Consider the following 72,089-nt stretch of genomic DNA (forward strand, 5'->3'; position numbering starts at 1 on the left):
TTTCGGGCAAAAGCCCTTCATCAGGTTTTTACCTCGAGGGTATACAAGCCTAGTCGCTCTAATCACAAAATAAGACAGAAATGAGGTTAAATTTCTTCTCTCAGGGATTGTGAATCTGTGGAATTCTTTACTGCAAAGGGCTGTCAAGTCTAAGAAATTTTTAATCAGTAAGGGAATCAAGGGTTATGGGGAAAAGGCAGGAAAGTGGATTTTTAAAGTGTTTTGCCTTTATTCATTCACAGGATGAGGGGCACTGCTGGCTAGGTAGTATTTATTGCCCATCCCTAATTGCCCACAGGGCAGTTATGAATCAATCACATTGCTGTTCAACTGGAGTCACATAGAGGCCAGACCAGGTAAGGATGACAGTTTCCTTCCCTAAAGAACATTAATGAACCAGCTGGGTTTTTCCCAACAATTGGCAATAGATTCATGGTCATCATTGGAATCTTAATTCCAGATATTTATCAAATTCAAATTCCACCATCTGCCTTGGCGGTATTCAAACCCAGGTCCCCAGAACATTAGCTGGATCAACAGTCCAGGGGCCATCACCTCCCCAGCCATGATCTTGTTGAATGGCGCAGTGGTCTCAATGGGCTGAATGGCCTATTACTTCTCCTTTGTTATATAGTACTACTGCCTCACCCTTGCCAGACTGGGACCTCCATGCAAAGTGCCATTCCCTTCTTTTCCTCCATTGTCCCACAGAATTCAAAAAGGAAAACCATTCACCCCAGATATAACGACACGAAGAGAACAAGTTTACACCACCTTACATCTAATGTGAACTCTTGAAAGTTGGATGCAATTTTAAAAAGGCTAATGCTAATCACTGTTCATGGCATGTCGTTGTAATACAAGTCAGAAACTGCCCCAGGAAGGTGTGAGGTGCAACACATGGAAATCCCAACCCCCCCCACCATTGACCCTTAATCTCTGCCTCTTAAGCCATCGGAAGAAAATTGAAATTTCAGTTCCTGCTAATTAATTCAGTCACTCTGTGTGTCACATGCTGTACTCTGGCAGACTCCATAAAAATAAAATTCACATGTGATAGTGAAAACAATTACATTTTAATAAGTATTTCTCTTGAAGATATATCCTTTGAGTGTATAAAAGCAAAACTTGTGTTACAGTTACAGTGTGACATATTTAAATTCAGGCTTGCTTTAAACATGTGCAAATATCTCAAATCTTAGAAGGCAAACTTCAATCCCATCACCTGCATTTCCCTTTTGAAAATTTTGAATATTGTGCTCAGATAAAAAAAAAGCCATGATGTGGAAATGGCTATGGTGGACAAAGTTGAAAATCACATGACACCAGGTTTTAGTCTAACAGGTTTATTTGAAAATACAAGCTTTCAGAAGTTAGTTACCTGATGAAGGAGCAGTGCTCTGAAAGCTTGTATTTTCAAACAAACCTGGTGTTGTGTGATTTTCAACTTGGTCCAGATAAAAGATGATGGTGGTGAGAGTTGTGTTTACCTCAAAGCATAATTAATAAATGTACGCATCCAAGAAACATTCAGACAAAGATTGCAGATTCTGCCAATTCACTTTCATGTCTGTAAAGCCTCCTCCACACACTGATAAATCAGAGGGCCCATTTGTGCTCATGTACTAAAAATGGTTGAGAAACTCAGCAGGTCTGGCAGCATCTGCAGAGAGGGAAAGCGAGTCAATGCTTCAGTCCAACAACTCTTCTTTGGAATCCAGAAGCACAGGTTTACATCAAAAACATGTTAACAAAATGTTCTTTTGCTGAGTATCCCACACATATTTGCTATAAATACTAATTAGATGAAACCTTTACTACATTTCTAGTTGTGTTCCACCTAATGAGTAAAAGAATTCCTCCCACCTTAAGCACTTGCTGTTGAATAGGAGAAGGATTGGAGAACCCACACGTGAAAACTTCATACTCAGTCCTTAGGTGCAGAATTATGATTATGACAGAGACAACCTCCACCACGTATGATGCTACTTCTGCTCAAGTAGGGCACATACATTTGAAGATCGAAAGACAATTAAGATGTCAGTTTTTGTCAGACCTCAGGGCCAATGAAGCACTCACTCAAATCATAATGATGCCCTTCGTATTGTTAAGTCACTTTGGTTTCACTCTAAGATGAATTCCTCTTCAAGTTAAAATGGTTACAGTCTGAAATCAATCTCATGAGTAATTCAATTATAAGCTGTCCAGAAATGCATTAATTTATTACACTCAATGTTTTCAGCCTAAAATAAAATTACATCTCCAGTAATTTAGAGGCTTTAAGAGATAGACTAGGAACAGGCACATGTAGCATTTTGTCATCTAATTGCTGACTTCCATATAGCCTGCACTTGGCCTTCTGTACCAATCTAAGTCAGATCACTGACGGAACAAATATGATTGATATAACCAGCTCTGAAAATCTGATTCTATAAGTTAAAGCAGCAATTGACAATGATCACTATAACCTCTTTCAGATTAGCAAGGTTTCTATGTTTCTCCAAATGCAAACCCCTTGCACATCCCGATTATCTTTATTCCACCATTTACAGCTGTGCCCTCAATTGCCTGGGCCCTAATCTGTGGAATTCCCTCCCCAAAGCTTTATGGCCCTGAACATCCCCCTCTTCTCGAACAGTTTCTCAAAATTAACTTTTTCTGGTCTTGATTTCAAATTTTGGTTATGAAGCTCACTTGGGCTTTTTTTCCTCCAGATTAAAGCCTCCAAATAAATGCAAATGACTGGAATGTGTTCTATTCTGGTGCTTAACTTGAATGGATCAGAGAGACAGAGAGATCAGAGAGAAATGTTTTATCTGTCAAATCTGCTGCACAGCTTGGAACAAGAAATCCTAGTCTCAACAGAAATGGAAAAATAAAGATTAAAAATAACAAAAAATGTAGTATTTCAACTTATCACCTGATCACACAATCCATGGACATCTTCAGAATTAAGCACATGATAAGCATTTAACATTTCTAGACTGTTTGGATTTAACTGCAACATAACACGAGACCAGCAATGGATATTTTTCCTCAAAAGATTGAGCATAATTGATTTGCATTGGTTTTATGCTGCAACTTCACAAGAACCAAGTTTCCTTGACCACTTGTGTCACATCCATTGCCCTCTGCTGCTCCTTCACACACCAGGCTAAACAGCAACATGAGTAAGCCTCCCACAGTTACTGCAGTAATACTCTAGTGTATAATTACCTCAATAATTGAGGCATAATGCAGTCACCTATTATTGAACTAACTGGTAGAGTCACTGCATTTCTTAGTTTCAAAGCCTTCATTACTTTGAGGAAACATTACTCTGATAATGATTGATGCTTCTCATTTTGATACACCATCTTTATTTCCTTTCATACAAGTAATTCTAATTGTCAAGTAGAATCAGCACAAGCGATTCAAATACTTCTTCAAACTCCCCTCCAGTGAACCCTCAACTGATTTCAATTAATGTTCAAACTGACTGCATGAACTGCCTCCCCTGATTGAACTGCGAATACGTGTAATTTCTTAAGCACAGTGGTCACAGACTTTAATTCTTTACCACTTATCTTTTGTCAACTTAAGCACCTCTGCAGAGATCCTACAATCAGTTATTTCATCATCATTATCTAATTTGTGGAATTGGAGATGAGAGGAACATGATGAGGCCAGTCTGCCCCTTTAAGCCTGTGCTAAGTTTGCGGTTGTTCTGAAGTTTCCTATAAACAAGAGATGGATTGATGTATCACATGGGAGAGATTTTTTGAGTGTTGCACACCTCAAATAAAGATCAGCCCAACTGTGCAATATAATGATAAAGAAAGTTGTAAGCAATTAAGGATTCTGGTTTTAGCTCCTACGAGGGTATGAACATATGAATTAGGAGCAGGAGTAGGTCATTCAGTCTCCTCCATTCAGTAAGACCATGGTTGATTTGTGTGTGTTTAGCATTCCATGTTCCCATCTATCCTCAATAGCCTTTGATTCCCTTGTCTAACAAGGATCCATTCACCTCAACAGATATTCAATGGCACACCTCCATCTCCTTCTGAGGCATGGAGTTCCAAAGTTGTACAAACCTCAGAGAGAGAAAAAGTCTCTGTAACATTGATTAGGCCACTTTTGGAATATTTTGTGCAATTCTGGTGTACCTCCTAAAGGAAGGATGTTGTGAAACCTGAAAGGGTTCAGAAAAGATTTATAAAGATGTTGCCAGGGTTGGAGAGTTTGAGCTGTAGGGAGAGGCTGAATAGGTTGGGGCTGTCTTCACTGGAGTGTTGGAGGCTAAAGGGGCATGGTGTAGAGTTTACAAAATCATAACAAGCATGAATAGGATAAAAAGAAAAAGTCCTTTCCCTGGGGTGGGGGAGTCCAAAACTAGAGGGCACAAGTTTAAGGGGAGAGGGCAAAGATTTGAAAGGCAACGTTTTCATCTATGGAGTGAGCTGCTAGAGGAGGTGATGGAGGCCAGCACAATTACAACATTTAAAAAGTATCTGGATGGGTATATGAATAGGAAGGTTTTAGAGGGACATGGGCCAAAAGCTGGCAAATGGGACTAGATTCATTTAGGATATCTGGTCAGCACAGACGAGTTGGACCGTAGCATCTGTTTCTGTGCTGTACAGCTCAATGACTATCTCAGTTAAAAATGGGTGACCCCTGATTTTAAACCAGCACCTCTTGGTTCTGGATTCACCCACAAGAGAAAACATCTTTTCCATATCATCATATTAAGTCTATTCACAATTTTATAAATTTCGATCAAATCATCCCTCATTCTGCTGAATTCCAATGAAAACAAGCCCTGACCAATTTTGACTGGAAACAACAAATGCTGGGGATAACAGCAGGTCTGGCAACTTCCATGGAGAGAAAGCAAGCTGGCGTTTCGAGTCTAGACGACTCTTTATCAGAACTCTGATGAAGAGTCATTTAGACTTGAAACATTAGTGTGCTCTCTCCATGGCTGCTGCCTGACCTGCTGTTATCTCCAGCATTTGTTGTTTTCAATACAGATTCTGGCATCTGCGGTAATTTGTTCCTACCCTGTCCAATCTCCCCCTATAAGATAAGCTGCTCATTCTGCATATCGGTCTGGTATACTCCCTCTGAAACACATATAATGCATTCACACCCTTCATTAAATAAAGAGACTAAAACTGCTCAGTGTTTCTAAAAGATTCACAGTTCGGTTTCTTAACAGATTCTACTTATTAAAGGTTGGCATGGTGAACATCCATTTTATTTGTGCTATATTCATTTGCTTAAAGGAAAAAGGGCACAGAATGAAATATGTTAGTGTGTAGATGCGTAACATCTATTTCTTTCATCAAAGTGTGTCCATAATCACAGAATGTTACAGCGCAGGAGACCATTTGGCCCATAATGCCTGCACTAGTTCTATGGATATTTTTTGAACTAAGCTGTTCAGAGATGGTATTATGCACCTTGGATCAGGTGGGACTTGAACCTGGCTTAGGGGTATGGACATCACCAGTGCACTACATCAGGCCCCTCCACCAGTTCAGTGTTGTTTGGAGTTCCCTGGCCATTAATCAATGCTTTGATTTGCTTACTAACAGGGGTCTATGCAGATCGGACACTCACGGCTGAGGGATGAGGGCATAAATGCAGAACAGGAGCAGAAATTCTCCTCCACATCAGGTCTCCCTCATCTGGCAACAGCCACTGTGCCTCCCTCTTCCTTCCTGTTCCGACCAGAGAAATACTCACAAAGGTTAAAATGTGACTCTTCAACATCTGGAGATTTTGAATATAATTTGAAGGTAAGTCTGTACTGTTTAGATGCTTCTTGCTTTGTGGTGGATCTGATCATAAAGAGCCCAGTGGGAAATTCAGGATATGAGTTTCTATTGGCAAGACTGCCACTATGCCTGGCATAAATTTTGGTGTAATTTACACAAATGCCAACCAGGAAGTTCCAGGCTCGAGAGATGCAGGACTGGTATGGCATAGACAAGCTCAGTTACCAAATAACAATGATTTACATCTATCAATAGCAGCTTTCACATAGAGAACCATTCCCAGGAGCACAAAGAACTGAATAATAAAAGAAATCTGGTCTTTTGTTGCCAAATAGTGAGTGGGTAGATGGAGAGGAATGCAGTTAAATTGAGTAGAAAAGTCTCAGATTTGTGGACCTGCTTGGTGCTGAGTCAGTTGACCCTTTTCAGACCAGCTGAAGTGCAACAGGCTTTTGTAGTCTGAACTGGGTAGAGAAGGACTACAATCCAACAAGAGTCCTTTCCCTGGATCATTATCCATTGACACCCAATGGAATACAAGAATTAAATGACTGGCTTTAAGCAGAATGGGCAAGGTATCCCAAGGAGGTGCAAATCAGCCCGTCCATGTCTTATCACCCTCAAGATATTTTCTAATCAACTTATTTAGAGATATTATTACACAACAGTGGAGCAGGGGGTACTTGAACTTAGGCCTGTGAGGTCAGGACACCACCATCATACCTTCAACAATAATAGGTGGCATTACACCTCTCTACCTCAGTATGTATGGAATTTGACTGACAGTAAAATGAGGCTTAATCGTGGTGTTAAGTAGGATGGTTAATATTTCAACAGTGAATGTACCTCTTAAAAAGGAATACTTTATGGCTGTGGGGTATTTCAGGTGCATGGTGAAAGGCATTCCTGTCATATCCTGTGGGACTAATGAGTTGCAGCAAAGCGATCATCTTCAGGGAAGGTGAGGGGGAAAGACCAATGGGAAATTACAAAACCAAACAACCAGGCAGGAGAGTTGCTGGTGAGAGTCGGTGTCTACGTTGGTGCCCTTGACCTGCACGGATCCGTCCTTAAAACCTGAATTGTTTTAAGACTCAGCACAGCCCTAAGGTGATAGCTGATGTTCTCGGTAAGACTAGATGAAAAGTTGGAGATGATCCTGATCCCCACCAAGTTATCATGAGAGGATCTCAAAGGATTCCACCACCAGAGGCTTTTGTATAGGGTTGAAAGGGAAAACATATTGCACAATTCTGAGTCAATTCATTGATGGTGCTGTATTTACTTGCAGTTCAGCTACAAACAGCACAGAAGTCTCCGGCAAACACTCTCCATATGTCTTCATGACAAACGAAGTAAAACAGGCTAAAAAGACAGAAGATTATTTTATAAGCAAAATGGAACTTAATAGGCTATTAACCTTATTTCATCAGATCTCTGTTTTTTCTTAATATGAATTGTCACATTTTCCTTCCAGTCTCCTCTCAGACTACAGGTAATTTTCCTTAACCTTTTGCCCCCTGTGTACTACATCCTCCATAGCCTTCCCTTTGTTGCTCAGAGTGGAGCTGTGCTCCCTTGTGGCAGGCCAGTGAAACTGCAGCTGTATAATTCGTTTGCATCTACAACCTTTACAACTACCCTGAAAAGATATTATTAAAAAGCCCAAGAACTTCTTTGATGGTCTGATCTTACAAAAGAAAGGGTGGGGGGGGAGGTGGTGTGAAATCAGTAAGTTTAGATCACTTGATAAAATGACTAAGTTTAAAATCCTGCTCTTTGGTGCTCATTAATAATCTGATAAGCAAAGTTAACAATTTAAATCCAGCACATGTTCAGACTTCTCTTTCTCTAATAACAATTCAGGAGTTTTTAAATTTAAAAAAAAAATCGTACTCTCAAATGCTCATTTATTTTGGAAAAGTATATGCTGGAGATAGGGGTCAGACCGATGGCTATGACGAACACATCAGCAAAAAGTGGTTTTCAGCTTTAGCATCTGAATGGTTGCCTGAGGGCTCAGCACAGCAAGAAAAGCCCAATGTTTCTTTCATTTCATTTAAATAGCCAAAAATAAGTGACAGAAAAGATGTAGGAGGCTCTATGGTGCCATGCCACAATGAACCAGTTGGTAAGGTCAAGGTCCAATCTCACGGTTCCTCTGGACCTCTTTTCTTGACAGTCACATCACTGAGCAGTAATTAACTCACAGGGTTACACAGCCACCCTCCAATATATATATAAGAAAACAGATAAATCATTTGCTGCTCCTTCACATCTAGTTTTAATTAAAATAAATGTTAATTTTTCAAAGAATATTGTTTCTTCCCTATTTACCCCCCATGCATGCCTTGATTATCTCTCAGATCAACGGTTCCAATGAACTCCTGTCTGATCTTGCACATTCTACCCTCCATAAACTTGAGGTTGTCGAAATCTCTGCTGTCCTATGTTTTAGTTCAAAGCCAGGCCCTGCTGTCTTGTGCTCACTGACCCAACATGGCTCCTGGTCAAGCAACAGTGAAAGTTACCATCCTTGTTTCCAAATCCCTCCATGGCTTCGTTCCTCTCTATCTCTCCATCCTCCTCCAACTCCATAACCATCCAATATCTCTGCACTTCTCAAATTCTGGCCTCGTGTGTACTCCCAATTCTAGGTCAGAAGTCAAACGACACCAGGTTATAGTCCAACAGTTTTATTTGAAATCACAAGCTTTTGGAGCATTGTCCCTTCGTCAGGTGAAGTGATTTCACCTGATGAAGGAGCAGCACTCTGTAAGCTTGTGATTTCAAATAAATCTGTTGGGCTATAACCTGGTGCCTTCTGATTTCTCACCTTGTCCACCCCAGTCCAACAGTGGCACCTCCATATCATGACTCCCAATTTTAATCACTTCATCACTGGTTGCCATGCCTACAGTTGCCTAGGCCCTAAACACTGGAATTCCCTCTTTAATCCTCACTGCCTCTTGACCTTGCTTGTTTCCCTGATGCACCTTTGCATCGCACTTTAGTTTATAATGCTCCTGTGATCTGCCGAGCAATGTTATATGACAGGCACATGTAAATACAAGTTGCTTTTATCTCTTTATTTCTCTCTACTGAAGACTGCAAGTATGATCATGTTCTAAGTCCTGTTTTATGAAAATTCATCCCCAGGATGTTGGCATTATTGGTACAATCAATATTTATTGCTCACTCCTTGAGAACAGCTAATAATCAATCATGTTACACTAGTCAGGATTCACATTTAGACAAGACTGGGTAGGAAAGGCAGGTTGCATGCCCTATGGAATATTAGTGAACCAGTTGGGTTGTTAATGATATTCTGTCAGCTTCATGGTCATATTTTCTTTTTTTCAGACAAACTGTAATATCAAATTCTCAAGTCACCATGGTGAACTTGTATTCCCTGTATGACGACAACACGTTTAGTCGAGAGAAGTAGCTATCTCAATGCTACTCTATGTTATACAATTTGAAGTTCCTGAAAAAGTTAAAGTGAAGTTGCATTAAGCCTTACCCAATGTGCTAATGCCAGATGGACTTTGAGTGGAAACTCGGGCAGTCTACCAGGAGAACCTAATAGTCTTATGCAACTATGCTTAACTGGTCAGTGTAATTCGTATCTTCTGCTCTCATCAATAAAATGTCTCATTATCTAAGGCATGTGCCTTCTTTTGTTAAGATCCACCAACAGTCCATCCTGTACAACTGATAATTAGGTAGGCGCTCAGAAACCATACAGTGTGGAAACAGGCCATTTAGCCCAACAAGTCCACATTGATCCTACAAAGAGCATCCTACTCAGACTCATCCCCCATCCTTTCCCAATAAAAGTGTATTTAACATGGTTAACACACAAAACCTACACATCCCTGAATACTATGGGCAACTTAGCACAGCCAATCCACCTTAGGCACACATCTTTGGACTGTTGGGGGAAATCGGAGCACCAAAGGGAACGCATGCAGACACAGGGACAATGTGCAAATTCCACACCGACAGTTACCCAGAGTGGAATCAAATCTGGGTCACTGGCACTGTGAGGCAGCAGTGCTAACCACTGAGCAACCGTGCCCTAACCACATTCGTTAATATAGAATTTAAAAGAATAGTAAGCGGGATTGATGGTAACGAACAATCCCAACCACAAACTGACAGCAGTTAGTAATCCAAAGCCCAATATAACACATTGATGCATCAGCTTCATAAACCACATATAAATACTTCTGGAGTGAGACACAGGATTAATTGTATGATCATTTTATTTCATTGTGTGCAGGAATTTGATATAAGCTGATGATTCACTTGTACCTCTATAAATAGACAAAGACTGGAACTGTGATTATTGGATTAGGAGATATATGCTTGTGATATGTAATTTTGTTAATAATTATTGAAATGTGTTAAGATTGGTCCAATTCTACCCTTCATTGACTGGTTTTCTGGCATAGAACACATAGCTCACCTTATTGCTGGGTGTCTCCATTTGAATTAGGCTTTTTAAGTTCGTTGTTTTCATAGTGAACATTGCGCAATGGAGCTTCTTCATCCACTGGCACCTACAGATTCAAAGATGGTGCCAAGAGTTAATTAGATGGTGGATGCAAAACCATCATGACCCATCAGCCTTTGTTGAAGAGATTTCATTTCAGTGACAAAGCAATATTTGCTTCAAAGACTTGCAGGTTTTTATTTACTGACCACCAGCTGTATTATTTGTAGATATCAAGCTCAAGGGGTTTGGAAGGAGATTAGATAGAATGATTAAATTTCATTATCAGATAGTGCATACATGGGCAATAAACAGAGTAGGCTTTGTGGGCACAGTGATCTTCCCTTATTTTGGGAAGGGTCCTTGGATGGGAATTATGTACAGTTACAAAAGTTTCTTTACAAGAAAACTTGCTTTCAATCTGGTTTACACTACAAAGCGGTGCTGCTGGTTATCACGAAAGACAAAAACTTAAAAATTAAACAGCATTACATATGAGCTTATACAAATTCTTAGTTCACAGGCCACTCTTAGAGAATGCCTGGTGAGTGGTTCTCTATTGTATTAAAACATGGTTTCCTTACATGGCCTCTGCTGCTTTGTCTAATCAACCCAGACCACAGGTTTTCTGATGACTGACTCTTATACTGCCGGGAAGAGATTCTTAATTTACTTAATCAAGGAATAAAGCTTCAAATTGGGAACAGGGAGGAGTGAGACAGACGAGCTGACTGACTTCCCTCAGCTTTATAACAGTAAAAGATTGAGAAGGGTAGAAGAGAAGCCAAAAAGTGGTGGCTGATGTTGGGTTGAAGCACACAGAATGCAGGATGAAGGGGAGCCTGACTGACACAAGGGGAGTTCCAGGGATTTCAGTTCCTGGGAAAAAAGGAACCTGAGTCAAAGACTATTCTAATTCTACAAATGAGACACTCTGACTATGGTGAGCAGCTAGTTACATTATATATGGCTGAATAAACAGAAAACTTTGTAATATGAACTGATACTCAATATTACTGAAGAATATTTTGGAAGAATGCTTTGGAATATTGTGTGCAATTCTGGTCTCCCTCCTATTGGAATGATGTTGTGAAACTTGAAAGGGTTCGGAAGAGATTTACAAGGGTTGGAGATTTTGAGCTATAGGAAGAGGCTGAATAGGCTGGGGCTGTTTTCCCTGGAGCATCAGAGGCTGAGGGGTGACCTTATGGAGGTTTAAAATAATCATGACGGCATGGATTGGGTAAATAGATTAGGTATTTTCCCTGGATTGGGTGAGTCTGGTAAAATAGGCGGCATAGGTTTTGAGTGAGAGGGGAAAGATATAAAAGGGACCTAAGGGGCAACGTTTTCACACAAAGGTTGGTGCGTGTATGGAATGAGCTGCCAGAGAAAGTGGTGGAGGCTGGTACAATTACAACATTTAAAAGGCATCTGGATGGGTATATGAATATGAAGGAATTAGAGGGAAATGGGCCAGGTGCTGGCAAATGGGACGAGATTAGTTTATGATATCTGGTCGGCATGGATGAGTTAGACCAGAGGGTCTGTTTCCTTGCTGTACATCTCTATAACTCTAAGACTCATGCAGGGTATTAACTAAAATCACAAAAACAAACATTTCTCATTAAGACTTTAATAGGTGCACTGATTAACTCTGACAGATGTCATTATGGCAAGAAGCAAATATGTCTTTTAAATGTGCTCTGTTTCAAAATTACGATTATGGCTTCTAGATGGGATTTACACAATTAGTCGAACATTCTACTTTTCTGGCATTCTAAGCCATTGGAAGAAAAAGAAGTTACAGATCCTGGTATCATTGATGAGAAGTCACAACTTATGCCATTACCGTAAACACCCTGTTGAACCTACCTTCCAGTACACCTCATCTTCAAAGCAGTTTTCATCTGATGGATCACCCCAGAATGGCAACTTCAGAATGAAACCTTTGGGGCAAAGAATCATCGATATTGATGAGTGACTCTTACATCGATTTTAAACTAGTCTAATATCTGCATAAATATTTTCTAATCAAGAGATGTTATTACACACCTCTGGGGAGGACGGGACTGGTATATCTTGGCTCAGAGACAGGAACGCGATCACTGCACCGTCATTTGATAAAATTACATAAGGGGATTGTCAGGAGAGACTAATTATGTGGCATTAAAGAAATGGACCAGCATTCTTTTTAAATTAAGCAATGGACCATTCTCTTCCTTAGCTCATTTGGATTCATCCCTCTAGATTGTCAACCCAGCAATTTCTAAACTATAACAACCTCATGACCACTAAGAGAATAATGACTCCAGAACGGGGAGGGTACATTTAGCGGCCTCTACCACAAAGAATTTCTTTCTACAAAGTGAGAAACCAGAAGAGAAACTGGTAACCAGGGAGGTGGATGAATCTATGTACAGCTATAGGTAGGAATGGGAAGGCAATAGGTTTGGTATTAGGAAGAATGAGATCAGCTGCATTTTTACATCCGAATTCAAACTTGCCAAATCAAAGTTACTTTCTACTTGTAATACTTTATTGTAAGCTACTATTCCAAACATTGGAATATCTTATCTCATGCAGAACAATCTCTATGCCTGTCTCTTTGTTGGCTACGTAGAGCAGTTGATCTTCCGTAATTACACCGGCATCACTCCCCACCTCTTCCTCCGCTACATTGATGACTGCATTGGTGCCACCTCATGCTCCTGCGAGGAGGTTGAGCAATTCATCAACTTCACCAACACATTCCACCCTGACCTTAAATTTACCTGGAGCATCTCTGACACCTCCTTCCCCTTCCTGGACCTCTCCATCTCCATTAATGACAACCGACTCGACACTGACATTTTTTACAAACCCACCGACTCCCACAGCTACCTGGATTACACCTCTTCCCATCCTATCTCTTGCAAAAATGCCATCCTGTATTCCCAATTCCTCCGCCTCTGCCGGATCTGCTCCCAGGAGGACCAGTTCCACCACAGAATACACCAGATGGCCTCCTTCTTTAGAGACTTCAATTTCCCTTCCCACGTGGTTAAAGATGCCCTCCAACGCATCTCGTCCACATCCCGCACCTCTGCCCTCAGGCCCCACCCCTCCAACCATAACAAGGACAGAACGCCCCTGGTGCTCACCTTCCACCCTATCAACCTTCGCATAAACCAAATCATCCGCCGACATTTCCGCCACCTCCAAACAGACCCCACCACCAGGGATATATTTCCCTACTCATCCCTTTCCGCCTTCCGCAAAGACCGTTCCCTCCGTGACTACCTGGTCAGGTCCACGCCCCCCTACAACCCACCCTCCCATCCTGGCACTTTCCCCTGCCACCGCAGGAACTGTAAAACCTGCGCCCACACCTCCTCCCTCACCTCTATCCAAGGCCCTAAAGGAGTCTTCCACATTCATCAAAGTTTTACTTGCACATCCACTAATATAATTTATTGTATCTGTTGCTCCTGATGCAGTCTCCTAGCAGAGCGCTTTAGGGAACATCTCCGGGATACCCGCACCAATCAACCAAAGCGCCCCGTGGCCCAACATTTCAACTTCCCCTCCCACTCTGCTGAGGACATAGAGGTCTTGGGCCTCCTTCACCGCTGCTCCCTCACCACCAGATGCCTGGAGGAAGAATGCCTCATCTTCCACCTCGGAACACTTCAACCCCAGGGCATCAATGTGGACTTCAACAGTTTCCTCATTTCCCCTTCCCCCACCTCACCCTGGTTCTAAACTTCCAACTCAGCACTGTCCCCATGACTTGTCCGGACTTGTCCTACCTGCCTATCTCCTTTTCCACCTATCCACTCCACCCTCTCCTCCCTGACCTATCACCTTCATTCCCTCCCCCACTCACCCATTGTACTCTATGCTACTTTCTCCCCACGCACCGCCCCCCCCCCCCCCCCCCCCCCCCCTCCTCTCGCTTATCTCTCCACGCTTCTGGCTCACTGCCTTTATTCATGATGAAGGGCTTTTGCCCGAAACGTCGATTTCGAAGTTCCTTGGATGCTGCCTGAACTGCTGTGCTCTTCCAGCACCACTAATCCAGAATCTGGTTTCCAGCATCTGCAGTCATTGTTTTTACCTAATTATATTCACGTTTCTTTGAGATTCTCATAAATACTCTAATGTGTAATAATGCATTAATACCACTAGGTGGCAGGCAAGACTTTGCGTTCTGATCACATCTTCAGAAACTCAGCTTTGATTTCTGAAAACTGCAGCGCTTTAATGAAAAAGTCTGGCAATCTACCCCCTCTCTGGCTAACAACCACACAAAAACAAACTGAAAATAAGTAATCTGCCATCCAGAAGTACTGATGCTTAAAAATGTAATTGCTGAGCAGAACACTCAGGTCTGAATATTGCAATGGTCCGATAAGCCTTGGAGCAACCTAATCGACTGTAGTGCATGGGGTCCCTGCAGAATTCCAGATACTACAGACTCCTTGGGAATTGCCCAGGAGATTGAAGACTTTCCCTGGCAATTCATGTGCTTCGGGAAAGCTCCAAAAGAATCAATTAAAGAATGAAAATTTGGGGGGTTCTGCTTCAGTTGATAGTTACTGAGGGAAAATTGTATGGTTAAAAACTTTACCTAATTCTTGGATAACTATTAAGCTAACTCTTCATCTCACCATACACACAATCCAACTACAGCTCCCTTGACCAGTTAAACTCCCCAGACCTCTGATAACCATCGCATCCCATGGTCCTTTTATTATGATTCCCCACAGTGTGGAAACAGACCCTTCGGCCCAAATAGTCCATACCAGCCCTTTGAAGAGCAACCCACAAAGACCCATTTCCCTCTGACTAATGCACCTAACACTATGGGCAGTTTAGGATGGCCAATTTACCTGCGCATCTTTGGACTGTGGGAGGAAACCCACACAGACACGGGAGAATGTGCGAACTCCACACAGTCAACTGAGGCTGGAATCAAACCTGGGACCCTGGTACTGTGAGGCAGCAGTGCTAACCATTGGGCCACCAGGCCACCAATGTGATGCAATGTATGTGATGTGTAAATGCTAATGTAATTTATATACAGCTTGGATTTTAAAATAGTGACATATGGGATTGATTATTTTTCTGTAGGGTTTAAAAACTTTCGAGGTCAGATAGTCTTCTGGAACAGTTACCCACTCCAGTATGTGTTAGACAACAGGAAGAATGAAAAGAAAATGGACTACTACGTTGAGATACAGGGTCAGCCATGGTCATGTTGAATGGTCGGGCAGCCTTGAAGGGCCCAATGGCCTACTCCTGTTCCTAGTTTCCATGAGCTTCATGACTCAATCTGCTCCTGTTAATTAAATGTGCTTACTGGCCCTTGCATTGTGTTCTGCTTCATTCCCTAAGATCAGGATCTGGGCAACTTACCTACAACAGCTCCCCCACCCACACTCAGAAGGAGTGTGACACACAGAGCCGCAGCCTGATAACCTCCCTGGACACTTGGCGTCCGATCTGCAAATCGCCCCTCAAAACCAAAAGCCTCGATTAACCTGAAGGGAAGGAAACAGTTCAGTCACAATGCGATGTAGATTGCAAACACAAATAGCTCCCAAACAGGAAGAACCCGGGGTCCTTCTGGTGCATGCATGGGGCCATGACACATTGGCTAATGGATGATATTAGCTAATGGACCGCACAAGATTATCATACTGGGGCCCTAACACATATAAACAGGATGTGACGGAAATACTATGCAGGTCTGACAGTATCTCTGCAGAGAGTAAGCTCAAGAGAGAGACACACACGGACACAAAAACAGACAAAATTAATGGCTCACGTCAAACAGGACTCTGTGAAATTCTTTTTCTACTCTGAAGAAGGGTCATAACCAATTTGAAGGGTTAATTCTACAGATGTTACTGATCTGCTGAATTCTTTTGATGTATTAATTTCAGATTTCCAGCTTTTGCAACATTTTCATTTTACCTAACTCTAAATCATTGGTTAGTAGGGAAGGGAATAGTAAATCTATTTCTCTAGTGACAGTATTGTGAATATGAGGTACAAGGAGAAGTCATATTGAACTTAAAACATTAACAAGGCTTTTAATACATTATTCTGCATAATATATACCACAGAGATCTGGGTTCTTATTGAGACAGATATCTAGATGTTCATTAACTAACTACATGCACTAATATGACATCTCAGACTTCCATATATAGACTGGGCTTTATGCTTACATGGATCACAATGACATCCTGCACATAGTTGATTGTTTACAGCTTGATAACTCTACAGAGAGTAAGATGGTGACCTTTTATATTGAAGTGTCACATGTTATGATGTTCTCTAGCAGTTTTAAAGGTGTAGAACCTTTCTGAGATCCATGCAATTATACAACTCAGCGCATAGGGTCTCAGTGATTCTATTGAATCACATGCTGATCACACAAACATATCCTTGTTTACTAGATACCCCCTTTACATAGTGCTGTCTGCTCCACCTTACCCTTCTCTGCCATACACTCCTTCAGTGGCGGCTGCAGCAGTGACAGCTCCCACGATGGCTCCCATCACGCCCGGCATACCATGCAGGTTGTGGATACCACAGGTATCTTGTATCTTAAGGTATTTTTCCAGGAGTGGCTTGAAACAGAAAATTACATCATGAGATCTTGCAAGAACTTTGCTATAAGTCCGTGTCATCTCAGGTCATTGAGTTTGAGAATGGAAACGAGCACCATGCTTCCACATGGTAAGGCTTTTTGCAGTTTGAGAGCTGCAAAAGACTTAGATTAGATTAGATTCCCTACAGTGTGGAAACAGGCCCTTCGATCCAACCAGTCCACACCGACCCACCGAACAGCAACCCACCCCCCCTCTGATTAATGTACCTAACACTACGGGCAATTGAGCATAACCCATTCACCTGACCAGCACATCTTTGGACTGAGGAAGGAAACCGGAGCACCGGTAGGAAACCCATGCAGACACGAGGAGAATGTACAAACTCCACACAGACAGTCATCCGAGGCTGGAATACGAACGTGGGACCCTGGTGCTGTGAGGCAGCAGTGTTAACCACTGTGCCATCATGCCGCCCGAATTTATTCAACAATATTTCAGAGGGATATCAATATCAACGTCAAAAGTGAACTAACTGTCCCACAGGGTTAGGGATTTTGATCACAGACATAGGCCTCACCAATTTATTTTAAAAAACATTGTTACTATTAATCCTACAGCCCCACTAGCAAAGCTGAGATATCAGAACTCACCGAGAGGTAGATGAAACCTAATGTTGACACGGCTCCTGACAGAACTCCAACAATCAGTGACCCGTAGGGAGTAAGCATCATTTCAGCAGCTGTGCCGAGAGCCACTCCTCCTGCAAGGGTCGCATTCTGAACATGAACCTGGTAAGGCAAACAACACACAATTCCCACAGTTAGGTATTCTTCATGACACCCATGCTGGCCAGTCTCTCAGTCATCGGGTGAACACAGACAAGCATGGTCCTGTCCATGGTCAATCCCTGGTCGCCTACGTGCACGTCTACACTTGAATAAAGCACACACACACAGACATTTGTGGCAGGGTGTGTATATGTGCTAATGTGTGTATTTAAAAGTGTCTATATGTGTGTGCGCACACTTATACAATACACACGCACATACACACACTTACATGGACACACTCTCACATATACACACAGCCCCACCAATAAACCCATGCATAGACACATACATGCACATGCAGCTGGACATATGTGCACACACACACTTGCAACCAAATGCATATATACACTTATACAGGTGTGCACACGCACACACACACAGACACGTTCATGGCACATACACATGTACACAGTTACTTTTATGTGGGCTTTGAGTAAACGATCAGTAACACTAGCTGATTAGCCCCTTTCTCCTCCCTGTCCTGTCCTGTCCAATACGTCCCAATGGTTAAACAGGCAGTACAGCTCCCTTTTCCTTATTCCAATTTTGACTCATTGGAACAACAGGAGATCATTCAGCCTCTTGAGCCTCATCTGCTGTTAAAATGCATCGTGGCTTATTTGCGCCTTAACTGTATCTTCCCATTTCAGTGGCCTTGCTCAGTGATACACTCCAACTCAATCATAATGGGCAAGATAGAGAAACATTGGAGTCATGAATTTGTCAGGGAGAAGAGTGTGTCGTTCCATTGGCTTGAGACAGAATTGAACATGGATCCTGGAGGCAGGGCCCAGTGCTAAATGTTCGTCTGGGCCTAATAACAGGGGACAGGGGCTCTAGCAGAGGCACGGTGTTCATGTCAAGGGTGAGGGGCAAGATCATGAGCCCTGCGTCAGGAGCAACAATGGGATCCATGATTTCAGCCCTCGCCTCTGCTCCTGCCGGGAGGTGAAAGGTCAGTGTCATGCCATAGTTTTCCATAAAATGGCAAGGGTGCTGAATTTGATGTCTAGTAACATTCAGTCCCAATCCCAGCGAAAAGATATATTGGACTCAAAACAGTTAGCTCTGTTTATGGTTTCACAGATGCTGACAGATCTGTTGAGTTTGTCCAACATTTTATTTCAGTTTTCAGCATCTGCAGTGTTTTGCTTTTGTCTGTAAGATTTGGCGCGGTGTTAAAATAGAGTTATGACACTCCGTCCACCCAGCCCAGTAAGGTGCTTTCTTACCATATCAATTTTGCCCTTCTTCTCTAAGAGGCTGGAAATGGCGATGGCAATGAGGACGCTGGATGCCAGTGAGCAATAGGTGTTGATGACAGCACGATGTTGGGCATCCCCATGGTTTGAAATTGCTGAGTTGAAACTGGGCCAGAACAACCAGAGGTAGAGAGTACCTGAGGGGGAGAGCAAATCCCTTGTGAACCCTGAGCACAATGTCCACATTATTGTACATTAAAAGGTAAAAACTTTCAGACAAAATCTACTTTCTGGATTCAGCTGACTCCATGGAACTTGCTGATAAATTCGATTCTTATGATGGGCAATTCTCTTGCATCTTAAATGTTATATTTAAGCCTTCACCACTTCCTCTGGCAGCTCATTCCATACATGCAACACCAATCTGAAGCCCATCTAATCGACACCATTCCATTTTCATCCATGTGTTTGTCCAATGACCATTTAAATGCTCTAAAAATTGATGAGTCTACTACTGTTGTAGGCAGGGTGTTCCACACTGAAAATGTGTTGCTGGAAAAGCGCAGCAGGTCAGGCAGCACCCAAGGAGCAGGAGAACCGACGTTTCGGCATGAGCCCTTCTTCAGGAATCAGTAGGGGTGTTCCACACCTCTACTAATTAGTTCACCAAAACCTGCTTGCCTTGTTAATTTTAATTCTTAGGCATTTAGCACCCTATTAACAGAATTAAATATTAATACAAACATTACAATAAGATTTCTTACAGCTTTGTCTCTTTTAATAAAATCTATTCAGAATAAAATATGGAAAATTATCATATACTGAAAGCTCAAAAGTGTCAGCAGGTCTGATTTTGTTAAATCATTAAACATTAACCCTGATTTCTCTCTATATATGCAGCCAGATATGCTGACCTTTTCCAGCAATTTCTGTTTTTTTGTCTGATTTCTAACATCCACAGTTCTTTTGGGTTTTTTAAAAAGTAACAGATGATGTGTTGCATCATTATGCAATCGTTAACAAACCCCATATTCTACTGCAGTTTAAAAAATGAATAATTTTTTATTCTTTGTTTAGAATGCAAGGCATTTATCCCACTTCAAGGACATCCAACCAGTTTTTTGAATAAGCTTCACTTATTGTAAAGCAACCCATTACAGTCACAGAGTCATAGAGATGTACAGCACAGAAAGAGACCCTTTGCTCCAACCTGACCATGCTGACCAGTTATCCTAAATTAATCTACTTCCATTTGCCAGCACTTGGCCCATATCCCTCTAAACCCTTCCTATTCATATACCCATTCATGCAGAATCCTGGATTCAGCTGACTCCATGTTCACAAAGTCAAATCTTCTGATAGACAATTCTCTTGCATTTTAAATGTATTGTATATAATTGTAGCAGCCTCTGGCAGCTCATTCCATACATGCACCACCCTCTGTGTGAAAACATTGCCCCTTGGGTCCCTTTTATAGTTCTACCCTCTCACCCTACACCCATGGCCTCTAGTTCTGGACTCCCTGACCCCAGGGAAAAGACCTTGCCTATTTATCCTATCCATGCCCCTCAGGATTTTATAAGTCTCTATAAGTTCACACCTCAGCCTCCAACTAGCAGATTATATTTGTCAACCCATTTTTCTTTTGAAATCTCTTTTGTTTCAAACATTTTGAGTTGACAATGACCCAGGGTAAAAATGATCAATTTAGCATTCTACTAGTACATTTTTTTCCTGATTGCACCTCCCACCCCCATAGAATCCTTTAAAATTCTAATAGCTATATTGGTTGCTTCTCCCAGTATAAGTGCCTCTTCAACTGAGGTGCTTTTAATTACTCTTTTTCTTTCAATTTCCAATCTAATGGACATTTACCATTTTTTCCCATTAATAAAACATGAATCCTGCTGTACTTGAAAAACCATTGATAAGATTAGCATGTTTAGGTGTCACTAACTCCCGTTGTTTCAGGATCACCCAGAGATGAAAAGCAGAGTGTACACTGTTCTAAACTTAATGGCTCTAATGCCCCAATGGCCGGAGAATTGTTAGGGCAGTGTAGACTGGAGTGCCCATCGGGATCATGTGGAATCCTGGATTCAGCTGACTCCATGGAACTTGCTCACAAAGTCGAAGCTTCTGATGGGTAATTCTCTTGCATCCAGAATCCTCCAAAGGAATCCTTTGAAGTCACAGGATTCAGATTCAATTGAACGTAATCAATACCCAGGAAAAATTAAAGGATGAAACACCTAGTCTGACTCCTGGCTAACTACTAAACACTCTTCCTGGCTCACCACCGCCCCTGTATTACTACACCTCCTCACCGATTCCTTAGAAACCTCAGAGTCATGTCAACCAGATTCCCTAAAGACCCAAAAGTATTCCAATCCCACTGGCACTCACAATGTGACCCAATCCAATCCTCCCCACTAAATCAACACCAACTGAAATATCCAAGTTAATATTTTACATGTTTTTTTTAGATTAATTACAGTGTGGAAACAGGCCCTTCAGCCCAACAAGTCCATACCGACCCGCTGAAACATAATCCACCCAGACCCATTCACCTACATTTACTCCTTCACCTAACACTACAGGCAATTTAGCATGGCCAATTCACCTAACCTACACATTTTTGGACTGTGGGAGGAAACCGGAGCACCCGGAGGAAACCCATGCAGACACGGGGAGAATGTGCAAACTCCACACAGAGAGTCGCCTGAGGTGGGAATTGAACCCAGGTCTCAGGCGCTGTGAAGCAGCAGTGCTAACTACTGTGCCACCGTGCCGTCTAATTTTCCTTCAGCACTTCTGCTACAGTAGCATGTTTTAACATGGTTTTCAATTCTAAAACGCATACATCTGGTCTGATTTGTATATGTAGCCCAATCAAACTTCTCAGCTGATCTGCCTCCTACTGAATTGTCGCATCTTCCCTTTGTGAAGATCTGTTTGAACTTATCAAGATCCTACTAACATTCTCTAGACTAAGACTTGATTTGAAATTACCCAGAATTAATTTGTCTCATCTTATCTCATAACCTCTATTTTGAAAAGTTCTTGAAGCCTGACTCACAACTTTGAATTCTGCTTTAAGTCCTTAAATGATAATGTTTACAAATGTCCTACTTCCATTCCATGAAAAAAAATCTACATGCAACATAAAGATGCCTGAAAATTTCCTCCCACAATGCCAAAACAACATGGCAGGGTATGCATTTAATTGGAGACCATCCAACTTTAATAGGACAGACCTTACTGAGATGTACCAAACTCTAAAGGCATGACTTACAGTAGAGCATTTGGAAGTTTCACAAGTGAAAATGAAAGTTTTGGGCAAATGGAATTAGAAAGTTTCAAATGGGAAATTGGGTATTGGTATTGTTGCTTTTATAAGATGAATCTCTGAAAGTGAAAGTCAGTGGATCATACATGGTTAGGAGAATGAGTAAGATGATTTATCTGATCGAAATCATATTGTAGGAAGAAGAGTTGGGTTATGTCACATAAACATGTTGAAAAGCTATTGTCGCAGAGAACAAGAAAAGGGAGAAGCTAGCATGTCAGGTGGTAAGAGCAGGGAAGGTGACGGAGACAATAAGAGAGATTGGAAAGAGAGGTAGGCAGTTTTCAAAACAAACATCATACAATTTGTCTTGCAAACATTTCGTCCCCTGTCTAGGTGACATCCTCAGTGCTTGGGAGCCTCCTGTGAAGTGCTTCTGTGATGTTTCCTCCGGCATTTATAGTGATTTGAATCTGCCGCTTCCGGTTGTCAGTTCCAGCTGTCCGGTATATTGGGTCCAGGTCGATGTGTTTGTTGATAGAGTCTGTGGATGAGTGCCATGCCTCTAGGAATTCCCTGGCTGTTCTCTGTTCTCTACAGAGAACAGCCAGGGAATTCCTAGAGGCATGGCACTCATCCACAGACTCTGTCAACAAACACATCGACCTGGACCCAATATACCGGACAGCTGGAACTGACAACCGGAAGCAGCATAGACAGGCCACTATAAATGCCGGAGGAAACAGCACAGAAGCGCTTCACAGGAGGCTCCCAAGCACTGAGGATGTCACCTAGACAGGGGACGAAACGTTTGCAAGACAAACTCCCAGCTCGGTGAACAGAACCACAACAACGAGCACCCGAGCTACAAATCTTCTCCCAAACTTTAAACATCATACAAATCAATTAGCTAACATAGAAATACTGGGACAGTTAGATGATGTGTACTCATATTTAGCGAAAGCACAATGGTAGGACCTTCTACAATAACTCAGAAAGTAATCTGTAAAGATACACCTGGATATGATACAGTAGCCGGGCATGACGTGTCACAGGAGTGTCAGCACCAATAAAACAGCATCCTTGTTGGTTGAGCCCAGATAAAAATGTTTTGGTGAATTTTAGGAATGTATAGGGTTTATTGGAAATTTGTGCACAATTTCAGCACTGTAGTTGTAATATTAATGTGTTTGTTGGAGGAGCAAGCAAACATGGTCTAGTGAACAGAATGCCAAGCTGCCCTTGAGAAGCTGAAGGTAATCCGAATAAATGACTACTCTTGATTTTTTCCAGACCTTTCAAAAGGGTGATTGATGATTTTGGGGTGGGTGCAGTCTTGATACAGGATGGTGAGTAGGGAATAGGTAAGTAAGTCAATGGACCTTTCTCTGATAAACTTTTCAGAAGAAGTATTCTACTGTGGAAGAGAAGACTTTGGAATTATTATTGTCCTTCAGCACTTTGAAGTCTATGTCCAACATGGCAACAGAGAAATATTAATCTGCACCAATCATAATCCAGTGGTATTCACTAAATACACAAAACGTGAGGTATTTAGGTATTTATACCACTACTTATTGTAAAACTTATTCACATTACTGGAAAAGACAATATAATTGCAGATGCATTGTGCCAAGTGTAAGATGATGAAATACGGTAAAGGCATAAGAAATGTGAAGGTTATATAAGTGGGATGAAGGATGAAGGGATACAAACTTCAGGTTTTGTGGTTTTTGTATCACATATCGTGTGATGAGATGTCTTTTTGACATGATATTTCATTTTACGAGGATGGAGGCATGCAAAGACTGTCTCTTTATTTTTTTCTATGTTTTGATTGTGGACTGAAATGATAAAAAGGAATGTTTTACAGCACTGAACAGAGGGAGAAATTGCTGTACTTTTAAAAGCAAGTTACTGAAACTCATTGTAAATCTCCTGTTTATACAGCTGCTTTGGTCAAGCATTTGGGGAGAGGCTGTTTGTAAGCAGAACTGGCACCTGAGTACAGGCCACTGAATTTATTTGAGGCAAGGTTAGATGGAACTTTAATACACAAGAGAAATAGGGATTATTGGTGGAGGATGTGGAGGCAGGAGAGTGGATTTGAAACCATAACTTTACCAACCATGATCTATTGAATGGTGAAGAGGCTCAAAAGAGCAATGGTGGACTCCTGTTTAGTGTTCCCATGTTCCTAGTTCCATTCTACGTGAATTTGGCTGCCAACTGCCTACACTTGAAATATACCTTTCCGGCCTTGTTATGGAACTAACTTACCTGATTCTCCAATGATGTTTGCTCAGGTGAAGGTTGAAAACAATGATTGCTCAATGCACCAAGAATCTTGGCCCATTCACATTTCATTGTAGGATTTTCAGCCATTTAGCCTTTGCTCAGAGGCTGTTTTCTTTCCCTTTATACATTTCAAGTGACTGATCACTTGGTTCATTGGGAGTACACTGGTGTGGTGTGAAAGCCAGGAGTCATGAGACCCAATCTAGGTCCAATAAAAAGGGAATCAGCAGAAGAGGTGGCAGCCAGGTACCCAGGAATTATTTGAGAAAAAGATAACAAGCAAACCAGAATGGGGTAGAGACACAGAACAGCAAAGCCACCACTCAGAAGATATGACTGGTAGAGAAGTCAAAGAAGAGGTTCCAGGCAGCAAAGCAATACTTTTCACTGGCTCCAGGTGAGTGGGACCATGAGAAGCCATGGGGAAGGCAGAAACTGATGTCTCAGTCTTGGAAATCAGTCTTGAAAGATGAGGGTAAATCACCAGGAGGTGCACAGGTGTTCAGGCACACCAATACTGAGAGACTGGGAGTGGTGTTCAGAAATGGAGCCTTCAAGAGTGCAGAAATCCTTCTGAAGAATGAGTAAACATTCAAAAATTGTTCTACCTCAATGATCATTGACCTTTGGTGATCTGCTAACAAATATAAGATAAAGTCTGCCATTTAATATGTAGGGTATTGCATTTGACCACAGCCTGCTTGCTAATTCATATTTACCTTATGCTAATGTTGGATGTTAGAGTATGAGATTAATATTGTAAGTTATTTTACTTTGATTCATTATGGTAATGTTTACGGTTGGCAAATCCTGGAGCATTATTCTGTTGCTAAGGATTTGGGATTGCCAAACTTCATCGAACCTAATGAACTAGTTAGTAGTTTCTAAACAGATCATAACCAAACTTGGGGATCTAATCTGGAGTCATTCACCCTATTTTCTCCGATGGTAAACTCACTTGGTAAAGCTTATTGACTAATTCCTCAATCCAAGCTGAGAACTTGCACAAGCAAAGATGAGCTGTCCAGCTATGGTTTCTGAGATTTCAGTGAAAACGTCATGATTAGGGATAACTAGTGATTTTCATTTTGAATTGAACCCCAACAATTACTGTCCATAATTTGTGTTTTGTGCTGACTTACAGAGTTAGTAATTGCAGATGCTTGCCTGCTTTAAACATAAGAACAATAAAGCCAGGAGATGTATTCTCACCCGAACCTCACGTAACATGGTCAGTTGAAGTAACTGGTAAGTGGGGCTAAATTTTACCAGCCTTTCAATGGTAAATTGGGAGGCAGGAAGGTTGACAAAATGGCATGAGAAAGAGAGACCTGGGCTTTTTACAGAAATAACAGAGGATGTGTGACACAGAAATATGCCCTCTACATTGCAAAGGCCGTGGGATCTGACAACATTCCGGCCATAGCACTAAAGACCCAAGTTCCTGCACATGTGCACCCTGAGCAAAGCTAATCCAGTACAGTTACAACACTGGCATCTACCTGACAATGTAGAAAATTCCCAAGGTATACCCTGTACAAATCCAACCCAGCCAATTACCGCCCCATCAGTCTACTCTTGATCATCAGTAAAGTGAATGGAAGGGGTCATCAACAGGGCTATCAAACAGCACCTGCTCAGCAATAACCTGCTCAGTGATGCCCAGTTTGGCTTCTGGCAGGGCCACTCAGCTCCTGACCTCATTACAGCCATGGTTCAAACATACACAAAACAGCTCAATTCTAGTAGTGAGGTGAGAGTGACTGTCCTTGACGTCATGGCCACATTTGACTAAGTATGGAATCAAGGAGCCCAAGTAAAACTGAAGTCAATGGGTATCGGGGAACATTGGAGTCATGCCTCGCACATAGGAAAATGGTTGTGATTGTTGGAGGTCAATCATCTCAAGCTCCAGGACATGTCTGCAAGAGTACCTCAGGGTAGTGTCCTAGGTCCAAACATCTCAGCTGTTTCATCAGAGACCTTCCCTCTGTCATAATGATAGAAGTGGGAATGTTCGCTGAAGATTGCACACAATGTTCAGCTCCACTCATGGACTACTTCAGTTTCTGAGGAGCTATGTCCAAATGCAACAAAATGTAGACAATAACCAGGCTTGGGCTGAAAAGTGGCAAGTAACATTTACATTACACAATTACCATCTCTAATAAGAGACAATCTAATCATAACCCCTTGATATTCATCAGCATTACCATCACTAAATCCTCCACCATCACTACTTTATGAATTGCCATTGACCAGGAACTGAACTAGACATACCATATAAACACAGTGGCTACAAGAGCAGTTCAGAGACTGGGGAAACAGTAGGAAGTAACTCACCTCCTGACACTCCAAAGCCTGTCCACGATCTACAAGACACAAGTCAGGAGTGTGACGGAATATGCCTCACTTGCCTGGATGAGTGCAACTTCAACAATGCTCAAGAAGCTTGACACAATTCATGAAAAAATAATATGCCTGATTGGCACTACATCCACAAACATTAGCCAATACACCATTGACACTCAGTAACAGCAGTGTACTATATACAAGATACACTACAGAAACTCAAAGATCCTTAGACAGTAACTTCCAAACCCACCCCACTTCCATCTTGAAGGACAAGGGGAGTAGAAAAATGGGAACACCACCACCTCCAATTTCTCCTCCAAACCACTCACCATCTTGAATCAGACATACCTTTGCCATTTCTTCAGTGTCACTGGGTCAAAATCCTAGAATTCCCTTCCTAAGGGTATTATGGGTCAACCTACAACACATGGACTGAGGTGGTTCAAGAAACCTACCACCAGTTTGTCAAAGGCAACTAGGAATGGGCAATAGATGCTGACCAGCCAGCAACACTCAAACATCCACATTCTATGAGTGATGAAACAAAAGGGCTACACTGACAAACTGTAGCATAGTATACTACTATCCATCAAAGAGGCATCCCCACCAACCCCACATTGCCACACTTTCAATAACAGCAGTGCAACCTCTGACACCCACACAAGCAAAAAGCCATCCCAAGGTTTTCAATTGGCAAATCAGGACTTTGTCAAAACTGAGGGACAAATCTCTTTGGTGTTTTGAATTGGATGCTAGTTAAAACTTCAGAGGCCTTCACTGGTCATGTAAATTAATTAGAGATTGCCCAAGTTGTCAATGAAATCTTTCAGTTCATCTAACTTTTGCATTATGCATCAAGAGGAAAATGGTGTATGATGAGATCTGGCAGAGTTACATTAAAAGAGTGATTAGAGTGATTGAAAAGTGTCAAAGATGAAAATTTCTTATTGAAGTATGGGCTTCCTGAACATATATTCTGCCTTATTGGAGTTCCCCTTTCTCTTTGAAAGTCCTTAAATTCACCATGATGTAAGTGAGGAAGTTGTAGTAGAAGGTACAATGAAAGTGTCAATATTTGTCATCATTACTGCTCCAAAACCCATAGTAATGCATGGAGTCCCTAAAAGGACAGTTAAATGTGAAAATCTAGAAACTGCTGATTTCCAGCTGACTGCAAACAATTAGAAGTCACAGAACTTACAAGAAATACTCCTCTTACACAATAACTTCACTGTTAAAAACCTCCAAAGAGTTCTGTTCTGGTAAATAAAGCAAAGTACTGATAACAGCATTTCAAGTTATAACTACTGTTGAAGAAACTCATTGGCCCTGAAAAACTAATTTTACATCTTTTATTCTGCGTAAAATTCTAAGGTTATTTTGTTCATTTATGATGCTTCAGTTTCTAATACTCAAATATTCATATTACTCAGAACACATTTTATAGCAAGTGAAATATAATTAATTATTCATATGCTTTGGTGTGGTCCATGTGAAAAGGCTGCTTAACCTGCTTGACAATATCATATTGATGAACACCTGGATTCCCTTGACTTGACAGCAGAATAAAACTAATTTGCATTTAGGGGAAAACCACACCCTGGCGATCATAAGAATCGCTTTAGGAAACTTTCTTTAAGGTCAGCAGTGTGTGCAGTCTTTTCACTACTGATGGCAAAATCCAGGTTATTACATTTTTGGCATTTCAGACTTTACCCCCTTTAGCTACCTTCTTGTACAAAGAATAAGAAGGCCCCATGCTCCTTGAAAACTAAATGGGGTGAAGGAACAGAAGGATCCGGAGCTACAAATGCATAAGTCATTCAAAACAAAACACAATTTACTCAGACCATAAAAAGCGAACAATGCGCTGGCAATCACGTCTTAAAAGTTGGAATGAGATACGGGGAAGTTTTATGTTTGGATTAGAATGTGGAACTCACAACCACGTGATAATAGCATAGATAATTTAATGACCTGTTTAATAGGCTCAAAGGACAGAGTGACCTACTCCTTCTTCCGAGTCCTAACGATTTAAAAGAAAATATAAACAAACATATGAGGGAGAAAATAATAGGAAGGTACGATGATGGAGTTAGATGGAGAAGTGATGGGGAGTGCTGCATGAGAGGATTCTGATGGAACACAAACTCTGTCATGGAGCTGTTGAGCTGAATGGTCTGTTTCTCTGTTGGAAATACTTCATAAAATACATTACTAATAACTTGGAGGGAGTTACGGTGGCATTGTAGTAATGTCTCTAGACTAGTAATCCTGAAGCCAGGCTATTGCTCTGTGGACACTGGTTCATTTCCTACCACAGCAGCTGGTGAAAATTACATTCAACTAATAGCTCTGGAATTGAAAATTAATCTCAGTGACCAAAGAACAATCTTTCACTGCCCGGGAAAACCTAACTGGTTTACTAAGTGAAATAAACATGCCATTCTTACCTGGTCTGGTCTACATGGTCCACAGGAACCTGGTTATCTCACTTAGATGTCCTCTGAAATGGGCATCAGATGTTAACCTTACCTGCAGGATCGATGCCCCACATAAGAAAAAAAACTGATGGAATATTGAACATAGCTGCAAATTATGTTCCAACAGATTCCTGATACACTATAACTATGCCTTGTTGAACGCTTCACAAGAAACAATTGGGGCTTCACTTAGCAAAGCGAAAAGAATTAGGGCTTGTAATCCTGAAGTCCATCATTCCTAAAAAGATTTTATTAATTGGTCACTGATATTTGATCCAGAAAGTTATGGCTTTCAGTTTTTCTAAACATTTAGGAATCTTCCAAGGGTTGTTGCTTCATATCTTAGTGGGAGGCTCACAGAGAAATTGTGAGGATACAGTGATTAAACCTTCACCTTCTGGATGGCTAATAACTAAAGACAATTAATGAGCAAGAACAGATTATCCACAGCAAACAAGTAGAAACATTTGTTTTTATCTGCAATACCTCCCTGCAATAAACTCACCATAGGTAAAGACAATGACTGCAGATGCTGGAAACCAGATTCTGGATTAGAGGTGCTGGAAGAGCACAGCAGTTCAGGCAGCATCTGAGGAGCAGTAAAATCGATGTTTCGGGCAAAAGTCCTTCATCAGGAATAAAGACAGAGTGCCTGAAGAGTGGAGAGATAAATGAGAGGAGGGTGGGGGTGGGGAGAAAGTAGCATAGAGTACAATGGGTGAGTGGGGGAGGGGATGAAGGCGATAGGTCAGGGAGGAGGGTGGAGTGGATAGGTGGAAAAGAAGATAGGCAGGTAGGACAAGTCATGGGGACAGTGCTGAGTTGGAAGTTTGGAATGGGTGAGGTGGGGGAAGGGGAAATTAGGAAACTGTTGAAGTCCTCTTTCTGCGCCTCAGAACTGTGCAGTAAGTTATCCCTCCCTTCACCTACGATGAATTAACGCTTTTAAAAACTCAACCAGACAGAACTGCTCCACCAAACTCCTCTCTGGTCCTCTTTGTAGTCTTGGTGATGAGCCAAGAACTGACAGCTAGCATTCTCAAGACTAAATGGACAAAACACTCACCAATCATGGCAAAGAGGTCAGAGTGGTAAACTGACTCATTCTTCGTTTGATCCAAATTTGTCCTGTATAGGATACGTGTGATTGTCAGTCCAAAATAAGCACCAAAAACATGGATAACCATTGCACCACCAGCATCTTTAGCCTTGGAGAGAAAGAGATTTGAGAAACTCCATGTTAAGTGTTTGTTGTTTATTGACTTATGGGAAAGCTTCTTCTCCTCAGTTTCCCAAAAGTTTGGATCTTAACTAAAACAAGAACCATCACTCTAGATCTCCTTAAGAGATCAAATCCAAAATGTGTGCAACACTAACAGGCATTTGTATAGGGTGGGGCTGAAAATGGGCTGCAGGTATCTCAACTGACTACCGTGAAAAGGTCACTATAGGAATGAGCCATGAAGGTGGCTCAGTGGGTTAGCACTACTGCCTCAGTGCCAGGAAGGTTCGATTTCCCCATCGGGCAACTATGTATGTGGAGCTGGCACATTGTCCCCACGTCTGCATGGGTTTCTGCCAGGTGCTCCAGTTTCCTCCCACAGTCCACAAATTTGCAGGTCAGGCTGGATTGGCCAAGCTAAATGATCCCGTATTGTTCAGAGATGTGCAGACCAGGTGCATCACTCATGGAAAATGCAAGGATACGATGGAGGGGGGCAGGGTTTGGATGCTCTTCGGAGGGTTTGTGTGGATTTGGTGGGCTGAATGGCCTGCTTTCACATTCTCGGGGTTGTATGATTCTATGAAAATGCTGATGAGGGTTTTAATAGCAGTAAAGAGAAGTAGGAACATGAGAGGTCAATCTATCAGAAATGAGAGGTAGCAACATCAATGACTGGTCAGATGTGAACTGTAAAGTTCAATTTGGATTCAAACAGGATTCACAGAATGAGTTTAAGACTTAGGAGTTTGAGTCCAAAACAGTCAGATAAACACATGAGTGCAAAACACATTGTTCTTTGAGCTTTAGGATTTGATGCTGAAATTCTAGAGCTTAGGGACTATGACACCAATGGTTTAGTAGTACAAGGGAAAGCCTAATGTTGGAGAGCATGAGAGGGAAAAGCAGACAAAAATTGCAATAAATTTGAAGACGAGGATTAAAGGTCCATCTTGTACCTTCCTTGTCATTAGTTTCTAGATATTTCATTCAGAAAATAGGCCTTTAGGAAAACCAGGGTTTTTTTTTGTTCCTTTCGATGAAGAGCTGAAACACCAGTAGACACAAGTTACAAATCGAGCAACTAGGGAGAAGGGATTTTCAAAGAAATATGCCAATTGAAAAATAATTAGGCAGGGCTTCCTTGTGGGTTTTGGGATCCCAGCATCTGATCCAATGCTGCCCCCCCCCTGTAGGGAGCAGACCTGGAGAGCAGATTTACTGGAAGAATATGCCTAGTTCGCCACCTCAATGTTCACTGAATAGTTAAGAGCACTAGGTAGGTTCCCAATGCTGCTGACCAAATCACAGGGAGCTCGACAGTCCCAACAAGAGTGAAGGTGGCACCTGAGGTAGATTGGAGAATGTGAGGGCCCTTCAAAATTCAGACCCTCTTGGGGGCAGTGAGAATAAATAAATTTCATAAAATGCCAAGGAATCAGGCCCTTCAGAAGAGAGGGAAAGTCCCTCCAGCCGCAGACTTTGGGACAGCCTTTGCTGTTGGTAGCCCTCTCTCTTTGGGGGATGGAGCCTCTGAGCTTAATGACCCCTTTCCCCACAGAAAGGCTACCTCCATATTTGCCAGTAAGGTGGGATGGGCTGCAAAATGTGGGTGAGTTTTCTTAATGAGACCTAATTGTAGCCTTAAATAAACATATTGGCTGACCCAAAGCTAGGAAACTCTGCAAATAGAATTTGTGCAGAAGGACACTGAAGCAGACACCGCAGCTGTCCCAGGTACAAAATGAGCAAAGAGCAGCATGCAATGTAATCGAACTATGTACAATGAAACTGAGCAGAGCCCATGCTGCGATGAATCTCATTCAATGAAATGGGTTTCTAGAGACAGATGAGATTGAGGGCAATGCTTGGTCCTTAGAGCCAGTCTGGCAGACAGCTGATTTCCTCTAATAATTGTTACATGTTCCAACATTTCTCATACCCTGATCAAAATCTTCAATTGGTTCCTGCAGTGTCACTTGTGACAGGAAAGACAAGGGTAAGTGATGGCCTAGATAATTAATTAAAGGATAATCAGTCCAAAATATTAATCCAGAGGCTAAGGTAATTTTCCTGGGACCCGGGTTGGAAGCCCACCATGGTGCAATTTGAATTCAATAAAAATTAAAATCTGGATTTAACTATCTAAGGACGACGCTGTTTGTTGTCAGGAAAAACCCATCTGGTTCACTCATGCCCTATAAGGAGGCAAACTGCTGTCCCGGCCTACATGTAACTCCAGACCCACAATGTGGTTGACTCTAAACAGCCCTCTGTGCAATTAGGGATGAGCAATGCATGCTGGTCTGCACAGTGATGCCAACATCCCACGAACGAATTAAAACAAAATAGAAAATTATAAGGTAAGATAACTCACCCCTAAAACGGTCAGGATGATAAATTCGTTCACTGCATACAGAGTTACTTGAAACAGTGACATGATCAGCAGTTGGATTGGACTCACTTTTCCAATAACAGCTCCAAATGCGATTGCCACTGAGGCAGCAGAGAAATCAGCATTTATCAGACTGGGAAAGAGAGGAACAAGATAGCGTAAAGGCACAGATACATCAGGGCTGTATTGGGACAGGGTAAACTATTCACCATGTTTTACCAATGGCCACAGGCCAAGCCTCTGCATCCAAGAACCAGAGATTGCAGAAGCTATTGAATGAATGTTTAACACGATCGCCTCAAAATCCTCTTTCTGCTACATCTCTTAATAAAGTCTGGATTGTTACCAGTAAAGCAGGTTGAGAATTGAATTTGACAAACACGTACATCACCAGCAATTATTTCCAACCTTCAACGTTGCTGCCCACTTTAGTTTGGTCAATCTCTTTCCCTTTCTGTCGAACAGCTCCCTTGGTCTCCTTTCTAACTCGTCATTTCACCCTGGCTTTCCATCTGTAGCTTCTGCTTTCTGTCTCTTACACTGTCTTCCCATTTCTCCCATCAGTTTACAGTTCTCTCTCAATATGAACACATGAATTAGGTGCATGAGTGAAGATCGTAGCAGATTGTAACCTCAACTCCTCTTTCCTGCCCACCCCAATATTCAATGACCCTGCCTCCAGTCCTCTCCCGGGGAAATAGAATTCTGGAAACTAATGAAATGACACAAAGAATTGTGGATGCTGGAAATCTGAAACAATAACCAGAAGTTGCTGAAGAACCTCAGTAGATCTGGCAGAATCTGTGGAATGGAAACAGAATTTGTGTTTTGAGTCCAGTGGCCCTTCTTCAGAATGTTAATTTTGTTTCTCCTTCCACAGATACTGCCAGACCCAGAGAGTAAAGACTTTCTCTCTGTTCATCTGTCTCTCTCTCTCTCTTTCTCTTTCAATCCATCACTCCTTCCACATTACTGATTTATTTTCCTTGTTACCTATCTTGCTCTCTGCCTCATACAAGCTCTGTCATGGGTTTCAGTAATGCTTTAGATTTCCAAAATCAGAAAGAGCAGAGGGCAGCATGCAATGTAATCTAACAGTATACAGTGAAATTGGGTGGAGTCCATACAGAGACAAACCGCATACAATGCAGACATAGCTTTATAGATAGTGACTGCATCTTATTTTGCTGAAAATAATAAAATCATGGAACAACTGTAAAATAAATCTCTGAATTCATGTTTCCAGCCTGGGCTAAGTCACAGAGTAGCAGAAGTTCTATTTCTAATAGACTAGTCTAGCATCTACTGCAGCCACCCTTTGGCCAACTGTGAAGTCAGCAGGGATCAACAACTTGCCTGCTATACCTTAGGAGTGCTTTCTTTAAATGTGGAAACCAAAACCAAAATCAACCAGCCATAATACATGGACTTTTATTGCCAACGCCAAAATGCAGCATCTCTATAACCTGCCCAGCACTTCCCAATATTCATTCACCAATGCCAGTGCAGTTCTTGAGGCACCTTGAGCTACTAGTTTGAGAAGTGGCTGTCTAAATTCACAATGACTTGATGGCCATCCATCCTTTGTGTGGTTCATGGAAACCATTTGTGGTTTCCAAATTCAAAAACGTTGTGTGTAATCATTTGGGTGATCTGATTCTGGAGTGCGAATATGAATGAAAACCACCAGTCTTTCAGAGAGGAATCGGTGAATAGAATCTTGGGTGCTGTCTCCGCCTAGTGGTGGACTTTGGATCCTACAAGGAAATTTTCAATGCTCACACAACCACTCCCTTCCATCATAAAATGGGTGTTGATAGAAAGCAGTTTAGTTTTAACGGGAAACCTCTTGAATTGAACATGGGCAGGAATTAGTCTCACCTTCAAACCAGCCTCTGTAAAGCTGCAAAAGGTCGTCTGCAAAGTGTTACTTAGAACTGTAGTCTAGAAATGACTACTGCATACATAGGGGACTGATTTTAAAAAAAAATTAATTCATGGCGACATGACCATCATTGGCAAGGCCAGAATTTGTTGCATATCCCTCATTGCCCGTGAACTGAGTGGCTTACTAAACCAGCTGACAAACCACACACCACTTGGGATCAGGAACCCAATGGACAATGGTGATATAAATTATAAGGTTACAAAACTAGAAATCTTGAGATCCAAGCTAGTGCTTTGGCACCAGATCAAATCACACTTTGGTAGGTGGTAAAAATTAAATTTCAACAATAATCTGGGAATACAGATAAAAATTCAGAGAGAGAGAGAGACAGCTGATGGTGATTTAACCTGAGAGTCACCATACTTCATGTAAGGGGTGTGATTGAGAATTACAGTCTGTTGTGTTAACCTCAGTCAGTGTGGAAATTGAACTGATGCTGTTGATATCACTCTGAATTGTAAACTAGTCATTCAGCCAACTGAGCAAACCAACCCACACCAGCTAAGGTCATGTGAAAGTTATACCTTCTCAATCTCATCCCTTGCTTGAGAAGTGGTGACCCTCAGGTTACACACCTCACCACTAGTCATCTCTCTCTAATGAGAGAATAGTCCAATGGGCCTCTCCATCTCTGGCGCCTTTATAAATGGGGAATACATCACTGGTCACAGTAAAGGTGAATTAATGCCGGTTAGGGAAGGAAATCTGCCATCCTTTCTTTGTCTACACTGTAGGCCCATAATAACATCACTGACTCCTAAATTGCATCACAGTCACTCAATTCAAAGGGAATGATGGATGGGTAACACATCCCTATGTCATATGCAAAGAGGAGAAATTTTTGATTTTAGATCAGCCAATCTGACCTGTAAAATAGCAGGAGGACAACTGATTGTCAGCGGAGGTGAATTTCAGAAACACTACATTTGAACTCACGGAATAAAAACTACAGCTTGTAAGATGCTGCAGTCTATCTCTGATATGGTCAATGGAATTACTGTCTGATGGAGGGCTGCCTTGCCCCCTGCTGGATGGAAAAATATGACATTGTTCCTGTCTGGAAAACCAGGTTGCCCATTCAAACACAGATATTTTCTAATTAACATGTTCAGAAATGTTGATACTCATACCTCTGGAGCTGGTGGGGCTTGAACACTGGCTCAGAGATGTGGACACTACAATTGCACCTCAAGACCATCACTAAGATTTGCTAAAGTCATCAAACTCCTTCTTACTCTGCTCTCTGGACACCAAACTGCTAAGTACATGCACAAAAACAAAAGCATAAGTTGCTGGAAAAACTCAGCAGATCTGAGCATCTCTGGAGAAAAAGCAGAGTTGACATTTCAGGTCCACTGGACCTGAAACGTTAACTCTACTTTCTCTCCACAGATGTTGCCCGACTTGCTGAGTTTCTCCAGCAGCTTATGCTTTTGTTTCTGGATTTCCAGCATCCACAGTTCTTTGGGGTTTTTTTTGGTTAAGTACATACTCAACTTAGATTCTGAATACTTCCAATTAAATATTAGATGAGGATTTTTACTTTTTCTATTGATAACACTGATTTCAAATTTTGGCTTCTTTTCCCACATCAGCAGCAAATCATTTCTCCCCATTAGTTTCCCAACTGAGATGTGACCAGGGTCTAAATCATTGCTTCCAATTTATGGGTTAAAACAGACACAATGATAATCACTTTTGCACAGCACGGGCTCATGTCTGATCCAGACAGGAATATGGATCATTTTTTAATTGGCCACAGTCTTTTATTTAATTTGCTCATTGACATTCCTGTTTTCACTTTGGATCCAGACTCCTGTTTGTCCCCATCAAAACTTGGGACACGGAAACTGAAGCTGGCATTTTTTGGGTCCTGTCTATATTTTTCTATGCATTTACAGACCACACTCTTGACCATCTTTCTCAAAAACTTCAAGCTCACAGTTGCCTGCCTGGCGATCAGCTTTCATCACTTACCTTTCCAAACCAATTTTGATTTTCCCATCGCTGAAGTCTAAGGAGTGAAACCAGCCCTGCATCAGCAGAGCCCATTGGATGCTAAATGAAGCAATGAGGAAGTTGAATCCGACACTTCCAAATCCGTATCTCTTCAGGAAGGTCATCAGGAACCCGAATCCCACAAAAACCATCACGTGGACATCTTGGAAACCTGAAATCAAAGCAAAGGAATGATCTGAATTCCAATTCAAGCTCTTTATAATGCTCCACCCCCACCCCCAACCCCAACTTCAGAAAATGATCTGCAACTCTACAGTCACTGTCTGCAGCTGTATAATGCTGATGGCAAAAGAAATATCTTCACAGCATCTTTGCAGACTGAAGGGCAGCTAACTTACATGCAGCAAGATCTCACAGAGAGCATGTGATGACAGTGGAGGGATAAAGCTTAGCCTGGACACCATGGGGAACTCATTCCACTTTGAATGTTAGCTTGGCATCTCTGACATCCATCTGAGAAGGCAAACTGGGCCATGAATTAATATTTCATCCAAAAGATAGCTGTATTAGAGAGTCTACCAAGATCATATGCTAACATCTAATTTTAGGAGTGTTTGAGTTGTCCAATTTCAATCTGAGAACAGCTATTTCCTAATTAACCTGTTCAGAAATACTATGACAGGTCTGAAGCAGATGGGATTTAAAGCTTGGTCTCCTGGCTCAGATGTAGGGACACTACCACTGCAACACAAGAGCACCCTCCAAGTTGAGAGCATTATGTTGAGTCATGCATACCCTTCAGACATACATCAATTTGTCAGATCTTTGATTAGAGTTCAGGATGAGGAAGTAATTTAACAGACCATTGCCTCAAGTGATTAAATGGGTTGGAACAGAAAATGTGATTGGGTCGGCTATAAAGGTGTGTTGAAGCAAATTAAACGAATGTAACTGTGACATAAGGAATGGTGGCAGACACGGTTTCCTACTTTAGAAAAAGACATGGACCATCTCACTGATCTTCCAAAGCAGAATTTGTTCCAAAACACAATTTGTTCAAACCACAGCAAAGTCTTAGGTCATATTCCAAAATGGAATTACTTGATTGCTGTAATTTAAAGCAAGTTTAACAGTTGCTAAAAACAATTCCACTATTTTCTGATCTCTTACTTTCACTCTCTCCTTCTATCCAATTGTCTATTGATATCACCCTCTCAGACAGCCTCGCTCTTTCTCTAATGCTCCCTCTACGTTATCTGTACCTTGCTCCTTCTCCCATTTCTCCTTCCTCTCCTTGTCATTTTGTCTATTTGATTATGAACACTAACATTCTGTGGCATTTTCTGTTACACTGTCTCCCCCCACGCCTCCCCTTCTTGCCTTGATTTCTTTTTAAGGGTGTACATTTGGTGATGCTTCTTGCAGTCCCTGGCCTGTTTCTTCCTGACATTGCCTTTCTCTGTCATATTCTTTCTCAGTGTATCTTGCTATTTCCTTTACTCAGTGATGCTTTTTGCCTTTGACCCTGCTCTGCCTTCCACATGTCATGTCCTGCCTTGTACTCAGAGCATTCAATGGTGTTTTAGTGTGCATTCTTGCCTTTGCCATGGAGTCTCTGTCCCTCTCTGATATCTCAAATCTTTCAGAACAATGACTGCCCTACTTCCACTTCCACAGAACCCCCATGTTTTAGCACTTTTACAGTCAAATTCTTCAAATGTGCCTGTAGCACCTCCAGGGTCCACTATTCTAATACTGCCTTGGTCCAAATCCCATCTTTCACCCTGCATCAGTTCATTAAAACTGTTGCCTACCATATCCCGCTCACCACCAAGTTTCTCTCCCTCAGTACTCATTTCCACAGTGCCCTCCCAGTTTCTCAGATTCCAAATCAAATCTTTTGTGTTCGAATTCAAAAAGTGTGGTGCTGGAAAAGCACAGCAGGACAGGCAGCCTCCGAGGAGCAGAAGACGTTTCGGGCATAAGCCATTAAAGCCTGAAACGTCGACTCTCCTGCTCCTCGGATGCTGTCCAACCTTCTGTACTTTTCCAGCACCACACTTTTCGACTCTGATTCTCCAGCATCTGCAGTCCTCATTTTCTCCTTTGTGTTCAAATCTCTCCGGAGTGTCAGAGAAACACGTCCTTCAGCCCACCATGTCATAGCCAACCCACAAACTCTAATCCCATTTATCTGCACTTGGTCAATAGCCTATTATGTCCTTGCACTTTGAGTACCCATCCAGAACCTTCTTAAATGCTGTGAGAGTAGCTGCCTCCACCACCCTCTCAGGTGACATGTTCCACCTATCGACCACCCTCTGGGTAGAAAAGCTTTTCATCAGATCTCCTCTAAACCACTTACTCCTCACCTTAAACCTCTGGCAGCCTTAAGGAGAAAATATATCAGAAACCAAATCATAGAAGCCACTCAATGAGCATCAAAACATAACATTAAAATATACACAAAATTAAACTGGACAGAAATGCAGATAGCCAAGACTGCAATTACACAACAGGTCCATTTGAACCATTAAGATTAGAGAGCATACTGAGATTTCTCCTTCTCTTGCCTGTGGCTCTGAACCTAATTATAGAAATTCAAACCACCAAACAAGGCCTTGACTACAATCCAAGGACAGAGCCTGGTAACTCCCTGCTCTGCTGTGGTGTAATATTACAAATAGAGACAAAGTCAAGATAATGCAGATGCTGGAAACCTGAAACAAACAGATAATGCTGGAGAAACTGTTCGGAAGAGCAGTCAGACCAGACACGAAACGTTTGTCTCTCCACAGATGCAGCCAGACCTGCCGAGTTTCTCCAGCATTCTCAAAAGGAGCGTTTACCAGGGATGTAAGAGGTACATCTGGGGCATTTCCTTGTCTCGAATCCCTCTCCAGCAGTTGCATATTTTTATTGAATTGTTCAAACTCTATTTCTGGGAAGGTGAAGATAGACAATGGATTAATAACAAAGTGGACGAGGGTATTTGGACCTGAGTTGGAGATTGAATGGACCAGTTAAGGGAGAGCAGTCAAGTGTAAGAATGACACTGTACTTACTGGGGTACCTGAAGTAGAAATCGTTTTCCAACGCGCTGGTGATATTCCGAATTCTTCTGATGACATTCCAATGAGCGTTGGCTTCCTCATCGTATCGAATGAAGACCCCGAAGAGGATAATCATTGCTAGCTGCCAGATGAAGCAGATTATGGGCAACTTCCATCGCATCAATGTGTCCTTCATTCTTCAATGACCAGGTAGAGTAAACCAAGGAGCAGTTTGGGGAGACCGTGGGGTGCAGCCTGCAATATGAGGGGGTGCTGGTGGTTTGAGAGGAACTACTCACGGTCCCAGCAAATTTAAAGTTTCTGAAGAGGAGGCGGAGACTCTAGTTGCATTCCATCAAAAGAATTAAATCCGACTGGCTGACCCAAAGTGCTTTCTTTGCAACTCAGAAAATTGATGAATTCAAAAACAAATCACAATTTAAAAGAAAACAAACCTAAAGCACTTTGGCTATTGAGTCGCAGTTTGGTTGGGTAAGTCCTGGAGTGGGTGGGGGAAAGAACTTGCATTTATGTAGCGCCTTTGACAACCTCGTGAACGTGCCAACGGTTCTACAGCCAATTATACTTCTCTCTGATGACTTAGTCACTGTTGCTACGTAAGAAGTGCGGCAGCTAGTTTGAGGACAATGAGCACCCACTGAAGAAAAAAAATGTTGTTTGACGGTAAAATGATGATCAGAAACCGGATTGGGTAGGTTGTCTGGGCGGTGTAGAAAAGATCTCTCCTGTTGCTCTTCCAAGATGCGACGTTGAATCTTTTAATGTATATGTTACTACAGGACATAATGACAGGCAAGAGTATTTACTAAGACAGGTCTGAATGAGTCGTTGAGACTTCACATTTCACCCAAATATCAGCAGCTCAACTGCAATATCCCACCACCAGCATCCCAATCCCCTCCCCAGCTAGATTTAGCACAGACTTTGTGATTAATTGTCAATAATTATATTCATACTTTGATTTAGCAATAAAGACACTCCCCACAGTGCTAGGCATCAAGTGTTCACCTGCCTGTACTTGTTCAAGATGGCTGCCTGGCAACACTCCATCTAAGCTGCGGTCATATTGACAAAGCGTTGAATAAATCACTGGAGTTTTGCTGTCCAGAAGATCCAGTTGGCAAGCTGGAATCGCCAGTTTTAATCAAAAGCCTCCTGGCATCTGCCTGTAAGACACTGGGCCCCACCGGCGGTGGAAGAAGAGCCTTAACCAAGACCCCAGCCAATGTCCACCAGCATTGTCTGAACGAGCATCGGATGAGGAGTGGGACTAAACCATTAGACAAACAACTGGGCACTGCGAAGAAAACAGAAAAGACGAGCTGCTGAACCAGAAATACCTTAGCTCTTGCTGTAATTTCATGTAATATAATCAGAGATCCAAGATGGGAGTGGGGACTGGTGTCTCTTTGTGAAACAATACTTTGCACTGTATTTCGGTTACATGTGACAATAAATCTAATCTAATCTAATATCATTTATGTATGAATGAGAAAGTCAAAGGCTCATGACCTACTTCAAGACTTCAACATAAATATCAAAGCTGCCAATCCCAATGTCATGTCATGTGGGTGCTGCCTTTCCAATGAAGATCTATCTGACCTCTTATCTAAAAGAAACTGTGGAACTTTGAACAGAATAGCCAAATTCTTGTCAATAACAAGCATAAAGAATGGTGGAGAAACTCAACAGGTCTGGCAACATCTGTGGAGGAAGAAACAGTTAACATTTTGAATCTGGCATAACTTTTTCAGAGTCATACCAAGCTCAAACCATTGCCTTTGTTCCTGTCTCCTCCGATGCTGCTGACCTGCTGAATTTATCCATCATTCTCAGATCTCCATCTTTTGTCTTTATTCAAGTTCTCTGATAATTATTCTTCAATCAACATCACAGAACTGGTTATCTGGTCATTAGGACAGTGCTGCATGCAAACTGGCTGCTGTATTTCCTACGACTGTGACAAAACTTCAAATAAAGTGCTTCATTTGCTTTAAAATACTTCAGGGGACTGGTGGTTGCACTGTGGGGGTAGCATCCTCTGGATACGTAAGGTGCTACACAAATGCATATTTTCTTTGAATAATGTCATAAACGCTACCTGATCTGCTTGGTGTGTTAGGCACTTCTGGTAGTGCGTCAGAATACACAGTAGTGACTGCACATTGTAGCCTGTCCTCCTGTAATTCTCAATTTTATACATTTTATTATTGTAGATTACTTCAGCTACACTGACTGACAAGAATTAAGGTCTTTGCACCAGGAACAATCATCATGCATTTTTAAAACAAACATGTTTACAAAATATGAATAATCTAGATTCCAGCAGATTGTTAGCAACAATATTGGGTGAGAGAATGTGTAAAATTATTTTATTTTAGTGTAAAATTTGTAATTGATCTTTCAGATATTTCCAGAGACTTTAACTTACAGAGTAGCATTCCAGGTAAACCAATTAAAGCCATGTCCAATAATGCCATAATGCGAATTGAATATTGTTTAGGTAAGAGGCTGAGAGTTATATGTGCAACTTGGAGATCACTGGGGCTGTAGAGACCTGACAACAGCGGTGTAGTTAGTCATAAAGTTACACTGCATTCCTCTGAATGCCCAGTGATTTCCCGCAGTGATAAGGGATGAAGTTAAAATTTTCTACAACACGCTGTGTGGTTAGTCATGGGTCTGTGATGCATTTCTCTGACAGCCTAATGACTAACTACCCAATGTGATGTAGAAAATTGCAACACCCATTCCTTAATCATGGTGAGTTTGCTCAGCTCATACAGGGTAGTCCTCGGGATATTATATTTCCCATGATAGGATTCTCAGTAAGAACCCTTCCCAGTATATGTGGAGGATGGAGGGGAAATGACAAAATCATGTTCCATTGAGATAACCTCCATATTTGAGTACCTGTCAAGCAGCTTATCAATCTGCTTTGTCAGCACTTTCCAAACCCACAGTCTCTACCAGCTAACAGGTCAGGTGAAAATGCCACCTGCAAGTTCCCTTTCACGTCATACACCGTACTGATTTAGAACTATGTCACTTTTCTTTCTCCGTTGCTGGGTTAAAATCACAGGACTCCCTTCCACAGCACTGTTGATGTACCAGCTCACCACAACCTTCTCAAGGATAATTAGGGATGGACAACAAATGCTGGCCCAGCCAGTGAGTCCCATGTCCCATGAAAGAATGAATTCAAAACGTCCAGTTTATAAACATGTTAGTACAGAGTCAGCAAAAGTAAATAAGAAGGGTGTCTCATTTTCCAGTACTGAAAGAACATTAGGCAAAGTTGGCAAAGAAGATGCCATCACCTAATTTTCTCTCCTCTTCAAAATCCATTTCCATCCCTGCAGAATCAGGCAAGAACAGGGATGTAACCAACCTCTGCTGTAAGGTTGTGGCCCTGGGTGTGACCAGCGCTGTCCAAATGCACAGAGGCTTTTATTTCCTAGGAGAGGTGAAAAATGGGATTAAAAGCCTCGAGGAAGAAAAACCTGTCTAGTCCCTTTCCAATCTTCTAAGTGATCAAATCTAGCCTCAGCATCAACTAGATCCTGAATTATACTGTAGGAAAGTGTGGTGCTGGAAAAGCATAGCCTGTCAGGCAGCATCTGAAGAGCCCCAAGTGGTGTAGTTAGTCACACACTTACACTGCATTCCTCTGACTGCCCAGTGACTTACCACTCAATAAGTCTGACAGCATCTGTGGAGGAAGAAACAGTTCATCTTTGAATCTGGCATAACTTCTTCAGAATCATACCAAGCTTAAACCGTTGCCTTTGTTTCTGTCTCCACAGATGCTGCCGATCTGCTGAGTTTATACACTATTCTCAGATCTCCATCATTTGCAGTATTTTGCCTTTATTCAAGTTCTCTTCAGTGTCCTGGCTGATAATTATTCTCCAATCAACATCACAGAACTGATTGTCTGATCATTAGGACAGTGCTGCATGCAAATTAGCTGCTGTATTTCCTACGACTGTAGGAAACTGTAGCTACGAGGAGCTCCTCGGATAATGTCTGACTGGCTCAGCCTTTCCAGCACCTCACTCTTTGACTGTGATCTCCATCATCTGCAGTCCACATTTTCTTCTTATACTGTAGCTTTTTAACTTTGCAGAAGATTCTTATCTTGCCAGACACAGGTCCTAAATGAACAGACTGCTTCGGCATTCGCTGCACAATATTGATTCAGGGCAGCACAGTGGCTGAGTGGTTAGCATTGCTGCCTCACAGCACCAGGAATCCAAGTTTGATTCAGACAACTGTCAGTGTGGAGTTCGCACATTTTCCATTTGTCTGCATGGGTTTCCTTTGGGTGCTCCAGTTTCCTCCTACAGTTCAAAGATGTAAAGTTTAGGTGGGTTGGCCATCCTAAATTGCTCATAGCGTCCAGGTTAGGGAGAGGTTAGATGGATTAGGCTTGGGAATGTAGGGTTACAGGGAGTAAGGTTAGGGGGAGGCTGGGGTGTGGGTGGGATGCTTTTCAGAAGCTCACTACAGACTCCAATGGGCCTTCAGGTAATCAATAGACTAACTTAGTTCTGCTTTTGCGTGACTCATAAGAATTTGCTGAGAAAATACTGTGATGTACCTTATGAAATTTGTTCTGGAAGTCCAAACGACACAAGTCTGATGAGTTACTCTCAGCCACTAACTTGGTAACTCCTTCAAAAAAATTCTACCAAGTTTGTAAGACAGGTCACTTTTTTCAAGACGCTGTAGTGACTGCCTTTGAACAGGGCTTCTCTATCTCAGTGGTTTTATGGGGTATCTCTAGTGATTCATTCAAATGTTTTGCCCATCACTTGGAGTCAATTCAATAGGTCTATAGATTACCGACTAAAATTGATTACTTTTTATGTAGAAGTGACAATTGTTATGAAGACAAATAAAACAGTAGATATTAGAACACCAGTTTTCTTCATTGTTTGGCATTTGATATGGTTGGTTACTTTTAGAATATAAACATGTTGAACTCATGACTTATTCACCCAGCCTCACAGAATGTTCGAGACAGGTGAAAGACTTTTAAATTGAATTCCTATTGGCTACAGACCCGTGATGCAGGAAGAGATAAAATGAATCATGAGGATGAACACACAGTCAAAAATCAGAGTACTTTTATCATTTGAAAACATGGCATTTTGATTTGGAGGAATGTCCTCGTCAGCCAATGGGGCTTAGAACTTTTTTATAATATGCTATGTCAGAAATTCATGGTATGTAGTCTGGATCATAACATATACAAACATGATGCAAAGATACATAAAGCCAATGTATAAGGCACTGTTAGAGATCATCTATTAGAAATGTTAGAGATAATCTTCTACTGTCCTTGCAATTTGACAGGGCAGATGGGTGCAATGCTTCCTACATGCTTAGTGAGGAAGATTACCCTTTATGGGACTTGAGAGATCTATTGTTAGCCTGTCAATTTCCCATTATTACATGGACCATTCTTACCTTCTTGGATAGTGGTCTCAGTGTGCAACGGATTGTCTGAATTGTGTAGTCTGCAGAAGGATTGCCTAAAATCAATGCTAAAGCATTGAGTTTGATCTTGTCACCACTCCTCACTGATGTGCAAATGTAGCAATCAGAAGTAAACACCCTGGCTGATTTTTAAGTTCAAGTTCCAATCCACAGAGCATAGTTGCAAATTTCGATTTGTCATCGGCGCAACCTAGGTTTTAGTGGTGTTAAGCATTCCCAAGATTTTATATCTTAGTTTTACAAGTGTACAAGTCACACTGGCTTCTAACTATTTGTTCAGCAGTCAACCACAGAGACATAGTAGTAGTATTGTCGAATCATATAAAGTGAGTATTCATGCCTTCAATCCCTCAGAAGGCAGACTGAGATGGCATGCTGGTTTAAAACAATTTTTTTCACACAGCAAGTCAGAAGGGCCTGGAATGCATCACCTGTAAGTTTGATTGAAGTAGGTTCAACTGAGAGGGCATCAGATGATTATTTAAATACAGGTCGTTCTGTTATACTGGAAGTTGTGTTCCTCTGCAATCTCATGCTAGAGAAAGTCATGCTATGGGAAACCACTATAGAAGTCGCGTTGTAGAAGATCACGCCATGGAAAACCCAGTATACCCCTTCAGCAGAAAATTTACATTATGCAAACAATGTCCATAATTCATCAATTGTGTTATAGCCAATTTGCGCTGACAAAACACATGTTATAGAAAAACCATCTGTAGAAACAATGTGCAGGACAACAGGAAAAAGCAGCACAAAGACACCAAGTTGAAATGCTCGGTGAACTAGTGCAGACATAATAGGCCAAACTGCATCTTTCTGTGAATTTGAATCATTGTTTAATTGAACATTGATATGTAAGGTACAGAGGGGCAGGTATGATCAGTCATTTAGTATATTTGGCAGATTTTAGGTTAACATAATGATATAAAGTGAAAAATACCTCATAAAGCCATTACACTAGTGACTCACCTTATATGACTTCTGTTCAGGGCCTAGAAATAATTCTGTCTTCTTGCATCTGCCTTGTTTTCTGAAGTCTTGGCAGCACTTAGCACTCAGCACAGTGGTTAGCACTGCTGCCTCACAGCGCCAGAGACCCAGGTTCAATTCCCGCCTCAGGCGACTGACTGTGTGGAGTTTGCACATTCTCCCCGTGTCTGCGTGGGTTTCCTCCGGGTGCTCCGGTTTCCTCCCACAGTCCAAAGATGTGCAGGGCAGGTGAACTGGCCATGCTAAATTGTCCGTAGTGTTAGGTAAGGGGTAGATGTAGGGGTATGGGTGGGTTGCGCTTCGGCGGGGCGGTGTGGACTTGTTGGGCCGAAGGGCCTGTTTCCACACTGTAAGTAATCTAATCTAATCTAATCCATTTTTGTGCCTGTATAACCTTTTGTGTCTTCACTTTATAGGTATACGGTTCTGTTTATGTCAAAGTGGTTATCTTGTTGCTACCTCACAAACTGACGATGATCAAATTACTTTCAACACAAATGGCAAAAAGTACGCAGACAAATTAATGAATCAATCATTGTTTGGTCACTTGGAGAAATCAAACGTTTAACTTATTAATCATTAGTTCTCTGTGCCCAGGACTATTTTGACTTAGCGCATCTATGTTAGTAAATTGAAGTTCATCACATTAAGAAGCAGGAGAAATGGAAAAGAGACCTCCAATTTTCAATTGCACAACTTCAAAAGCACCCCCAAATTGTGAGAATATACATGTATTTTTAAACCCTAATAGTTAGAGTATACATTCTGTACAGAAAATGTCAAAATATTCAGAAACATGACCTGCATTGAGGCCAGTTTTAAGTCCACAACTCAGTGAAGATCAGCTGACCTCAACATAGGCCACCAACTGACTAATACACATTCTGATTCCTGTATAGTAGTTCTCCTATAATGTGCATTTATTAAATGTAATTTAGTTGTAACATGATTGGTGAATTGCGGATCTTTTTCTCATAAAGTGAACCTCCGTTCGCTGTTACGCAACTCCATCCCTGGCACTAGCCTCAAGATCCTCTGTCTGCAAATTCAGTATGTTCAGCTAAAACAGAAATGCAATTATCTCTCCAAGCCTTGAAACTTAATTTGGAACTGGGAATTGTAGTCTACATTTAGAAGGAACTTTATTTCAAACCAGGGGGAGAATCTTGGGAAGAACTAGAATTCCGTGTTGGCATCGTGTGGTCAGTCGGCTTGTGCACTTTCTGGTGAAGTGCTTCGTGAAAGCTACAGTGCTGTTGTCAGTTATTTTAGCGTTAAAATGTTAAATCTACTGTATTATTTCATTAAAATATATGATTTAGAAGTTTAATTAGACCGTACTATCATTTGTGTTAGGCTAACTACTATTTTTGTTTCAATTTTTACAGTTATTTTTGGTGGTTCACCCCAACGCTGTTTTTCCCATAGGCCCCATTATTATGGTTATTGCGCAATTTTCTACAGTACGCCATTGCACTGAAACCCAACTGCCATGTTATAGGGGAACTACCTGTAGCTTGTTACTGGGTTGTGTCAAGCCTTTCCCTACGTTGCCACCAGGGGGATCCATCGCAAGCTACCAATTCTCCCTGACCGAAAATAGTTGAGAGGTTGTTGATCATTTGGAAGGAAAATTAAATTCAATCCTCAAGGACAATTGTGTCATCAAACTTGAAGGAAATTTTAGCATTTTATTTCTCAAAAGTACTGCATCTTTGGAATGAAAGATTGAAAATAAATCAAGCTTACTTGTTGGACTCAATTGATCGAGTACCTCTTTCCCTGCAATTTAATTCAATGACAACAACAACTTGAATTTATACAGTGCATTTATTGCAGTGAAAAATCACAAGGAGATGTAAAGGACATTGGGTCACAGAATGGAGTATAAAAGACCAGAAAATTGGACAAAGATGCCAGTTTTGAAGAAGTGTTTTAGTGGTGGATAAACAGGCTGCAGGAGTGAAGAGTTTGGGGAAGGGGCAGTGAGGGTGAGAGTTCTAGAGCTTAGGGCTTCACAATATGACACCTCAGCAGCTAAAATGGGAAGGCCCAAGAGGCTAGAGTTGGAGGAACGTACATTGCTTGGTGGACTATAAAGCTGAAAATCACAGCAGGTCCATCAGATTCTGGAATTTCACCTTGTGTATAAATGCTTTCATCAGATCTTGAATTTTTCATTTGGGTACCATGGAGTCAGAGAGCTGTACAGCATAGAAACAGATTCTTCGGTCCAACTTGTCCATGCCGATCAGATATCCTAAATTAATCTAGTCCCACCTGCCAGAACTTGGTCCATATCCCTCTAAACTCTTCCTATTCATATAACCATCCAGATGCCTTTTAAATGTTGTCATTGTACCAGCCTCCACCACTTCCTTTGGCAGTTTATTCCATACATGCACCACCTTCTGCATGAAAACGTTGCCTCTTAGGTTCCTTTTAAATTTTTCCCCTCTCACCCTGAACCTACGCCCTCTAGTCCTGGACTCCTCCACCACAGGAAAAAGACTTGTCTGTTTACCCTATCCATGCCCCTCATGATTTTATAAACCTCAATAGCCTTAGCTTCCTATGCTCCAGCGAAAACAGCCCTTGCCTGTTCAGCCTCTCCCTCTAGCTCAAATCCTCCAATTGTGGCAACATCCTTGTAAATCCTTTCCGAACTCTTTCAATTTTCACAACACCCTTCCAATAGGAGGGAGACCAGAATTGCACACAATATTCCAAAAGTGGCCTAACCAATATCCTGTCCAGCCACAGCATGACTTCCCAATTCCTGTACTCAATGCTCTGACCAGTGAAGGAAAGCATACCAAACGCCTTCTTCACTATTCTATCTACCTGCAACCCCACTTTCAAAGAACTATGAGCCTTCACTCCAATATCTCTTTGTTCAGCAACACTCCCCAGGACCCTACCATTAAGTATAAAAGTTCTGGTCTGATTTGCCTTTCCAAAATGCAGCACCTTGCATTTATCTAAACTTCATTTACCACTCCTCAGCCCATGGGCCCACCGGATCAAGATCTTATTGTACTCTGAGGTAACCTTCTTTGCCGTCCACTACACCCCTAATAATGCTGTCATCTGCAAAGTTACTAATTATACCTTCAATATTCACATTCAAATCATATATATAAATGACAAAAAGCAGTGGACCCAGCACCGATCCTTGTGGCCTCCAGTCTGAAAAGCAACCCACCACTAGCACCGTCAGTCTTCTATCTTTGAGCCAGTTCTGTATCCACATGGTTAGTTATTCCTGTGTTCCATTAGATTCAGCCTTGATAACCAGTCTATCATAATGTATCTTGTTGAATGCCTTTTGAAAGTCCATATATATCACGTTCACTGCTCTGTCTCCATCAACCCTCTTTGTTACTTCTTCAAAAAACTCAATCAAGTTCGTGAGATATAATTTCTATTATTTTGCTGATCATGTTCCCTAACTCTAGCAGAAAATTTGTTGAAAATGCTTAAGGTTATGTCAGTAAGGCATAAATAGAAAAACACTTGCCTTTGATAGAAAAATCAAGGGATGAGGAACCATGGCTTTAAAATGAAAAGCCAGGAGAGAAATTTGGAAGCACCTTTTCACCCAAAGAGCAACAGAAATATAGATTTTCTTTTCATTATAAATCTCTGAATGTTGAGATAATTGTGTTTTCAACCATGAGATTGGTAGCTTTTGTTCAGTAAAGGCAGCAAGGCATATCGACTCAAGTGAGGCCAATAGAGTGAACGTACAGATCGGTTAAAGGTAGGTGATGGACAAGTGGTATTATTGCTAGACTATTAATCCCAGAGACCCAGATAATGTTCCAGGAAATTCTAGGTTCAAATACTGGCATGACAATGTTAAAAAATCTGAATTCAATAAAGTATCTGTAATTAAATCTACTGACCATGAAACTGTTGCCAATTGTTGGGGAAAACTCCATCTGATTTACTCATACACTTTAAAGAAGGAAATTATCTTCCTACCTGATTTGGCCTACATGTGACTTCAGACCCACAACAATGTGACTGACTCTTAACCAACCTCAGGGCAATAAATTGACTCAGTTGGCAATGTCCATATCCTATGAATCAAGGAGGGAAAAATGATCTAATTGAATGATAATTTGAGACAGCACAATGGAAATATTGTTTCACAACAGTAGGAACTGAAGTTTATTTAGTTGCTGTTTCGTCAACAAAGAAAGCATAACAATTGTGTGGAAAGTTGCCACATTAGATTCTACCCAGCATGAGATGACAACTAGTTCAAAACTACACACGGGACTAAAACCTTCTGAAATCCTTACACTCTCCCATCATAGTTTTGCCTTGAAAGAGATTGGAAATGATTTTATGTGCACAAGTAGATGTCAAGTCAGCAATCCAATGAATCATGTTGGAACCCTGATCTATTCATTGCTGCAGCATTAGTAGATATCCCATGGCTCATTCCAAATATGGAGAACTAATTAGTCAGAATTCAAGACTGCTTGTGTGTGTGTGCACGCATGTGTGTGTATAGTATATTTATGTCACTTGCACCAGAATAAAAGGAACTAGAGTTGGATCTATTTCTGCTGTCTTATTTTTCCCTTTTTTAAACTTATTCATTTTTGTGGTAAGTGGGCAGCATTTATTGCCCAACCCCAGTTGCCCCTTGAGAAGTTGGCGGTGAGCTACGTTCTTGAACCACTGCAGTCCATCTGATGTGGGTTGATCCACAATGCCATTAGGAAGGAATTCCAGATTTTGATCCAGCAGCAGTGAATGAACAGCAATATATTTCCAAGTCAGGATGGGGTGTGGCTTGGAGGGGAATTTGAAGGTGGTGGTGTTTTCGTTTATCTGCTTCCCTTGTCCTTCTATGTGGAAGTGGCCTTGGGTTTAGAAGGTGCTGTCTGACGATCTTTAGTGAGTTTCTGCAGCGCATCTTGTATATAGTACACACTGTTGCTACTGAGCATCAATGGTGGAGGGACTGGATACTTGTGGATGCAGTGCTAATCAAGCGGACTGCTTTGTCCTGGATGGTTAAAGACAAAAACAAAACTGCAGATGCTAGAATCCAAGGTAGACAAGCAGGAGGCTGGAAGAACGCAGCAAGCCAGGCAACATCAGGAGGTGGAGAAGTCAATGTTTCAGGTGTGACCCTTCTTCAGGACTGGGTGGTGTCAAAGTTCTTGAGTATTGTTGGGGCTGCACTCATCCAGGCAAGTGGGGAGTAGTCCATCAGTTTAGCACTGCTGCCTCACAGCGCCAGGGATCCGAGTTTGATTCAAGCCTCAGGCGACTGTCTGTGTGAAGTTTGCACATTCTCCCCGTGTCTGTGTGGGCTTACTCCGTGTGCTCTGGTTTCCTCCCACATCCAAAGACATACAGGTCAGGTAAATTGGCCATGCTAAATTGCCCACAGTGTGAGGTGCATCTTTCAGAGGGAAATGGGTCTGCGTGGGTTACCCTTCATAGAGTCGGTGTGGACTTGTTGGGCCAAGTGGCTTGATTCCACATTGTAGGGAATCTCATCATCTCACTCCTGACTGTACCTTGTAGATGGTGGACAGGCTTTTGGGAGTGAGGAGATGAGTTACACGCCACAGTACTCCTAGCCTCTGACCTGCATTTATGTGGTGAGTCCAGTTAATTTTCAAATAAATGATAACTCCCAGGATGTTGATAGTGCGGAATTCAGTGATGGTAACACCACTGAATATCAAGAAACGATGGTTAGCTTGTCTCTTATTGGTGATGGTCATAGCCTGGCATTTATGTGGCACAAATGTTACTTGCCAATTGTCAGTCCAAACCTGGGTATTGTCCACATCTTGTTGCATTTGGACATGGACTGCATCAGTATCTGAGGAGTCGTGAATGTTGCTGAAGTTTGTGCAATCGACAGTGAACATCCCACTTCTACTTATGATGGAGGGAAGGTCATTGATGGAGCAGATGAAGATGGTTGGAGAAAGTGAGGACTGAGTATTTTGCATCAGTGTTTACTGTGAAGAAGGACATGGAAGATATAGAAAGAAGGGAAACAGATGATGACATCTTGAAAAGTGTCCATAATACAGAGGAGGAAATGCTGGATGTCTTGAAATGCATAAAAGTGGATAAATCCCCAGGACCTGATCAGGTGAACCCCAGAACTCTGTGGGAAGCTAGGGAAGTGATTGCTGGGCCTCTTGTTGAGATATTTGTATCATCGATAGTCACAGGTGAGGTGCTGGAAGACTGGAGATTGGCTAATGTGGTACCACTATTTAAGAAAGGCGGTAAGGACAAGCCAGGGAACTATAGACCTGTGAGCTTGATGTCGATGGTGGGCAAGTTGTTGGAGGGAATCCTGAGGGTCAGGATGTACATATATTTGGAAAGGCAAGGACTGATTAGGGATAGTCAACATAGATTTGTGTGTGGGAAATCATGTCTCATGAACTTGACTGAGTTTATTGAAGAAGTAACAAAGAGGATTAATGAGGGAGGAGCAGTAGATGTGAATATATATAGACTAAAGTAAGGCATTTGACAAAATTCCCCATGGGAGACTGGTTAGCAAGGTTAGATCTTATGGAATACAGAGACAACCTGCCATGTGGATACAGAACAAGGATCAGTGCTGGGTGCACTACTTCTCACCGTTTATATAAATGATTTGGATGTGAGCATAAGAGGTATAGTTAAGAAGTTTGCAGATGACACTAAAATTGGAGGTGTAGTGGACAATGAAGTAGGTTACCTCAGATTTCAACAGGATCTTGACCAGATGGGCTAATGGGCTGAGAAGTGGCAGATGGAGTTTAATTTAGATAAAAGTGAGGTGCTGCATTTTGGGAAAACAAATCTTAGCAGGACTTAAACACTTAATGGTAAGGTCCTATGGAGTGTTTCTGAACAAAGAGACCTTGGAGTGCAGGTTCATAGCTCTTTGAAAGTGGAGTCGCAGGTAGATAGGATAGTGAAGAAGGCGTTTGCTATGCTTTTCTTTATTGGTCAGAATATTGAGTACAGGAGTTGGGAGGCCACGTTGCGGCTATACAGTTCCCCTTTCTTAGTTAGGCCACTTTTGGAATATTACGTGCAACTCTAGTCTCCACCTATCGGAAGGATGTTGTGAAACTTGAAAGGGTTCAGAGAAGATTTATAAGGATGTTGCCAAGGTTGGAGGATTTGAGTTAAAGGGAAAGGTTGAAAAGGCTGGGGAGGTTTACCCTGGCACGTCGGAGGCTGAAGGGTGACCTTATAGAGGTTTACAAAATCATGAGGGGCATGGATAGGATAAATAGACAGTCTTTTCCTTATGGTAGGGGAGTCCAGAACTACAGGGCATAGGTTTAAGGTGAGAGCAGAAAGATATAAAAGAGACCTAAGGGGCAACATTTTCACACGAATGGAATGAGCTGCCAGAGGAAGTGGTCGAGGCTGATACAATTGCAACATTTAAAAGGCATCTGGATGGGTATAGGAATAGGAAGGGTTTAGAGAGACATGGGCTGGGTGTTGGCAGGTGGGACTTGATTAGGTTGGGGTATCTGGTCGGTATGGACGAGTTGGACTGAAGGGTCTGTTTCCATCTCTATGACTCTGAGAATCTCTGCAGATCCTGGAGATCAGAGCTGAGAGTGTGGTGCTGGAAAAGCACAGCAGGTCAGGCAGCATCTGAAGTGCAGGAGAATTGACATTTCGGGCAAAAGCCCTTCATCTATAATGAGGCTTGTGAGCCAAGGGGCTGGAGAGGTAGTTGGGAGGGGAGTGGGGCTGGGGGAAGATAGCTGAGAGTGCGACATGTAGATGAAGGTGGGAGTAATGGTGATAGGTTGGAGAGGAGGGTAGAGCGGATAGGTGGGAAAGAAGATGGACAGATAGGGCAGGTCATGAGTGCAGTGCTGAGTTGGAAGATTAGTTTTGGGATAAGGTGGATGGAGGGGAAATGAGAAAATTAAGATGGTTAAGCATAGGACACTACCTTGAGGAACTCCTGCAGAGCTGACATGACTGACCGCCAACAACCACGACCATCCTCCTATGTGTCAGGTATAACTCTATCCACTGGAGGGTTTGCCCTGATAACCATTGATTCCACTACAGGGCTTCTTGATGCCACACTCAGTCAAAAGCAGCCTTGACGTCAAGGGTTGTCACTCTCATCTTACCGTGAGATTACAATTATACTTTAATGCGCAGGCAGTGTGCACAGGAGACATGTATGGATCAATGGCAGGGGATGTTCTTCTGTGATCAAATGCACCATTGGCTGACAATGCTACTTGCGGAGGCAGGATGAAAAGGACATCCTGGACAAACAGTGAGGATGTGTATTACGGCCCCAACTTTCCTACCTAACGATGTTGTCATTAATGAAAGCAAGCACCAAGGTAGCACCAGCATATTTTCATGGCAACCTACAGAGGCTTTTGCAATCAGTTTATATTTTTCCCCAAAAGCTTACTCACATACTCTCTTTCCCCCTCTTAATCAATCACTTTATCCTCCTATGTTGAAATGTAAACCGCTCACAATCCTCAGGTTTACGGTTTTTTACACAAATTTGTCTTCTACTTCCTTAGATCTAATACTATCCTTAATTTCCCTGGTTAGCCATAGTTTGGCTACCTTTCCTTTTTCATTTCTGTGGGAGACAGGATTAAACAATGATTGCAGCCCTCCATGGACTCTTTCTTTTTGTAAATATTTTTATTGAGAAAAAGGTATCGAATTTTTTTAGAAAATTATAAAATTACTGCAAAATAGTATAACAATCTTATAATATAATAACAATAACAGTAAACAAACTACTACTCTACTCCACAAACAATTTAAAAGAAAGGAAAAATAATAAACAAAACAAAACCGTACACATACTCCAATTCAATAAATAAATTAAACAAAAAAAAACCTAAATTAAATCAAATTGAATCAAGGCAAATTAAACTAAATGAAGTTACAACACTCAGCGCAACCCCACCAAAGCTCCCCATCACCGGGAACATCAGTTGGCATACCCAAATTTATTTGGAATTCTTCCTCCCAGAGGCTCCCAGCCCACCATACACAGCCCTCACGGCTACACAAAGGCCCTGACCAATACAGCCGACAAGTCTGCGTCTATATAATTCAAAAAGGGCTGCCACGTCCTATAAAAGAGTTGCGTTTTCTGGTGCACCGTACTTGTAAGGCAGTCCAGCGGACGTGCTCCATAACTAACCTACATCACTCTGAAAGTCCCCAGGGATGTTCCCACTCCCAGCTCATCAGAATGTCCTTCCTCGCACAATATGAAAGAATATTAAACAGTTTCTTTCCATGCGAGTCCAAAGAAGGGAGATTCAGCAAACCCTAACAGGAGGGACACCGGATCTACCTTGACCTCAATTCCCAAGACCCCTTCCAAGACACTCGTTATAGTGCCCCAATACCTACAAAACTTGTGGCATGACCACAAGCAATGAGTAAGAATACTAATATCTGTTTTACCTTTGGGGCACATTGAAGACACTCTTGTCTTAAATTTTGCAAGCCACTCCGATGCCAGATAAGCCATGTGGCACACTTTCAGTTGCATAGCCTGCGTTAGTTACATTATCCCAAATATCCTCCCATGCCTCTGATGAGGTCTCCACCCTCAATTCCTGAGTCCAGATCCTGCACAGCCACTCAATGCCCTTCGCGACACTACCTCCTAATAAATGATAGAGGGTGCTGACTGAAAGAGCACCTGTGGACCGACATACTTTCCTCTCTACATCAGACTTATAGGGACTAACCATTAATGTAGTCTTTTTCTTTATAAAGTCCCTGAAAATAACAAAAGAGATCCCTCATAGATAGTTCATATTTCTGGCTCAACTGCTCGAAAGACATCATGACCTCCCCGTCAAATAAGTCTCCCAAACAGGAAACTCCTCTACAATCCCAGACTGTAAAGCCAGAATCCATCAATCCCGACTGGAATCCTGGCATTCCCACTATGGGAGTAAAAGGGGAAGTTTTTTGTAAATTGCCCTCACTTTGTCGCATCATTCTCCATGCTTTAACTATGTTAAGGACACTTGGATTTCTGCAATGTTCCATAACAGTCCTCATCTTGTCCATAAACAACAAATTATTGAGGGGGCATTCTGCCTGGGAGACCTCAATGTCCAGCCAAATTGACCTCGGGTCCTGTCAAGCCCAATCAGCCACATAGGCTAATAGGGAACTTAATTGATACTTCATAAAATCTGGAAAGTCCACACCCCTATCCCCTGTGGGAGCTGCAATTTGGCAAGCTTAATAATTTGGCAAGCTTAATAAGAGGCCACCTGTGACATCAGATAAAAGAACCGAGCCAACTGTTAAGCCTCTATAGCACTTGCCTAGGCAACGTCAAAGGGAGCATTCACATGGGATATATGTGGAAGAACATTCATTTTGACCAGACCTATTCTACCCAACCAGGATATCTGAAGATCCACCCACGCTGAAGGTCCTGTCTTATCTTCTCTAGCAATGGCACAAAATTAGCATTTTGATCAAAGGCCGGGGTGATAAAAATGCCTAAATACAGGAAACCTCCTGTGACTACCTGAAAGGGAATCGGATTCCACCCCCAAGATCAGGTACTCTAACAAGACACCCTCCGCCCCCCACAGGCATGGCCTCCGACTTAATAAAATAGATTGCATACACAGAGAAAGAACCAAATAAATTAATAATTTGTATTAAATGGGGTACAGATATTGTCGGGTTAGTTAGAAAAAGAAAAACGTCATCTACATAAAGGGTGATTTTATGTCCTCCTGATCCTACCTCAATTACGTTGGGGTCCCTCAGGATAGCCCTGCCAACGGCTCAATCACTAATATAAATAACAATGGTGAAAGGGGCTTGCCTCTACCAATACTAAATTTTCAGACCGAATATCATTAGAGAGAACCGCTGCCTTAGGGTCACCCTATAACACTGCCGCCCACATCGCAAAGACCCCTCCAAGACCAAACCATTCCAGGACATAGAAGAGGTATGACACCCCACCCAATCAAACACATTCTGTGCATCCAGGGAGACCATGCCTGGAATCAACCCTTGCTGGCATACCTGAACCATATTCAGTACTCTTCTAATGTTGCTAGAAGACCTGCGACCCCTAATAAAATTTGTCTGATCCTCCTTTACGATGGAGGGCAAGACAACCTCTAACCTCAATGCCAGCATTTTCGACAAAGTTTTAAAGTACACGTTTAATAGCGATATGGGCCTGTACAAAGTACAATCCTCTGGAGCTTTCCCTCTCTTGGGAATAAGGGAGATATTTGCTTTCCTTAGAGAGGATGGGAGGCAGTCTTGACTGTACAAATAATTGTACATATCTAACATTGGCCCGGCCAGCATGCTTATAAACATGCTCTGAAAACCATCTGGGCCAGGCGCTTTACCACTCTGGAGCAGCCTCACCACCTCCTGAATCTCTTGGATTGTCAGAGGGGCATTCAAAAGAGACTCCTCCTCTGAAGTTACACCTAGGAGGTCCAAGGTCTTAAAAAAGGACTCCATCTTCACCAATCTGTCCTTACTGCTACAACTCAGAGTAGAATTTCCTGAATGCCGTGTTAATCTTTTTGGATTTGCAAGTGGGAGTACCAGCACACTGTCTGATGGATGTAATAGATTGGGGACACTCTTCTTTCTGGCTAGATATCTGCCCGGTTTATCACCACACTCAAATAACCTCTGTTTCACAAAGGAGATCTCCCTCTTTGCTGTCTGTGTGAGTGCAGCATTCAGTGCAGCCCTGAGGGCTGTAATCCGCTGCAACTTGGTCATAGACAGTCTGTCAAAGAATGCTGTCTCAGCTGACTTCAGCCGGGCCTCAAGCATATGCTGCTGCTCTCCCCTCTGCCACCTCTAGGTCACCGAGTACGAAATAATCAAACGCCTTGCATAGGCCTTGGCCGTCTCCCAGAGCACCGACAGGTTACTGGCCATGCCCAAATTAGTGGGCGGCATGGTGGCACAGTGGTTAGCACTGCTGCCTCACAGCGCCAGAGACCCGGGTTCAATTCCCGCCTCAGGCAACTAACTGTGTGGAGTTTGCACGTCCTACCCGTGTCTGCGTGGGTTTCCTCCGGGTGCTCCGGTTTCCTCCCACAGTCCAAAGATGTGCAGGTCAGGTGAATTGGCCATGCAAAATTGCCCGTAGTATTAGGTAAGGGGTAAATGTAGGGGTATGGGTGGGTTGCGCTTCGGCGGGGCGGTGTGGACTTGTTGGGCCGAAGGGCCTGTTTCCACACTGTAAGTAATCTAATCTAATCTAATGTCCCAAAAGTGTTTTAATTCCCACGAAAAATACTCAGTAAACTTGCTCTCCTTCAGGAGGAAAGGATCCATGGATCAATGTCGCAAGCCTGTCCCATTGCCTCCGGCTTTAAACTCCATGCACACTGTCACGTGATCAGAAATGGCTGTGTTCCCAATTCTACAGGACAGCACTGAATTCAAAAAGGCCGATGAAGCAAGAAACATGTCAATCCTAATGCAGCACTTGTGTGGGTTAGAATAAAAGGTGAAGTCCCTACCCTCAGGGTGAAGACATCGCCACACATCCACCAACCCCAGCTCCCAACGGTTGCCTGGATTGCGGGGATATGCCCGTGTGACCCCTAGATATCCTATCTACCTCGGGGTGCATAAAACAGTTAAAGCCTCCCCCTATAATCATATAACGCACTGGAAAGCGCATCTGTTAAGAATTTGAGGGGGTGTGCCAGGGGACAATATACATTCAAGATCCCATACTTCTCTCCATGTATTAAAGCTTTAAGGATCATAAGTGCCCATATTCATCCTTAATTTGATTAACAGCTTTAAATGGGAGATTCTTCTGGATGAGCACAGTGCTCCTCTGCTTTTAGAATTAAAGGATGAGAAAACACCCGACTGAACCCTCCCTGCTGTAACTTTAGGTGTCCTTATTGGTTAGATGTGTTTCTTGCAGCAAGGCTACATTGACTCTTGCTTTTTAAGGCTTGAAAGTGTCTTTTTTCTCTTAATCAGTGAATGACTCCCTTAATCTTCCAGGTGCACGATTTAAATGAACTATTAGCCATAGCTGTCCGAAACAGCCCATGACCCCCCTGGGAGGAAGAACCCCGCTCATAACGCGCCAAGTGAAAACAATAAACAGTTCGTATAAACTTGAGAATACAACTACAAAAACTACCAAAGCAAATCTTCTAACAACTACTTCTACAATGAACCAATATATAAAACAAATAAGAGGAGACTTTCCCCCTTGCCCACAGGGGGCATTCACACAACCCACTAACCCCTTCATGGCTCCTTCCAGCTGAAGTTGCACCCCAACCCAGGCAAAACAAAGTAAAAAAAAAAATCACAAGCATCTTATAACAAGAAAATTAGAAGTGGGCATTCTGCCTGTCCCATCCATACTTTGACCCTAGGCAATCCTGGTTAAAAAAACACCCCCCCCCTCCCCTTCCAAAACAACACTGCCCCATCCCATACCATTGGGGAAAGAAAAGGGAATGATAGGAAAACAAAAGATAATGGGAGGGGAGAGAGAAGGGAGAAGGGAGAGAAAAAGGAAAAGGGGACCCCCGCATATTAAAAGAAAAAAAACAGGGAAATCAGGCAAACCACAGAGAAAACAAAGTTAACACTATTATCCAAATTATTTGATCCAGCCAGTCTATTTTAAGGTGTCCAGGAAGTCCTTTGCCTTTTCTAATGAATCAAAATTAAACATGAACCCTCTGTAACTGAAACATAATATTGCTGGATACCTTACAGAGTATTGAATATTCAAATCCCTTGGCCTCCTCTTTACATCATCAAAGGCTTTCCTCTTGTGGATCATGGCTGCAGAAAAGTCTTGGAAGATCATAATTCTTAACCCCTTGTATATCAGGGCCAGTGCTCTGGAAGCTTCCAACACTATTCGCTTATCCTTATAGTGCTGGAATCACATTAGGACTGGGCAGGGAAACTGGTCTGATCAGGGCCTGCGCACTGAGACCCAGTTGGCCCACTCAACGTGCACCTGGCCTACCCCGACTTCCAGCCTCAAAAGCTGCAAGAACCATTGCTCCAAAAGACTGACTAGCTGGCCTTCTTCCTCTCATTCCAGCAGCCTGATCAGGTGTGTATTCTTCCAATGGCCTTAATTTTTGAAATCGTTGACCTGCTCCACTAAGGCCCATACTTGTCTTTCCAGGGCCTGGACTCGACCTGCCGAGGATTCTGCCGTGGTTTCGGAAGCCCCAGTCCACCATTCCACCTCCATGATGTGCTGCCTGAGACACTGGATCTCCTGGTCATGCTTCTGCAGCATGACTGAGATCGGTTCCAGCCTGGTCCGAGTCTCCTCCATCGCTGAATCGATCCTCTCTCAGAATTTCATGAACTCCGAGACCAGACTCTGCTCCACAGGTACATTCCCTGGGACATTCACGGAGGCTGATGCTGCAGTCACGGGCCTGACCTTGGCTGCAGGGGAGTGCCCCACTGGTTGCAATCCTCGCTGTCCTTTCCCCTTGGTCATCTTCCTTAATCAGCAGAACTGACACACAGTAATTCTGGGGATCTAAAGCTGCTGATTTTTGCCACAATAGCTAAGAAAGGGAGGGTAAATGCTCCATTTTGCCTGGGTTATGGTGTAGAGCTCAGCAGGGCAGACCTACTAGATCGCCAATATCTTGGATCTGACTCCTTCATGGACTCTTTAATTGTTTGGAGAAAGTGAGAACTGCAGATGCTGGAGAGTTGAGAGTGTGGTGTTGTGATGATGCCTGACCTGCTGTGCTTTTCCAGCATCACAGTCTCAACTCTTTAATTGTTTTCCATTGCATATCCACCATCATCCTTTTAAGTTACATTCCCCAATTTTTCATAGGCTGCTTGTCCCTCATTCCATTGTAGTTTCCTTTATTTAGATTCAGCACCTTAGATCAGAACCAATTTCATCACTCTCTATTTTAATGAAGAATTCTATCATATTATGGGCATTCTTCCTGAAGGGGTCTCACACAGCTAGATTGCTAAATATTCCTTCCTGATTACACAATACCCAAATTAGGATGGCCTGGCCTCCAGTTGCTTTCTCAGCATATTGATCCAGAAAACCATCCCGCACACACACCAAGAATTCTTCCTCAATTGTATTGTTAATGATTTGATTTGTCCAAACAATATGCAGAATAAAGTCACCCATAAATACAGATGTACCTTCATTGATTGCATTTCTGATTTCCTGTTTAATGCCTTCCCCAGCTTTAACACCACAGTTTGGATGTCTACATACAAACCCCACTAATATTTTGTGCAGGTAGGTGGCAGAAGTGGTTGTGATGGTGGCATTACAGGGACAGAAATGGCGGAACCCATGGTGTAGATGATATCAGTGGAGGTGGGAGTGGCTGCAGTGGCGGCAACAAAGGGGGTGGAAGTAATGTTCCAATTAGGCCTCGTTGGTTTCGGCGGCAGCAGATCTCGTAGCGGTCACCATGACAGTTGTCTGACTGGCAGTCAGACAATATTTTCTGTGCCTTGGTATTTCTCAGTTTGACCCATACAGATTCCACTTCACTGGAACTGATATTCTTCCTTCTTATTGCATTAATTTATTCTTTAACCAGCAATGCCACCCCAACTCCTTTACTTTTATGTCTGTTTTTCCTAAAATTGAATACACCTGGATTTTCAGTTCCCATCCCTAGTCACCCTGCAGTCACATCTCCATAATCCCAACTATATTATACCTATTTATATCAACTTGCACAACCAATCCATCCACTTTATTGCAAGTTTCACACATTCAGGCACAAGGCTTAAGGCTTGTCCCTTTAATACTCTTTATCCCAATTGCATTATTTTGCCCTGTGGCCCTGGTTGATTTTTGCCCTTGAATTCTCTGCCTATCACTTCGTAAAAATGTCCTAATCTACCCTTGTTTCCCTCTCTGTTGTCTGTTTGCATTTGTTCCCAACCCCCTGCCATTTTATTTCAAACTCTGCCCAATTGCAAGATTGTTTTATGCTAATGTCTACTGTCAATGTTAATGTCAATGTATTAAAAGTACAAACACACAATAGTCCTGTGTAAAGCCTAACATGCCATAACCAGGCCACTGAAGTAATCTCTGCATTTCACCTCGTCGGTAGGAAATCAAAATTTCCAATCCTATTTAATTTATTTCGATGTCACATCCCATCTTAGCAAGCTCTATAAAATCCACCACCCCAGACCCCAACCAAGATCTGCAGAAAACATTGCAAAGCATGCTGGGGTATAAATTGGAGTTTAATCTGTACAGGTAAGATCCAAAACTAAATATAAAAGAACTGAAATTCTGTTCCTAATCTACCTTCCATCTGAAAACAACACTTCACCCTCCTCTATTATCATGAAGATGTTCCTTAAAACTCCCCTCTGTAATCAATTCTTCCTAAAAATAACTGTCATTTTTTGGGTTGCTGTCCATTTTCAACCGATTTACTCCTTCTTGGAGTACCTTAACTTTTTCCCATAGTGTTTGTATCTTTCACAACATCAGGGCATCAGAAAGTGCTTCAGAGTCAACATGTCATAAATGTTATGTGCAGATTTTGTGACTGCTTTTAGATGGTCTTTCAAGAAGAATAATGTATTGATTAGAATCAGGTGGATCTCGTTGACTATGAAATCCTTGATTGGGGTTGTTAACCTGGGCTTCAGGAAGCCCTGACTGACCAATATAAACAGGGGATACAGAATCTTCTCAATTCAGGGTCTGACTCTGAGCTAGCTGGCTGCAGCCAGTGTATTGTGCACATGTGAATAAAGGATGACTTGATGATGGAATACCAGCCTCTGTGCAGTTATTTCTGATACTGAGTCCATTTAAATTTCAAAATAACTCTGTTCCTTGGGTTCTAATCCTTCCTAAAATGTCCAGGTTAAATCAGGATGGCCCAGGCCAAAGAATAATTTGTTTTGTGAGCAAACAGCCATATGCCATTGTCATAGCAACATCATCCAGAGGGGGTTGGGACCATTGACTTTAACAAAATAATTGGTCTTGAGATAACCTACTTCCATTTTGTTATGTGTTTTTCTTTAAAGCAAGGAACAATTTTCCAAATACTTTCTCAAGAAGATATAGATTTTACTCATTTACCTTTACTAAAAATCCCCTGGTGTCCAAACAAGGAAGGCCATTACCCAGTGCAGTACTGAGTTACAAAGGCCCAAAATGTACAGGGTTGAATTGCTGATCCCTACTGAGGTAGCAAATATAAAGGGGAGATTTTGAGGAAAGAAACTGAGAAAATGGCGACACTGTAGGCCAGTACAACACTTGGAGGAGAACTTGGAAATAGTGATTGTCCTGTGTACCTGACAACCTATCATTCTGGATGGTGGACACTGAGTTAAAAGGTGTTGTCAAAGAAGCTTGTTGCAGAATACCTGTATGTAGGAAATCCATGGCAACTAACTCCATCAAACTATCACATTAAATTGCCTTTTTATATTTACAAGTGAGTATTTTCACGCAACCACATTGCTTGATGTTAATGAAACTGCAACCAGCCTACCCATGCCATATTTTTCAATTTAAGGGACAGTAGCATGAAAACTGACATAATCCACAGTCCAACTATTGCTCACTCTGCTTGACAGTGCAAATGTAAGCTGGTGCATGGGTTTCTAGTCAAGCAACTGCTTTATTCTGGATGGTATTGAGTTTCATGAGTATTATTGCAGCTATACTATTCTAGGCAAGTGAAGTATATTCCATTGTCCTGCTGACCTATACCTTGTAGATAGTGGAGAAGTGTAAGGGGAATCAGGAGATGAACCACTTGACACAAAACATGCAGCTTCTGACATGTTTTGGTGGTCACAGCATTTGGCTAATTTAGATCTCAGTTTTTAATCTAAAGTAAACACCATAGTTTAATATGTAGTGTTCTGCCAATTCAATATGCAAACAATGTTATCAGAAACAATTTTCATTAGTTTACTGCAAGAACAACTTCTAAATAAACCAAATTCTAATGTGAGTAATTATCTGTTCCAATCTAATGTGAACGTTCAAAGTACCAGCTCCTATTGTTGTGGGGATACAAAGAGTGTGCAAGGGGATAATCAATCAATTTTATGAGTATACAAAAACTTTGATAGGAAGAGTATATTTTGAAAACATGAGTTTTTCCACTTTGACAGAGAGAATGGAAAAGTAGAATATTATGTAAATGAGGAGAGACTGCAAAATGCTACGACACCAAGGGATCTGTGTAACCTTGTACATGAATCAGAAAAAGTCAGCTTGCAAGTACAGGAGGTAATTAGAAAGGCAAACAAAATGGTAGCCTTCATTTGTAAAAGGGATAGATTATAAAAATAAGGAAGTCTTACTACAGCTGTACAGGGTATTGGTGGGATCACAAGCAGAGTACTGATACATATTGGCCACCTTACTTAAGGAGGGATATAACTATCGGAAGCAGTTCAGAGAAGGTCCACTGGGCTGATTCCTGGGCTGAGAGATTTGTCTTACAAGGAGGTTGGGCTTATATTCATTGGAGTTTAAAGGAATGAGAGATGATCTTCTGACCATTCTGAGAGATTTTGACATGATAGATGCTGAGATTCTCTTATGGGGGAAACTAGCCCTGGAGGTTACAGTTTGAAATAAAGGAATCTCCTACATAATACAGGAATGAGGATGAATTTCTTCTCTCAGAGGATCATTTGTGTTTGAAATTCTTTCCTCAGCAAGCAATAGATGTTAGATCATTAAATATATTCAAGAATGTATTAGATTTTTGACTGAAAGGGGTTAAGAGATGTGGGGACAAACAGGAAATTGGAGTAAACGCCACATTTCAGATCAACCATGATATCTTGAATGTTGGTGCAGGCTTGAGTTACTAAATAGTGTACTCCTGTCCCATTTCTTATATTTGTATGTCTTGCTAAGGTAATGAAAAACCATGAAAACTCCACACTGGCTTTTCGTATTTCCAAGTGTTATACATATTTTTGCATAGCCATTCTTTGTAGAGATTAATAAAACTGCAGCCACATCACCAATGAAGTATGTTTCATGGTAAGTGATAGTAGCATGAAGAGTGACATTGATCCAGGAAAGTCCCTAATACCATTAATTTTAAGATATAGGCAAGGCGAAAAATAGTTGGCTTGGTGAATTCTGGTGTGCTTTAAGTCACTTACTGCATAATGTCAATTTGCCCCCTGGAAAGTATCTCAAAATGGAAATGTACATTACAATAGAGCAAATCTCCACATAATTCTGGGCGATTATTAGCTGACAGCTCAAGAATTCTTGGGACAAGGCTGTTGAAAACTAATGCACCAGCCAGCTGTGTTCATTTCCTTTACCCTGTGTCTAACACCAAGTGTTCACCTGGCATGTTTGTCATTGACCTACTGCTGGACTGTAGCCAGCATCACCTTAGTCTTTACCAATATCCACGTACATATAAACACATACTCTCCAGATCATTGTTCTGTGATTAGAACCAGGAACCTTGACTGTATTTGCTTTTTCTTTTATGGACAAAAGGCAGGACCTTGATGAGATCAGATAATTCAACAAAATTTAGTGGACAGGTAAAATCCACCAGAGGTCTGCAGGAGCAGACAGCTTCTTCAGTGTAGCTAGGAATCAGTTGCTACTCGTCTTACCTTTAAGTGAGAAAGGTTCTGGTTGAAGTATTATTCCAGCGTTTGAAGGCAAAAATCTAGGCTGACACTTCAGGGCAGTTATGTGGAACTGCTATGCTGCTGGATGTGCAATCTGATATTAAACAAAGATTTCACATTTCATCCTGAATGGACATTAAAATCCCACACACTATTTTGAAGATGACCAGGGAAATTTTACCTGGTGCATTTGCAAATATTTACCCCCCAGTGAAGAAAAATAGACTCTCCAGCTCCACTTTTGGGGGTAGCATGGAAGTCCAGTGGTTAGTGCTACTGCATCATAGCGACAGAGTTCAATTCCATCCTCGAGTGACTGTGTGGAATTTGCAAATCCTCCCTGAATCCATGTGGGTTTCGTCCAGTTTCCTCCTACAGTCCAAAGATGTGCAGGTTAGATGGATTGGCCATGCTAAATTTCCCAGAGTGTCCAGGGATGTTCAGGCTCGGTGGATTAGACATGGAAAATGCAGTGTGACCATGGATAGGGCCAGGATGTGAGTCGAGCTGGGATGCTGTTTGGGGGTTAGTGTGGACTCAATGAGCTGAATGGCCTGCTTCCACACTGTAGGGATCCTAGGATTCTTATCAAATTGCTGCTTGTGAGAGTTTGCTTTGAGAAAATTGGCTGGTGCATTTTCTGTATTCCAGGAGCGATCACACTTCAAAATTATTTAATTGAGCAGCAAGCTCTTTGAGATTTCTAATGGTCATGAAAAAGACCAAATACATTCAAATCTTTCTTTCCTGAGTGGCAGGTGGGCTTGTGACTCACACTTCTACTCATTTACCAAAATTGACCTGAGTTAAAATCATGTCAGAACCATCTCATCTGTTTTAATTTCAGTAGGTTATTTTAGAGATTGGCTTTCTTTTTGGATGTCATAAGATTATCTAACGATTACGTGTTTCCCAAACCAGTCGCATTGAGATATAATATGGTAGCTATCAAATATCATCAAGAATTGCATAACGCCCAATCATGCACTTGTAGTGAACCATGAATCAGTCTTTGAGAGATAGCTAATCATGGACTATCTCACCGAGAGCTGCTATGAAAAATATTTGCTCCCAGTTCAAATAGTCGGGCGACCAGCATATTTATGACATAATTATACTGAAGATATATATCTTCACGCAAAGGTCTAGGTTAACTTCAATGATAACACAGAAATTTCCAGATAATCAAAGCTGAAAAAATGCTACAGTGTTCTTCAGAAAACCACATGATACTTGAGCTGATTTTTAATTTTTATGTTCACTCATGGAATGTGAATGTCACTGGCTGGGTCAACATTTATTGCCCATACCCAGTTGTCTTATGAACTATCTTTTGTGGTCAATTATCGTTTTGAACTGCTGCTGTCTATGTGCCATAAGTAGACCCACAATGCTGTTAGGGAGGCAATTCCAGGATTTTGACCCAACAACACTGAAGAAGCAATGTTTCCAAGTTAGGATGGTGAGTGACTTTAGGGAGAACTTGTAGGTGGTGGTACAGGCCTTGTCCCTATTGAAGGTAGGAGTCATGGGTTTGGAAGGTGCCGTGGAAAGATCTTTGGTGAACTTCCAGAGTGAGTAATACACATTGCAGCTACTGAACATGACCGACTGTGGATGTGCTGCCAATCAAATGGGCTGTTTTTTCCTGGATGGTGTCAAGCTTCATCAGCATTGTTGGACCTGCCCTCATCCGGGCAAGTGGGGAGTATTCCATCACACTCCTGACTTGTGCTTTGTAATTGGTGGACAGGGTTCATTAGAGTTAATTGAGTTAATCTTGGCAATCAAGCAATATTTCATGGTAGCTATCAATTAATTGGCAGCATTTTACCCCAGAGTCAGAAAGCTGATAGCTTAAGGGATTCAAGTACAAAAGATTGACACTACAATATGTATACTGCACCATGTCAGGTGCTGTCTTTTGTGTGAGACATGAAATTGAAGCTCGAAATGGGTGTAGAAGATTTTGATGAAGAACAGTGTTTTTGTCAATGTTCATTGTAAGCACCTCTGTGATGTAGGACTCTGTCATATGCTCATATCAACTGTGACTGGAGGACCATCATCTCAGAGAAGGTTGCCTGGAACTTGCTGATTTACCACTGAAAATACTTGTCCACGACTAGGTATTGTAGACTAGCACGTTGAAAAATCCAAGAATGCATGGCAAAGCTTGGGACAGTCATCATAAAGGCTAAATAGCTAAAGGCTACCATGTGCATCAAGGAGATGGAAACCAGATAAAACAATTTGGACTTTATATTTGACAGAAAATTAATCTTGCAAATATTAACAGAAATAGTACCAAAACAGAAATTGCTGGAAAAGCTCAGCAGGTCTGGCAGCATCTGTGAAGAGAAATCAGAGTTAATATTTTGAGTCCAGTGACCCTTCCTCACAACTCAGAACAGAAATAGTAAATGTTTCAGTAATAGACAGTATGGGAAGGAAGCACATTGATTTGCATAATTTCTATTATCAACTTTAATTATATAATATAATTTTATAAATGCTAGGAAGGAATTATTTTTTGGGGGGGATAAAAGGTATTGAAGAAGATCATGAAAGTTACGTCAGGTGTTCTTGATTAATTTTTATCCATCAATCAACATCAGAAAAAACAAGTTAATGGTCATCATCACTTGGTGCTCCCTTTGATATTTAGCAGTGATATCAATTATTTCAAGATTAAATCCAGAAAGGTTTTGATGCAAAATAAGGCTCCTTCAAAACTGCCATATCAATCATTTTCAAATGGAGTGCAGGACCAAGCTGCACACAATTTACAACTGACTATTCTCTGTCCTAGGAATTAATTTATTTAGATCTTAAAATGTCTGGTAATCTTATAGGTTACAGAAATCACATTAAACATGATATGTCTGAGTTTATTTGTTAACTTATGAACCCGATGGAGCATCAACTATTTAGAGTCATAGAATTGAACAGCATGGAAACAGACCCTTTGGTCGAACTCTTTCATGCCGACCAGATATCTTAAACAAATCTTGTCCCATTTGCCAGCATTTGGCCCATATCCCTTTAAACTCTTCCTATTCATATAACCATCCAGATGTTTTTTAAATGTTGTAATTGAACCAGCTTCCACCACTTCTTCTAGCTGTTCATTCCATATACGCACCACCCTCTGCGTGAAAAAGTTGCCCCTTACGTCTCTTTTACATCTTTCTCCTCTCACCTTGAAGCTATACCCTCTAGTTTTGGACTCCCCATCCCAGGGAAAGGACCATGTCTATTTATCCTATCCATGCCTTTCATGATTTTATAAATCTCTGTAAGGTCATCCCACAGCCTTTGACGCTCCAAGGAAAACAGGCTCAGCCTATTCATTCTCTCGCTGTAGCTTAAACCCTCCAAATCCTGGCCACATTCTTGTAAATCTTTTCTGAACCCTTTCAAGGTTCACAACATTCTTCTGAAAGCAGGGAGACCAGAATTGCATGAAGCACTCCAAAAGTGGCTTAACCACTGTTCTGTACAACCACAACATTACCTTGCAACCCCTATACTCAAATGTACTGACTAATAAAGGCAAGCATACCAAATGCCTTCTTTACTGTCCTATCTATTTGTGATTCCATTTTCAAGGAACTATTAAATGCAATATTTCAAAAGTGGTCTAACCAATGTCCTGTACAGTCACAGCATGACTTCCCAACTCCCAAGCTCAATGCACTGAGCAATAAGGGCAAGCATACCTAATGCCTTTTTCACTACCCTGTCTACCTAAACTCCATTTTCAAGGAAATATGAACCTAGTCTCCAAGGTCTTTTGCTTGGCAACACACCCCAGGACATTAATATTAAGTGTATAAATCCAGCCATGGTTTGCCCTGCCAAAATGTAACACCTCACATTTATCTAGACGAAAGTCTACCTATCACTCCTCAGTCCATTGGCCCCCATCTGATCAAGGTACCATTGTATTCTGAGGTAACCTTCTTCACTGTCCAATACACCACCAATTTTGGTGTCATCTGTAAACTTACTGACCATACCTCCTATATTCACATCCAAATCATTTACATAAATGTAAAAAAGCAATGGACGCAGCACTGAACCTTGTGGCACACCGCTGGTCATAGGCCTCCACCACCACCCTCTACTTTCTACCTTCTAGCCAATTTTGTATCCAAATAGTTAACTCTCCCTGTATTCCATGTATTAACCAATATTCATTGTTAATCAGTCGACTAGGCAGAACTTTGTTGAACACCTTACTGAAGTCCATACAGACAACGCCAACCACTCTGCCTTCATCATTTCTTCAAAAACTCAATCAAGTTCGTGAAACATGATTTCCCTTGCACAAAACCATGTTGATTATCCCTAATCAGTCCTTATCTTTCCAAATAGATGTAAATCCTGTCCCTCAGAAACCTCTCCAACAACTTGCCCACCACTGACGTCAAGCTCACTGGTCTATTTTCCCTGGCTTTTCCTTAACCTCTTTCTTAAATAACATTAGCCAACTTCCAATCTTCCGGCACCTCATCTGTGGCAATTGATGATACAAATATCTCAGCAAGGGGCCTAACAATCACATCCCTAGCTTCCCAAAACGTTCTAGGGTACATCTGATCTGGTCCTGGGGATTTATCCCCATTTATGCATTTTAAGATGTCCAGCACCTCCTCTTCTGTAAAAGGACACTTTTCAAGATATCACAATTGATTTCCCAAGTTCTCTATCTTCCATATCCTTCTCCACAGTAAACACTAATGCAAAGTACCCATTTAGTATCTCCCCCACCTTCTGCGTTTCCATACATTGCTGGCCTTGCTGATTTTAAGGGGCCCTATTCTCTCCCTAGTTACTCTTTGTCCTTAACATTTTGTAGGAACTCTTTGGATTCTCCTTAACCCTACTATCTCATGGCCAAAACTATCTCATGTCCTCTTTTGCCCTCCTGATTTCCTCTTAAGTGTATTCCTATTGCCTTGATACTCCTCTAGGGATTCACTCGATCTCTGCTGTCTATACCTAATATATGCATCCTTCTTTTTCTTGACCAGAACCTCAATTTCTGTCCCTGGACTCTCATTATCACATTTTTGAAGGCTTCCCACTTTCCAACCTTCCCTTTACCTGCAAATATCCTCCCCCAAACAACTTTTGAAAGTTCTTGCCGAATATTGTCAAAATTGGCGTTCCTCCAATTTAGAGCTGTAAGTTTTAGATCTGGTTATCATTTTCCATTACTATCTTAAAACTAATAGAATTATGGTCACTAGCCCCAAAGTGTTCCCCCCGACACCTCAGTCAGTTGCCCTGTCTTATTTCCCAAGTGTAGGCCAAGTTTTGCACCTTCTCTGGTAGGTACGTCCACATACTGAATCAGAAAATTTTCTTGGCACACACTTAACAAATTCCTCTCCATCTGATCCCTTAACACTATGGCAGTCCCAGTCTATGTTTGGAAAGTTTAAATCCCCTTCCGTCCCTATCAGTTTTACAGATAATTGAGATCTCCTCATAAATTTGCTTCTCAATTTCCTGCAGATTTTTTTTTTAATTGTTTGTACTATCTCAATAATTTCTTATTTCTCAGTTCCACCCAAAAATGTTCTCCAGATGTACTTCCTGGAATATCCTCCCTAAGTACTTTCGTAATATTAACCCTAATCAGAAATGCTAACTTCACATAAACTGGTGTGATTAATGAATTTAACATAACCAACAGGGAGTGGAAAGTCTTGAGTAACAATTCATTCTTTCTCTTTTAATGATGCCCTTTCCTCATTCATAGGTTTGGTTTCAGTGATTTTTAAAAAAGAAAATTGGTTCCTTGTTCTTGGTGTCAACTTGATATTTCCTGATCCTCTTGATTTCCCAGAAAAAAGATTCAATTTAATTTAAGGATATGTGCATGTTTTACAGTGGAACTCCCTGAGATGAAACTCCTCTGACAAAACACATTTTCAAACACACATTGGAGTGGTG

The 72,089-nt window shown here is 41.7% G+C and overlaps 1 protein-coding gene across 1 annotated transcript; it reads right to left on the reverse strand.

The window, feature by feature from the left end:
• Positions 1-5,751: 5,751 nt before the first annotated feature.
• Positions 5,752-40,222, reverse strand: rhcgb (Rh family, C glycoprotein b). Its single transcript, XM_072565175.1, has 11 exons — positions 39,915-40,222; positions 36,868-37,060; positions 32,925-33,075; positions 30,392-30,533; positions 18,931-19,097; positions 17,519-17,656; positions 16,750-16,886; positions 15,664-15,788; positions 12,139-12,212; positions 10,237-10,330; positions 5,752-7,130 (listed from the first exon to the last, which is right to left on the reverse strand). Exons 1-10 carry the CDS (start codon positions 40,096-40,098, stop codon positions 10,238-10,240), a joined length of 1,404 nt encoding a protein of 467 aa, XP_072421276.1. The 5' UTR covers positions 40,099-40,222; the 3' UTR covers positions 5,752-7,130; position 10,237.
• Between the last annotated feature and the right edge of the window lie 31,867 nt (positions 40,223-72,089).

The sequence above is a fragment of the Chiloscyllium punctatum genome, chromosome 48 (assembly GCF_047496795.1).
Source record: "Chiloscyllium punctatum isolate Juve2018m chromosome 48, sChiPun1.3, whole genome shotgun sequence".
NCBI lineage: Eukaryota > Metazoa > Chordata > Chondrichthyes > Orectolobiformes > Hemiscylliidae > Chiloscyllium > Chiloscyllium punctatum.

Coding starts and splice junctions, on each gene's coding strand:
- rhcgb (XM_072565175.1), bottom strand. CDS start 40,098: ATGAAGGACACATTGATGCGATGGAAGTTGCCCATAATCTGCTTCATC. Junction 19,098..30,391: donor TGACCTCTTTGCCATGATTG/GTGAGTGTTTTG, acceptor TCTCCCCCTCAG/GTACTCTCTACCTCTGGTTG. Junction 15,789..16,749: donor GGAGTGTATGGCAGAGAAGG/GTAAGGTGGAGC, acceptor CCTTCCCTTCAG/GTTAATCGAGGCTTTTGGTT.